At 37.1% G+C, this 72,089-nt stretch overlaps 1 protein-coding gene and 1 long non-coding RNA gene across 2 annotated transcripts; both read left to right on the top strand.

The window, feature by feature from the left end:
• The first annotated feature begins 43,244 nt into the window (after positions 1-43,244).
• On the top strand, positions 43,245-46,084 carry LOC114317078 (uncharacterized). Its single transcript, XR_014365819.1, has 3 exons — positions 43,245-43,555; positions 45,208-45,288; positions 45,737-46,084. It is a non-coding gene; the product is annotated as an uncharacterized LOC114317078 (long non-coding RNA).
• A 7,697-nt stretch (positions 46,085-53,781) lies between these two features.
• Positions 53,782-61,166, top strand: LOC114317042 (uncharacterized). Its single transcript, XM_028263737.2, has 10 exons — positions 53,782-54,087; positions 55,227-55,443; positions 56,524-56,681; positions 56,773-56,918; positions 57,904-57,966; positions 58,051-58,143; positions 59,170-59,331; positions 59,502-59,608; positions 60,215-60,387; positions 60,470-61,166. Exons 1-10 carry the CDS (start codon positions 53,997-53,999, stop codon positions 60,724-60,726), a joined length of 1,467 nt encoding a protein of 488 aa, XP_028119538.2. The 5' UTR covers positions 53,782-53,996; the 3' UTR covers positions 60,727-61,166.
• Positions 61,167-72,089: the final 10,923 nt, after the last annotated feature.

Genomic DNA, 72,089 nt, shown 5'->3' with positions numbered 1-72,089 from the left:
TACAATGTCTACAACAATCAAGACTATCCTCCACCGATAGCCCAAAGCAGTTATCTCTAAACATATATTAAATTTATCAAACGGATAAAATATCAACATTTTTATAGGTGAGTGATTAACTAATCCAACTACACCATTCAATCCCATAATTTCCCAATTTCATCATTTTCAACTCAATTTCACCATTTCTCAAATTAATTATTCAATGTAACTAGGGCATTTTTCTCCCTTTTTCAAATATCGATCCTAAGACCAAATTCCACCAATTTGACTCACAAACCCCCATTCCCAAGGCCTTATATGCACATGGAGCTTTAAAACACAAAATCCCCTTTTTATAATTTTAACACAAGCCCCACTTTTATTCCAAAATTTCCATAATTCACCAATTAATCAAAATGACTAAAATTTATGTCAAAATCCATAAGAAGGAGTAGGGTATCCCTACCTCAAATTAAGAGACTCAAAGGGAAAGGTGACGAAACTCAAGATGCTCCAAATCCAAAGATTTTCGGATCAAAACGAAGGCCACGCCAAGCTCCACACTTTTTACAAAGGAATTAGGGTAGGAGACCACTAGAACTAGATGAATTTTTATAGAGAAGGTATGTAGAGAGAGAGGGAGCATCCGATCTAGGGTTTGTGTTAAAGAGATGATGAAAAAGTGAAGAAGAAGCTGCTGTTGCGAACTGATATATTCGAAGGAGTGGTCGCTCGAGCGACCAGACACAAAGAAACCTCGCTCGAGCGCAGAAAGCCTCGCTCGAGCCAATAACACGAATCTTCAGGTCTGCAACCTAGAAGCACGCTCGAGTGAAGAAAATCTCGATCGAGCGAAGAAACCCAAAACATAGTCCTCGCTCGCTCGAGCCAAGAAACACAACCTTCAGGTCCAAAACTTGACGCAGACGCACGCTCGAGCGAAGAAACCCTGGCTCGAGCGAAGGAACTAAAACACAGAGCTCGCTCGAGCGACAAAAGCCTCGCTCGAGCGAAGACACCAAAGACTGGGCAGTATCCATTTGTTTCAAAACACACCCAACCTGTTACAAACCTGCCCAACACATCCTAAAACTCAAATACAAGGAATTAAAGGACGAAAATGAAACCTATACAACAACAAACATCTACGGAACCGAGTCCGGGATACAATAACCAATGGAGGGAAAACTGGGATCGCTATAGTGAAGGCATAAACCAATGAAAGCATATTGATCGAATCTATTAAATTATTAAAATAATTAATTCAAATATATTTAGTCTCTTATTTGTTTATTATAGAAAATTGAAAAAAAAAAGATGGAAAAATGTCGTCAATGTTTAATTATAATAGATATCATTTTATTTTTTTTTAGTTTTGTTCCAAAAAAAAAAAAATTGTATTTAATTTGTAAAAATTTTAACCTAGTTTTTGTGTGCGTGCGTGCGTGCATGCGCACCGATGGCGGGTTGGGGGTTAGGGTGATTTCATGTTATTTAATTCCACTGACCAAACCAATCTTGATTAGTGTTGCTTACCTGTGAAGGCATATTTAATGACAAATGCGTTAAATGATTATTAATGCTCTTAAAACTATCATTAAAAATTGTATTTATTTGTTGTTAATTGTCCCAAAAAAAAAAAATAATAATGACTCATCTTTTTCCCCAGGGATGGAAGGATTATACATCAATTACTTGTAAAAATTCATTTTAATGGTAAGTAAACAAAATACAATTCCTTGCAGTAGAAAATTTGAATCATAAGTTGGCATATACTGAAACCACTTGTTAAATAAAATCAAATTACAAATATATAATATATTTTCAATTATTTGGGTGTTTGTGATGAGTTAAAATAGCCCATCACATGCTGAAATAATCAATAAAACAAAGTACTTTATCACATCACTCTATTTACTCTTTATACATCTCTTTGCAAAAAATTAAATAATTAATTAAAATAACATATTCCCAAACTGAGTATCATTATAACCAAGTGCCATCCTTGAGTCTAACAATATCACTTATATTTGACTGCTTAACTTTATTTTAGGTGATTAGTAATATGAAATTGGATAAATTACATTGACATACATTGAGATCTAGAGAAAATATAACAATTTTTATAATTTTGACATAATTAAATTGACCTTACTTTTAATAAAGTTAAAAAAAATCAAAGCTAATGAAGATGGCATGAAAATACAAAGATATACAAGATAAAATATACATATAAATATAAAAAATGATGATAACATCATTTTTTCATTTATACGACTAGTGAATTTGTGATAGAAAGAAGACCAAGTATTATATGAATTAAAACTTTAAAATATGTCAATATAATTTTGCCAAACTTATGGAATTCATTGTAATTTCATCAAATATTAGGAGAGGTTAGTGTAATTTATCCCATGAGGGATAAACTATCAATAAGTTCTAATAGTTACACTTAATTTTCATCAAGTCTTATTGAAAATAAGTTCTAGTACAATCGTCACTAAAAATACTTTTTTGTGATGATTTTTTACATGATGTTGCTAAAAATTGACAATTAGTGACTTTTTTGTTATCACGATTTTAATAAATTATCGCTAAAACTTTTAATTAGTGATATTTTTCGTGACAAATTTCTTATACTATCACCTAAATTTGAAAATTAGTAACCTTTTTTGTGATGATTTTTTTAAACTTCTGTTAAAACTTATAATTAGTGACATTTTTTATGATAAAATTTTCAAACAATTGCTGAAAATTAACAATTAGTGACATTTTTTAATAGTGTTTGATGAAAAACACTATTAACTATCATAAGACCTATTGGACAATAAATTTACTTAGTAGGACCAACACATAACTCCACCAAATTTGTAACCTATACAAAATAACCCAATAGTATAACCCAACCCGACCTGACTCGGAGCCATGACAACGTGCAGTCCGGAAAGTGTTAGTGCAAGTTCTTGGAAATCTTCCTTGTGTATCTCGCTTCCGCCTTGTCCTCATCCCATCCTCTCTCTCTCTCTCTCTATCTCCCTCTCTCTCTTTAAAAACCTTCGACTTCTCTCTTTGAACCCCAACTGCATTAAAAACCCCGACTTCTCTCAGAAAACAATGCAGTTGGGGTTCAACAATGCAGTTGGGGTTCAAAGAGAGAAGTCGAAGGTTTTTAAAGAGAGAGAGAGAGAGAGAGAGAGATGAGTTACTACAATCAGCAACAGCAGCCTCCCATCGGAGTTCCTCCTCCACAAGGTAACATCTAAACTCTAGGAGTTTGCTTATATATAAATCCTAGTTTTGTTTGATGAATTAGCTTATTAAATTTATATGTATATATATAGGTTACACTAGTCAAGGTGAAGCAAAGGACGCTTATCTGCCACCGGGCTACCAGACACGACAACCCTACCCCACTCCGGCTTAGAGCTACCCTCCTCAAGGGTACCCTCCTCAGCAGCAGTACGCCCAGCCCCCTCCCAACCAACAATCCGGGGGTGGTGCCGCCAAAGGTTGCCTTGAAGGATGGTATATATCTGATTTTATATCATGGAATCAAATTTTTGTATATATATATAGATTTTGTTTGTTTTTACTAATGAATTTTTCTAAGGGTTTTTAGGATCTCTGTGAATTTATATATACGTTGTTTTTGTTTGTTGAATTTCTTGTAACTATTACTAGATTACATGTTAGGATATTCATAAAATGGATACTCTTTGGATACCCTTGAATTGACCTATATAATCATTTTAATTTTTTAATAGAGGTGGTTCAATCACTAATCAATTTTTCCTATCGCTTGAAAGGCACACTCAAAAAATTTCAAATAATTTTTTATTGCTAAAAATAAGGTCTTATTTTGATGTTTGGCACGAAATCTTTAAAAATATATCTTGGGCTGTTATCTTTTCTAAACCTACTTATAATTTTTATTTGGTGATTATCTCTAGGGTAGGGTTGTAACCTTCCTAGCTTATGCATTTTAGCCGAAACCAAATTTTTAAGGCATGAGGAACACAATCTTAAATTTGGAGTCTGCTTTGGTGCCAAAATTGTATATATAAATATATAAAATTATTAAATTAATATATGAATTATTAGTTCTTGAATGATATTAAATTTATTTGAACCATTAAATCGCATTGGTTTCTCGATTATTAGTTTCCTTCGTTTCTATTTCATCATATAAATGATTCGTTTTATCAAAACAAATATTAATAGGGAATAACTTTATGAGAAAATTAGTCTAAGGCTCCTATCCTATTTTTAGTAATGGGAGAGATTCACAATCTTATTTTTTGATGACTAAAATCCCTCACCCATCCCATATGTGTCACCTATTCTCATTCTCTCTCTCTCATCTCTGTCGTTGCTTCCCTCTCGTATTCTCTTCTCTCTCTCTCTCACTCTCATCTCTGTACTCTCATCTTCGCTGCTGCTTCTCTCTCCTCTTCTTCTCTCTCTCTCTTATCTTTGCTGCTACTTCTTTCGTCGTCACCACGTTTTGGTTGCCACCTTTGCTCGTCTCGTCTCTCTCGAAACAGAGAGAATACAGACCGCGAGTGAGAGAGAGAGAGAGAGATACCAAGAGTGAGAGAGTACCTGTGAGGATGTGACCGTGGCGGTGGCGGTGGCGAGCGGCGTTGTGGTCAGCACTGCACTGAGGTGAGGTGATGGAGGGTGAGGTTTTGTGGTTGAATGTGTGAGAAGAAGAATTGATTGCTGTATATGCTTGTATAGGCACCAATATATTTTTATTTCCCCCTAAAATATTTAGCAACTAAATTATTTATTGGTGACAAAATTATTTCTTCATTAAAGATAAAAATATTGGCCCCAAAAATAGTTTTGTCACTAAATGATATTAAAATATTAAAAATTATTGGTAACAAAAATATATTCGTCATTAATAATTTTATAATTGGTGACCAATTTTTTCCTCACCAAAAGTCTCAAAATTTTGTCACCCTCAGAAAAAATTAGCGGGAAAATCTTCGGTGACAAAAAAAATATAAGTAATGACGAAAAATAATTTCGTCACCTAATTTTTTTATTATGTATTTAAATTGGTGACGAAATTTTATTTTTGTCTCTAAAAATGGTACATTTGGAGACGAAATATTATTTTCGTCATTAAAAGATACGTATCACGTGACAAAATTTATTTTCGTCATTAGTTTTCATCTCTAATGACTATTTTTGTTGTAGTGAAACCTCTTGTTTGAGCTTAGCTACTTGGAGCTTATCATGTTCGTCCATGAACCAAAGTTTTCTCTTTCTCTCTCTACTCTCTCTCTACCGATTTGTCTTGCTGACAACCAGTTCTCACCTGCGATGGGCTTGAGGGGCGTGGAAGATCTGTGTTCGATCATGAGGCAAAAATGGATGAAGCACAACATAAGAAGGAAGAAAAAGTTGTCCATTCATATCAAATCCATGGGAGGTAGGTTATTAGTATGCTCCATTTTCCATCAACCAAACAGTGCTATGGTTTCTTCTAATTGGGTATTCATTTGTTGTTGGTTATGTTCATATATATATATATATATATATATCAACTTGGTTGTTTTTCAGATTTGTATATTCCAACTTGTCAAAGAAATTGACTATGAGATTTGTATATTCCTAGTCTGTTTGATTATGCACTGAAGGTGTTTGTTGTTATGCTTGTGAGAAGTGGTCAATAAAATTTCTCTGGCCATATTTGCAGAGAATTTTTATAAACATATGAAATTTCGTCAAAACACAGAGAAAATTTGAAAACCCAGAAAAATTTCGGCTCTGTTTGGTGGAGCTCTGGAACGTAGAGCTCGATTTGAACATGGTGTTTCTTTATGATTTTCAAAAATTAATTCCACACTCACTTTGAAAACGCGGTCGAAAGTGGAAAAATTTGGACTAACCGGTTGTAATAACCCACATTCGTGTCTTAGTCATGTTCATGTACATTGCGTGATTTTGTCTTGTTAAGTTTGCATTTGCAGACTTTGACTTGTTTTGCCTAAGTAAAGGTGCCTGTCTTGTTTTGTGCTTATGAGATTTGCCTAAGTGTTGTATGCATGTTTTGTTCCTTCCTTGCTATGCTAAGCCTAGGTCATGCTAAGCCTAGGTCATGCCAAGCCTAGGTCATGTCAAGCCTAGGTCATGTTAAGCCTAGGTCATGCCAAGCCTAGGTCATGTTAAGCCTAGGTCATGCTAAGCCTAGGTCATGCCAAGCCTAGGTCATGTCAAGCCTAGGTCATGTCAAGCCTAGGTCATGCTAAGCCTAGGTCATGCCAAGCCTAGGTCATGCCAAGCCTAGGTCATGCCAAGCCTAGGTCATGTTAAGCCTAGGTCATGCCAAGCCGAGGTCATCTTAAGCCTAGATTACACCTTTGAACCTTTTACACCTTGGACCATCTTGGAACCGCTTTTGTGACCTCTACCATCACCTAGGCATATTGGCCGAGATGTTATCACCTAGGCATCCGAGATCCTTAATCCTTGCACCTAGTGATCTTGTTCTGGGACTGGAATGACCTAGACCGAGGTGTGGCACATCTAGGCCGAGGTGTGGCACAGTTAGGTCAAGTGTTATCCTTCCTAGCCGAGGTCATTGGAACCTTACTTGCCGAAGCTTTGTCCTAAGCCGAGATCATTACTTGCCGGAGTTCCTTTGCCATCTAGCTTGTTGAGCACACTTTGTCAGTCTTGTCTTGTCAATCTATCACCCTTTTGAGGAGAACCAACCCGGTAGCGCCACGTGTCCGAGCTGAGTGTTAAGTCAGCCGGTAGAGAGAGAAACCTATCATTTGTTATATCCTTGTTTTGAAGAAGAGAGAGAAGCTCTAGAAGGGGGAGAGGAGTTCTTGAGGAAGAGTAGATTTGCAAGCTTGATCCCTAGAGATCGAACCGTTGGATTCGTGTTCTAAGGTTAGATTCTTGATCTGCTCATGTTGTTCTTTATGTTCATGTTATTACATTGCATGATTGAATATGATTTGTAAGCCATGCATTGCTTTGAATTTCGGTTTTAGAAAGAGAAAGTAGCATTCATGTGTTCTTCAAGAAAAGTCATGTTTTGATCCGAAAGCTCATGCCAAGATCCATGTTTTTGTGTTTGTTTCCACATGATTTTCAAGTATGGGTACCAAGGTCCATGTTTTCGAACTTATAGCATGAAATCCCAGATCTTGTAATAACAAGTTATGATTTTAGCATTCATGTTCTTCATGCTCATGTTCTTCATGTTCTTCAAGGAGGAAACCCAGATTTCCAGGCTTCATTTCCCTAGGTGTGATCATCGAGACCACTCTTTCCTAGATCACACACCTTGGTCTACCTTGCATGATCACTTGCACGTTAGTTTATCTTGCATGCACACCTAGGCCGACCATGGTACACCCATGCCGGCACCTTGTAACACCTCGGCAGGCAGCTGCATACTAAAGCCTAGGTAACCACACCTCGGCCAAGACCGCCTGGGTTCACCCAGCTAGGTCATTTTAGCCCAGATCATCTCTGTGCATCCATTCCAGGACCTGGTTGGTACCCAGCATGTTTTCCCTAGATGTTTCCAGCATGTTTTCCCTAGATGTTTTCCAGCATGTTTTCCCTAGATGTTTTCCAGCATGTTTTCCCTAGATGTTTCCAGCATGTTTTCCCTAGATGTTTCCAGCATGTTTTCCTTAGATGTTTTCCAGCATGTTTTCCCTAGATGTTTCCAGCATGTTTTCCCTAGATGTTTTCCAGCATGTTTTCCCTAGATGTTTTCCAGCATGTTTTCCCTAGATGTTTCCAGCATGTTTCCCCTAGATGTTTCCAGCATGTTTTCCCTAGATGTTTCCAGCATGTTTTCCCTAGATCATTTGTATTCATGTGAAGCTTGTTTTTAAGAGTGCATTCAATAGACTTTGCCACGTGTTTGTAGGACTTGGACCTTTGCCTTGATCCCGACGTCCCAAGAACTATGTGAGTGGTATTTTTAATAAAGTTATGTTATAACGTTTTGATAAAGCTTTGCCTTGTTTTGATAAAAGTATTTGTTAAGCATGAATGATATCCCTATTTTATGTATCAAGTATAAGCTTTGTTTTGAATGGCAAGTTATCAAGTGAGCTTTGTTTTGATGTCAATCTTTGAAAGTCCGTACGTGCCAGGAGACTTTAAGCATTTGTGGCACAAGTCCGTACGTGCTAAGGGACTATAAGCATTAGTAGCACACATGTGAAGTCCGTACGTGCTAGGGGACTATAAGCATTAGTAGCACACATGTGAAGTCCGTACGTGCTAGGGGACTATAAGCATTAGTAGCACACATGTGAAGTCCGTACGTGCTAGGGGACTATAAGCATTAGTAGCACACATGTGAAGTCCGTACGTGCCAGGGGACCCTAAGCTTTTGTGGCACCTTTGTTTGTTTTGTCCGGAATATTGTCACCCCATGTTTTAAGATTTGACGCATGTTAAGTATGTAAGTTTTTTAAGACCAAGTTGATGAACAAGATTTATTTCATGTTTTGTACAAGCTATGGTAAGTATGGTTTTGACAAGATATATTATGTATTGTTTTGAAAAGACCTCGGGGATCATTCATTTAACCCCTTTATTACTTATACCATTCACTGAGTATCCAAGCTCACCCTCCCTATGTATATATGTAGGTAACAAGCAAAAAGTCGGCTACGCCGAGATGTGTGTGTGTTGCAAGATGTGTGTTTTGTATGCATGTTATGTCGGCAGTGAGGACGTCGGCAATCTTGGAGCTTTTGTATTTGAACATGTCGGCTTGGGAAGCCCTTTTATTAAGATGTGATATGTATTTTGTACTTCATTTCTTTATGTATTCAAGTTGTAAAGCTATATAAAGATGTATGCCATTTCATTTGACTTATGCACTGCTCTTATGGACCACTTGTATTTTGAATTATTGCTTCCGCATTTGTGAGCCCCATATATATATACTCTGATTGTGTGTGAACCTTGGAAGTTGGCCTTCGGTAATTACGGAATACTGGCCATCACGACACCAAACTACTAGGGGCGGTTTGGGGTCGTGACACCGGTTGTCCCATCGGGCGTCCTCGGTCGACCGGCTGATTGACCGAAACAGTGCAATTTATTTATTTATTTTTTTTGTGCAATTGACACATGTTAATTTTTATATATTCAATAAAAAATATTTTTCAAATTTTTTAAAATTTTTTATGAGCTTTAATGGAATTTTGAGTTGTGTGTTTAGATATGAGTTGTAAGTTTTTGTATCAAATATCATATGTCACATCAAAAATTCCCTACTCAATTCAAAACTATTTTCAAAACTCATTTACTAAACAAATTTTCCACACTTAAATCATAATTCCAAAACTCACAAACTCAAAATACAACTCTATTCTCAAATCATATTTACAAAACTCTACCAAACGCAACCTTCAATTCTCTTTGAACAAAGCTATAGAAATTTATGAACAAAGCGCGAGAAAATTAAATTTTCTCTGAATTTCTCTAGTTTAAACCTAGAGAAATTATCCTTTCAGTCAGTCACTCTCTCTCTCTCTCTCTCTCTCTCTCTCTCTCTCTCTCTCTCTCTCTCTCTCGCGAAAGTGATATCAAAGCCTATTGGCTCAATAGGAACCATTCAATATTGGATGGGTGGTTGTATGAAAGATCTCCCAGAATTTCTCTGGGAAGTCCAGAGAAATTCCCAGAGAAGTTATAAAAATATTGGATGCCTTTTATGTTATAAAATCTTAATATTAGGAATCTTAAAAAAAATCCCCTAACTTTAACAAATTAATCAGCTTAGATACATATATATATATATATATCAGACTTTTGTGCTGAGTTGATATATTAATGTTTGGGTCAGGATAAGACATACAAGTTCGGGTTGCAACGAGTACTAGGGCGAGTGTAGACAACTCTCAGCACAACTCAGGGGGATGAACAATCTCACAAACTATCTGAACTCGCCCAAGTCAAACACCTAATTATATCTGGTTGGGGTTAAGAGTTGGTTGGTACCTTGCCTACTTTTTCTAATCTTCTCTTTTTGTTTTATTGATATCTCCTTTGGTTTAGCATCTATAAATATTAAAACAAATTTACTGACAATAAAAAGTAGGTAACTCCAATATGTAGTGGTTATTAACATTTTAATATCTACCAATGCCTTGTTTATTGGGGAGTTTCAACTACTACAATGTCACGCTTTCGAAATATCCACTTCTTGTGTTAGATTTTTTTCCCTTACAAAATGTAAGAAGGGAAATAAATAAAGGAAAGTTGTATCACACAATCGGTCAGACTCAATCTAAGCATCACACGTATTAGTTCGAATACTCAATTATTTACTCGTTGACAAATTATTTGTGTCTATTTTGAATTTGAACTATATTTCTAGTTGACAGAACTAACATATAGAACTTGTGAAAGTGCAGTTTGGCTGCACTTTGCTGTTGTTGTTTTCTTGAAGCTTGCTTTCGAGGACTCTGAAGAGGAGAAGAACGATCAACTAACTCATTTATGCTTTATATATATATATATATATATCAGTGGTTGGGGTATTAGTGGTGCAAACCTTTGGCACTTTTCACACTTCTTAACATAGGCTTCTGCATCTTTTTGCATGTAGGGCCACCAATACGCTTGGGTAATGGCCTTATGAGCAAGTGATCTGCCCCCAGCGTGGCTTCCGCATACTCCTTCATGTATTTCGTACAAAAAATCTTCAACTTGTGATGGATGTACACACCTTAAAAGGGGTCCAGTGAAGGATCTTTTGTAGAGATATCCCTCTGCTGTCAGACTGAATCTTGCCGACTTCAATCTGATCTTGTGTGCCTCTTTGTGATCATCTGGCAGTTTTCCTTTTTTCAAGAATGCTACTATCGCATCCATCCCGCTTGGTCCCATGTCCACACACATTGCTTCACACTCTGTGGTCAGTGGTTCGATGCTCGGGCCCAACAAGTAGTCAACCATTATTGTCCTTGCCTTTCCAGGTTGTATTGCACTAGCTAGGTTGGCCAGGGCATCAGCGTGACTGTTATCATCTCGGCTAACCTGCTGTAGTCAGCAATTCTGAAACAAGGCCACCAACCTGCTGACCTCCTTTGCATAGGCCGACATCCTTTCATCTCGGGCTGCAAACTCGCCCGTTGTCTAGTTGACTATGAGCTGGGAGTCACAAAAGACTATCACCTCATCTGCTTCAGCCGAGTTTTCCAGCTGTCTGTGTCAATTGTGTGTTATATAGGTTACAGAACACTCTCATCAGGCTTAATCCCCATTTCACAGTTCCCACAGATGGCTATTAACCTTGGGAGTCATAGAAGACTATAAGTTGGGAGTCACAGAAGACTATAAGCTGGGAGTCACAGAAAATATGCCCCTCCCAAGTTTTTCGACGAAAAACACTCTCACCGGCCACAAGGGGTACCCCAAGTTTGTAGAATGAGAGAGGACTTCAGTTTGGGTAAAGATAAGACTCTTAGAGAGTTTATTCCAATTTTACTTGGAGCCCAAGATTAGTAGTAATCCTAAGTCCGTTGAAGCTAGGCTTCTATTGGGACTAGGTTTGTGTTGGCTATAAAAGAGAGGCACCCCCATGGGTCTAAGGTACGCAATTTATATTCTGAATAGGGAGTTAAGCACTTTTACTATCTTTGAGAGATAACTGACTTGATCTTCGGAGTGCCCCCGGGTGGACGAACCACTGCAGGAATCTCTTCTTTCTATTGCAGGTCGTTCGGGCTTAATCTATTCTGCCGGTGCTCTCCTGCTAAGTACAAATTTGGCAGTGTGGTCGGAAATTGACACACACAATTTGGCGCTGTCTGTGGGAAAGAAAGGAGAATAGATGGCCAACAACGAACAGAGAGAGAAGGTTGGGGATGACACTCCTACTAGGAGTGGAAAACCTATTGACCTTGACGTCGAAGGAGACAACTACAATGAAGAGACTCATGATAAGAATCACAAAGGAAAGGACGTCGGTTAGGAGGGCAACGTACAGAAGAAATCAGACCGAAATGAGTACTATAACGAGGATAACCTCTAGGTATGGAAAGATAGATGCCAACGGAGGGACGAAGAGATGAAGAGGATAGCGAATAAATTGGCAGACCTGCAATCGGTTATCAATTTCATGATGCAAAACAACGTCATGTAGCCACCGTTCCCGCTATAGGACACACCGATTCCAGCGGCCAATGCCCAGAAGGAAGGGCAGAAAACAATCCCTGTAACCCTCCAACACACTAGGAGTGAAAAACACTCTCACCGGCCTTCAAGGCAAGTCAGGCGAGGAGAGTCGAGAAAGGAAGAATCTCGAAGGACACATCGCACCAAGGAAACAGACCCCAAAGAACATCGGCATGTTCAAAGGCAGGAGTTGTGCTTCGACGCAACTGATGGAGAAAGGTAGAAGAGGGCTCACAACGAAGCTGAGAGTAGTGCGCCTAAAAAGCTGAATTCAGGAGATAGCCGAGCTCTTGGGCGGACCAAAGAGGACTTGAGAGATTACCTTAGGAAGAAACAACAAAATGCCGAGGTGACTTCCCCTGTTAAGCCGAGAACACCATTCTCGGTGGAATTGGACAAATTTGAGGCCTCGAAAAGATTCAGTATGCCAAGGTTCCAGATATATGATGGTAAGTCGGACCCCAACTTTCACGTCGATTTATACTTGAACTCGATGGCATTGTACACTGGGAACGAGCCGCTGCTTTGCAAGGTGTTCCCTTCATCCTTTGGGGAAATCGCATCGGATTGGTTTCACAAACTATCGAAAAGAACTGTAAAGGCCTGGGAAGGCCTGGCCGAGATGTTCGTGGCCAGGTTCGTGACAAACGAACTACAGCCGTTAAGAGTAGACGCCTGATGGCTCTGAAAATTGGCAAGGACGAAAGCCTGAGAGCCTATGCCAAAAGGTATTATCAGGTATTCAACTGAATACCCGAGTGCAACCAAGAGGTGGCGGTCGTGTCTTTCAAAAACGGCCTAAAAGATGATTGTCCACTACGAAAGTCATTGGCAAAGACATTGCCAAAAAGCATGGAAGAGCTCATGACCAGAATTGAAAAATATGCCAGAGCCGAGGAAGACACGCCAGGGACTAAGGAGACAAAGCAAGAGAAAGGAAACGGCTTGCCGAAGCGAGGCCAAGGTAACAATGGATCCAACAAACAAGAGATAGGATTGAGGGCTACACAGGCAGCCACAACTATATTCCGAATTCCAATTCACAAAGTCATGGATAAAATCTGAACCCAGCCCTATTTCAGAGCACCAGTAAGGGTACCAGGAGAGTTTATGGGAAGAAGCCTTGGTAAGCATTGTGCTTACCACAATGAAGATGGGTACCTGACTCAGGGCTGCAGAGCCCTGAAAGCACACTTGGAAGACTTGGTAAGGCAAGGCCATTTAAGGGACCTTGTAGATGAAGCCAGGACAAAGGAAGAGCAGGCAAGACTGCCACAGGCACCAGCAGCTTCACCTCCCCCATCACAGTAACCGCAGGCAGGCGGACCTCAGGTAATTAATGTTATTCACTCCAAGGTCAACTAAAACGAAATACGGGAGGAGACCCAGAAGGTAAAGCACTTGCAGTATGTGTACCAGGTCCGGGAGAAAAGACCTCGGGCCGAGGAGTGCTAGGGACCAGTAGTGTCCTTTACTGAAGCAGACCATGAGATGGTGTAGCATCCACATAACGATGCCTTGGTAGTATCCCTCTAGGTTGGGAAGCACCAAGTAAAGCGCATCCTAATTGACCAAGGCAGCTCTTGTGACATCATGTATGTCAAGTGTTACAAGGAGCCTGGTGTAGACACCCCATTTTTGACCGACCTTAAGACTCAGACGTCACCGATTGAGCGCTTGGTGATGTTGCACAATGTGCTCGTTCAGAAGTTTCAGAGTCGCGGCCGTGAGCTCTGCCTCCGGACTTCCGAACCCTCTTTTGTACTTTGCCTCGGTTTGCGAACCAGGCTTGGTTTTCTTTGTTTCTTTTCCTGAGGGAAGGGAGAGGTCCCGTAGACCATCTCTCAATGTCCGTAGGCTACATTTGGTGGCCGTAGGCCATTTTTCCCATTTCGGAGTCTGGTTTCCGGTTTTTCGGAGCCGTCAGGCCATGTGCCTCGGTTCGGGACCGCTTAACCATCTCCTATTGCTCCGATTTTTGGCATACTTCCTATTTTCTCCCTTTTGAGGGACACTGGGGTCTGAGAAACCCACTTCGTGGCCGAACGCCACTTTCGGTGCTTAACAGCCCATTTTCGGGACCCCGAACTGCGTGTTTTGGCCCCGGAACTTTCATTTTGCAACAGTTTTCGTTCATTTTTGGCAGGTACCTCTGTTTTATCGCCAGGAAGGTCACTGAAGGGTGGGAGGCCAGCAATTGTTGCAGCAACCAGTTATACATCCTCCGATGCCCTCCGGCGCCCGTTTTTCGCACTTCCGGGCTAATGTTGAATACCTTGGACCCATTTTCTCCAACTTTGAACCACATATTTGTGATGTACACACTTGGGAGGACCCTAAAAGTTGGTGGCCGGCCAGTAATGCTGCTTGACCCTTTTGACCCCTCCTTCCGGGCTAATGTTGAACCCCTTGGGCCCATTTTCTCGAACTTTAAACCACATATTTGTGATGTACACACTTGGGAGGACCCTAAAAGTTGGTGGCCGGCCAGTAATGCTATTTGACCCTTTTGACCCCCTCTTTCCGAGCTAATGTTGAACCCCTTGGGCCCACTTTCTTGGACTTTTAACCACATGGTTGTGTTGTACACACATAGGAGGGCACCATCAGTTGGTGGCCGGCCAGAAAATCTGATTGACCCTTTTGACCCCTAGCCGACCGGCTAGGGGGTGTGGCCGGCCGGCCACCTGGAGCAAAAGTAACTGACCGGCCGAGATCTTGGCACTGTGCACTTTACAGCTGTGGGGCAATATCCCCCAAAAAAGATCTTTATCCGGGGGATATTTTGTGGGGGAAAGTTACTCTCCTTTTCCCCCACCTTTACACCCCCTTGTTGGCCTATATAGCAAGCAAGACATATCCTTTGTTGGGGTTAGAAAACTTCATCTTCAAGCTTCCATACACAACTCCATTTCTATACCTCTCATTTCCTTGAAAAAACCTTAAGTCCTTAAGCACCATTTCTTCTACACCACCAAGCTCTACCACCATCACCTCATTTCCAGCAACAAGGAAGGTTTCTCAAAGGCCAAAGAAGCTGCAAATTGATCCAAGAAGCAACAAAAGTCTTAGTCTTCAAGGGTGAGTAACCTTTCTCTTCTTTTGACCCTTTTTCTCGATCCATTTGTAAGCCCCACTTGCTTTTTGTTTCAAGCTCCGGCCCTAACTGAGAAGGGCCCTCTTTTGAGCTCATATTCACTTTTCATTAAGGGCTCAACCCTGTTTGAGCCCTCCATGATACACTTGCTTCATTGATCCTCTTATATGTCATGATTTTGCATGCTATTTTTTAGCCCGTGAGTAATCTGTTTTTGAGCATGTTTTAAACTGATATTAGGCTCATTTTGAGCCCCTCTTCAACATTGAAGAAGGGCTCAACACCATTTGGGACTTCCATGTTGTACCTACCTTTATACTCCTCTTTTCTTCTCCATTCTTGCATGCAATGGCAGCCTACCATGCTTTTGTTTTTGGCCATTTTATAGTTCTGAAAAAGTGCTTATTTTGGTCCATTCTTCATGTTCCATTTAGGTCCTTTCATGGTTTGGGACCTCCTTATGCCACTTCATGTTATATCTCTCTTTTATTCCCCATTCTTGCATGTTTAGTTCGCCTACCATGCTTTTGTTTTTGGCCATTTTACAGTTCTGGAAATAGTCTTATTTTGGCCCATTCTACATGTTTTATTAAGGGTCTTTGGCTGTTTGGTGATTATTTTGCATATCTCATGTTATAGCCACTTTTGAGCCTCATTTTGCATCACATTTTTATCATGTTTGTATACTGATTTTGAGGCTTCCATATACTGTAAATATTCATATTTTTGGTCCCTCTTCAGTGTTGTAGAAGGAATTTTTTCAGTTTGGGTTTTGCTTATATCACTTGCTTCATTACCCCTCTCTTGGCCCCTATTCTTGCATGCCATTTTTGCCATACCTATGCTTGCTGTTTGGCCATGTTTATAACTGTGAAAGTGCCTTTTTTGGGACTGTCTAGCTTCTGTCTTTGCATTGCATGTCCATGTTGTGCATGTTTGGCATGGCTATAGGCCATTTCGGGTGCCTAAATTCACATTTCGGGACAATTCCATGCATTTCATGTCATTTCGCCTCATTTCGGGACTGTTTTCCCCCATATTTTAGTGCTGAAATTCCATTAGAATGATTGCTATCCATTTCATGTCATTTCATCACATTTTATCATCGCCTCGGTTTGCGTGCCCGTGTGCACGCATTTCGAGGCACTTCATTTTTATCCGCCGGCATCCTATGTGAGTGTGGCTGAGGCTCACTCATGTTGGTATAAGCCCATTTGTCATTTCCATGTCATTTCATCACATTTTATCATCGTCTCGGTTTGCGTGCCCGTGTGCACGCATTTCGAGGCACTTCATTTTTATCCGCCGGCATCCTATGTGAGTGTGGCTGAGGCTCACTCATGTTGGTATAAGCCCATTTGTCATTTCCATGTCATTTCATCACATTTTTATCATCGCCTCGGTTTGCGTGCCCGTGTGCATGCATTTCGAGGCACTTCATTTTTATCCGCCGGCATCCTATGTGAGTGTGGCTGAGGCTCGCTCATGTTGGTATAAGCCCATTTGTCATTTCCATGTCATTTCATCACATTTTATCATCGCCTCGGTTTGCGTGCCCGTGTGCACGCATTTTGAGGCACTTCATTTTTATCCGCCGGCATCCTATGTGAGTGTGGCTGAGGCTCGCTCATGTTGGTATAAGCCCATTTGTCATTTTCATGTCATTTCATCACATCTTATCATCGCCTCGGTTTGCGTGCCCGTGTGCACGCATTTTGAGGCACTTCATTTTTATCCGCCGGCATCCGACGTGAGTGTGGCTGAGGCTCACTCATGTTGGTATAAGCCCATTTGTCATTTCCATGTCATTTCATCGCATTCCGTTATCGCCTCGATTTGCGTGCCCGTGTGCACGCATTTCGAGGCACTTCATTTTTATCCGCCGGCATCCTGTGTGAGTGTGGTTGAGGCTCACTCATGTTGGTATAAGCCCATATCATGTTTTCATGTCATTTGCATTGCATATGCCATTGTCTCGGTTTGCGTGCCCGTATGCACGCATTTCGAGGCACTTCATTTTCATCAACCAGCTTCTTATGTGAGTGTGGCTGAGGCCCTCTTATGTTAGTATAAGTCCATGTTACCTTTCCCATGCCATTTTAGTCACTTGCATTGCATTCTGTCATTTTCTCGGTTTGCGTGCCCGTGTGCACGCATTTCGAGGCATATCATTTCCATAGCATAGTACATACTAGGTTGTATCTTAGATTGCATTCTGTCATTTTCTCGATTTGCGTGCCCGTGTGCACGCATTTCGAGGCATCTCATTTTCATAGCATTGTGTATGTTAGGATTGCATCTTAGTTGCATTTCATGCATGTCATGCATATTGCATCGTGTCCGGAATAGGAGTTAGCCCGGGCACGGGAAACGAGGTACATTTCGTACTCCGAGTGACGGAATGTGTCTCAATCCCCCAGTCACCGACACTCCGGATTATCCATGATGGAGTTAGGTTTTAGCTGTAGTTTCATGTGCATTCATCCTATATTGAGTTGTGCATTTCGACTCCTCGGCCATCATGCCTCGGTATGCGTGATTGGTGGCACGAGGATCGAGACATGTATATATCTGTGCAAATACATTGCTATGCCCCTTTCCTGCTCTCTGTTGCAGCAAAACGAAGAATCAGCAACCTTTTGGGGCTTGGCACGCATTTCAAGAACAGGTGTAAACAGAGGCTAATTGGGGCATTCCGGTGGATTTCCGCGCAAGACAACCCGGACATGCATCATCCATCAGAAGCAAGGCAGTCCCTGGCTTGCACGCCAGCTTTATTTGCTTTCTTAGTTAATTCATTAATTAATTAGAATTCTGTAATATTTTGGACTGTAATGTTCTTTTATTCGAGATTGTAATATTTGGACTGTATATTTATTTGGACCCTCTGCGCGAGGGCACAACTGTAATAAGTGTGCGTGAGTGTGATGTATGTCTTCCAACCCCACGTCTTTCTCCCTTTTATTTATCCGCTTATGATGGTTAGATTAGGGCATATTTAAATTAGCATACAGTATGACAGCATGTTTGCATTCATTCATCTGTATTGCATGCACCGGGCTCGGCGCATCATACTAACTGCACTGTACTTTCAATTTCAAAGTTGAATACATGATAGTTGTAGCATTCCATATGCCATCTTAGAATAGCCGAGCCTGTTATAGTTTGCATTTTTGCATGTGTTGCATTAGGCATTTCTGTATAGTTAGGATCATGCATGATTTCTAATGTAGTTTCTGTTTTTGGCTTGGAGTACTCGGTAAGTTTTATGCTTTAGCATCCTTGCATACGTGTGAGTGACTGCCATGAATAGCATGCTTACCATGAGGCTATGTGCTTATATGATATACTTGCCTGGATGCCTGTGGGTGAAGGTTGGGTTATCTGAATTGGAATAAATCATCAAATGTTTTAAGCCTACCTGCGGGTAGCAAACCATTTTCAAAAACAAACATGAAATGTTTCGTCCCAATTCAGACGACCCGGTCTATATCTGTATGCTGTGCGCATCACATAGTAACCTAGGCTAATAACCGGAATAAGAACTCACAATGTTTTCAAAAATTGATATCATGGTTAGTAGAGGCCGGTCTATGACCGGGCGAGCGGGGCTGCTCACGAAGTGACCTTCCCCAATCGTACCCAAGTTCCCGAGCCGAGGCAACTTTGGTGATGACGGACACGTGGCCTTTTGGCACCGAGTCAGGGTTTCCTAAATTTCCCAAAATAAAATATTTAGGTGGCGACTCTGTATCTGGCAAAGCAGTCCATGTTTGGCACTTCTTTCAAAAAAATCAGTTTTCTCAAAAACGATTTGCCGGATTTGGACTCTTTGGTTCAGACTTAAAACCGTGACAAATTTGAGAGTCCTGAGCTGTAGTGACCCCAAAATGAACAGAACGGGAGCTCGTTCCTCCCGGGGCGTTCCGGGGACGTCTACACCTGGCCTTCACCCAAACAATATGGAGCAGTCCAACAGCCCAATGGTCGACTTTAATGGAACGCCGACGTGGCCACTGGGAGCAGCAAGCTTGGAGGTGCAGGCTGGCACCAAAAAGATAAAAACAGAATTTACCATAATCGACACATCCTTCCCCTACAATGCTATCTTGGAAAGGCCATGACTGCATGCAATGGGGGCTGTTCCCTCAACGTTGCATCAACTATTGCGGTTCCCAACAGAGCATGGGATAGAGGAGGTCAGAGGGGATCAGCTGTAGGCAAATAATTGCTCCATGGCAGTAATGAAATCCACCTGCAGCATACGAGAACCAGAGACAGTAGAGATCGAATATGAGGATGTGGAAGCCCTAGATGACGTTGGCAAAGAGCCATCCGAGAAGAGTGAAGAAGCCCTGAAGAAAATCCTTGTCCAGCAAGGGGATGAGGAACACTTCTTCCTTCTCGGCTCGGGCTTAGCCGAGGAAGAAGAAAAAGAGTTGGAGGCTTTCTTGAGAGCAAACATCATGGTGTTTGCCTGAACACCTTATGAAATTCCTGGCATTGACCCCGAGGTCACTTGCCATAAACTAAACGTAGACAGGTCGGCTAAACCTGTAATCCAGCGGGCAAGAAGATCGACGTTGATGCATGTTGAGGTAGTGGAAGAAGAAGTAGACAGACTTCTGGAGGCCAGAGCCATTCGAGAAGTAAATTATCCGACATGGTTATCGAACACAGTGGTGGTGAAGAAAAAGAATGGTAAATGGAGGGTCTGCGCAGACTTTACCAGTCTAAACAAGGCCTGTCCCAAAGACAGTTTCCCATTACCCAAGATAGACCAACTGGTGGATGCCACTTCAAGGCATGGAAGGATGAGCTTCTTGGATGCCTACAGGGGGTACCATCAGATAGCCATGTACCCCTCAGATGAGGAGAAGACTGCCTTTATCACTCCAAAAGGGCTGTATTGCTACAGAGTGATGCCTTTTGGGTTGAAAAACGCAGGAGCAGCTTACCAGAGATTGGTAACCAAGATGTTCAGATACCTGATTGGCTGAACAATGGAGGTATACATTAATGACATGGTTGTGAAGACCAAGGAGCCTGAGAATCATCTAGAAGACTTGAGGGCAGTTTTTGACATCCTTAGAACATATCGGCTTTGACTCAATGCATCGAAGTGTGCATTTGGAGTTGGATCTGGTAAGTTCTTGGGATACTTGGTGACTAGAAGGGGCATTGAGGCCAGCCGAGATCAGATCAAAGCCATTCTAGAACTGAAAAGCCCAATATCGGCAAAGCAAGTACATATGTTGACTGGAAGGGCTGCAGCCCTGAACAGGTTCATAAACAGAAGTTCTGACAAATGCAAACCCTTCTTTAGCTTAGTGAAAAAGGCCACAGACTTCTTATGGACAGAAGAGTGCGAAGTCGCCTTGGCCGACTTAAAAAAGTATTTGACCACGACTCCAGTTCTCTCAAATCCAGAACCTGGAAAGGAGCTGTTCTTGTACTTAGCAGTTTCGGAGCATGCGGTAAGTGCAGTGGTAATCCGAGAAGAAAAAGGGGAACAAATGGTTGTTTACTATGTAAGCAAAACCCTGGCTGATGCAGAAACTAGGTATTTACCTTTGGAGAAGTTAACACTGGTCTTAGTAATGGCTTTAAAGAAGCTGAACCATTACTTTCAAGCCCACAAAATTGTGGTGCTAACTGAACATCCTTTGAAGTCCCTATTGCAGCAGGGTGTAGACACCCCATTTTTGACCGACCTTAAGACTCAGACGTCACCAATTGAGTGCTTGGTGATGTTGCATATCACGCTCGTTCAGAAGTCTCAGAGTCGCGGCCGTGAGCCCTGCCTCCTGACTCCCGAACCTTCTTTTGTACCTTGCCTCGGTTCGCGAACCAGACTCGGTTTTCTCTGTTTCTTTTCCTGAGGGGAGGGAGAGGTCCCCTAGACCATCTCTCAGTGGCCGTGGGCTACATTTTGTGGTCGTAGGCCATTTTGCCCGTTTCGGAGCCCGGTTCCCGGTTTTCGGAGCCGTCAGGCCGTGTGTCTCAGTTCGGGACCGCTTAACCACCTCCGTTTGTCCCGATTTTTGGGACATATCTTTTTTACTCCTTTTTGAGGGACACTGTGGTCCGAGAGACCAACTTCGTGGTTGAGCACCACTCCCGGTGCCTAACAGCCCACTTTCGGGGCCCCGAACTGCTTGTTTCGGCTCCCGAACCTTCATTCTGCATTTTTGGGCTTTGACCTGAACTTGAGATAGTCATATTTTGAGCTCCTTTTCATGTTTGATTAAGGACCTCTTGATGTTTGACATCTCCATCTATCACTTGCTTCTTTACCCCTCATTTTTTCCCTTTTCTTGCACGATAGTTTAGGCCTACGTGTATTTATTTTCGTGGCTTGATGTAAACTAAAAAGTTCCTTTTTTTGAGACCCTTTTCAAGTTTGTTGAAGGGCTCTTGGCCATTTGAGACCCGCAGCTACCACTTCCCTCTTTGTCTCACCCTTTTGGCCTTTTTGGGGGGAATTTTGAATCCGAATTTCCCCCCCTTTTTTCCCCCTCTTTTTCCACCCCTTTTGCCTATATATACAGCCCCTCCCCTTCAGATTTAAGGGTTAGAAATTTTTGTTTAGAGCTCCTACATTATATATATATCTCTCTCTCTCTATATTCCAACCATCAAAACTCCAAGTTCCCTACACCATTTCTTCACCATTCCTTCACCACCACCTAGCACCACCACCACCACTCCATACCAGAAGTTTGGAGGTCATTTCCAGAGGCAAGGAGCATCTTTTTCTAAAGCCAAGAGGTTGCTAAAGACTAGTCTTCAAGGGTGAGTCTCGTTTTTCCCTTTTTTGCTCTTTTCTTGGTCTATATCTTAGCCCTTCTTGCTTATACATTTGAGCTCCGACCAAAACTGAAAGTGGCCATATTTTGAGCTTATTTTCATCTTTCATTAAGGGTCTTACCCTATTTGGGACCTCCTTGTTGCACTTGCTTCATTACCCTCTTGTATGCCATCTTTCTTGCATGATATTTTTGGCTTGTGTGTGATCTGTTTTGAGGAATGTTATAAACTGTAAGTGTGCTTATTTTGAGCCCTTCTTCAACATTGTTGAAGGGCTCATCACCATTTGATATTTCCATATGCCACTTGCCATTGTAGCCCTCTTTCCTTTTTTTTTTTTTGCATGATTTATTAGCCTATGGTGTTTTTGTTTTTGGACCTTGATTCGAACTGAAATTGGTATTATTTTGACCCCCTTGTCATGTTTCATTAAGAATATTTTTCTGTTTGGGGCATATTTTGTATACTTAGTGTTGTAACCTCTTTTAGGCCTTATCTTGCATAGCATTTTGAGCATACTTGTGTCTGTTTTTGGGGTTTTTACAGTTCTGTAAAACATCCTATTTTTGGCCCCTCTTCAATATTGTAGAAGGCCCCTAACCTGTTTGGGGTCAGCAGCTGTGAGTTGCTTTTTGTCTCACATTTAGGGCCATTTTTGTATGCTTGTTTTGCCCTGTTATTGTTTACTGTTTGGCCATGATTTGAACTGTAAAAATGCTAATTTTGGGGCTGCCTTGCTACTGTCTATTCATTGCATGTCCATATTGTGCATGTTTGGTATAGCTATAGGCCATTTCGGGTGCCAAAATTCATGTTTCGGGACTATTCCATACATCGGGTGTACTTTCGCCTCATTTCGGGGCTGTTTTCCCCCACATTTCAGTGCTGAAATTCCATTAGCATGTTTGCATATCATTCTCTATGCCATTGCATTGCGTATGCCATTGCCTCGGTTTGCGTGCCCGTGTGCACGCATTTCGAGGCACTTCATTTTCATCCATCGACCTCTTATGTGAGTGTGGCTGAGGCTCTCTCACGTTAGTATAAGTCCATGTTGCATTCTATATGCCATTTTAGCCATATTGCATTGCGTATGCCATTGCCTCGGTTTGCGTGCCCGTGTGCACGCATTTCGAGGCACTTCATTTTCATCCATCGGCCTCTTATGTGAGTGTGGCTGAGGCTCTATCATGTTAGTATAAGTCCATGTTGCATTCTATATGCCATTTTAGCCATATTGCATTGCATATGCCATTGCCTCGGTTTGCGTGCCCGTGTGCACGTGTTTCGAGGCACTTCATTTTCATCCATCGGCCTCTTATGTGAGTGTGGCTGAGGCTCTCTCATGTTAGTGTAAGCCCATATCATATTTCCATGTCATTTGTATTGCATATGTCATTTTCTCGGTTTGCGTGCCCGTGTGCACGCATTTCGAGGCATCTCATTTTCACAGCATAGTGCATACTAGGTTGTATTTTAGATCGCATTCATGCATTTCCTCAGTTTGCGTGCCTGTGTGCACGCATTTCGAGGCATCTCATTTTCATAGCATTGAGCATGCTAGGTTGTATCTTAGTTGCATTCATGCATGTCATGCATATTGCATTGCGTTCGGAATAGGAGTTAGCCCGGGCGCGGGAAACGAGGTGCGTTTCGTACTCCGAGTGACGGAACGCGTCTCAATTCCCCAGTCACCGACACTCCGGATCATCCATGATGGAGTTAGGTTTTGTTGTGTTTTCATGTACATTCATTCTACATTGAATTGTGCAATTCAGCTCCTCGGCCATCATGCATCGATATGCGTGATTGGTGGCACGAGGATCGAGGCATGCATATATTTTTGAAATACATTGCTATGCCCCTTTCCTGCTCTCTGTTGCAGTAAAAAAAAATCAAGAATCAGTAACTTTCCGGAGTTTGGCGCGCATTTCAAGAAAAAGTGCAAACAGAGGCTAATCGGGGCATCGCCGTGGATTTCCGCGCAAAGACACTCGGGCATGCATCATTCATCATCCGGAGCGGAGTCAAGGCAGTCCCTGGCTTGCATGCCAGTTTTACAGCTTTCTTAGTTAATTTGTAAATTAATTAGGAATTTGTACATTATTTGGACTATACTATTTTTTTATTCGGGACTGTATTATTTATTCGGACCCTCTGCGCGAGGGCACAACTGTAATAAGTGTGCGTGAGTGTGATGTATGTCTTCCAACCCCACGTCTTTCTTCCCTTTTATTTACCTGCTTATGGTGGTTAGATTAGGGCATATTTCAATTAGCATACAGTATGATAGCATGTTTGCATTCATTTATCTGTTTTGCATGCACTGGGCTCGGTGCATCATACTAACTGCATTTGTACTTCAATTTCCAAGTTGAATACATGATAGTTGTAGCATTCCATATGCCATGCTTAAAATAGTCGAGCCTACTATAGTTTGCATTTTTGCATGTGTTGCATTAGGCATTTCTGTGTATTTAGGATCATGCATGATTTCTAATGAGCTTCTGTTTTGGCTTGGAGTACTCGGTGAGTTTTATGCTTTAGCATCCTTGCATGCGTGTGAGTGACTGCCATGAATAGCATGCTTACCATGAGACTATTTGCTTATGTGATATAACTGCCTTGAATGCCTGTGGGTGAAGGTTGGGTTATCTAAATTGGGACAATTCATCAAATGTTTGTTTTAAGCCCACTAGATAGTGGCAAAATCATGTTTTCTAAGCCCACTCGAGGGTGGCAAATCCACGTCTTAGCCTACTTGCGAGTAGCACCATCAAACCATTTTCAAACAAACAAACATGAAATGTTTTGTTCCAATTCAGGCGACCCGGTCTATACTTGTATGCTGTGAGCATCACATAGTAATCTAGGCTGATAACCGGAATAAGAACACACAATGTTTTCAAAAATAGATATCATGGTTAATAGAGGCCGATCTTTGATCGGGCGAGCGGGGGTGCTCACGAAGTGACCTTCCCCAATCGTACCCAAGTTCCCGAGCCGAGGCAACTTTGGTGATGACGGACACGTGGCCTTTGGCACCGAGTCAGGGTTTCCTAAATTTCCCAAAATAAAATATTTAGGTGGCGACTCTGTATCTGGCAAAGCAGTCCATGTTTGGCACTTCTTTCAAAATCTGTTTTCTCAAAACAATTTGCCGGATTTGGACTCTTTGGTTTAGATTAAGAACCGTGACAAATTTGAGAGTCCGAGCTGTAGTGACCCCAAATGAACAGAACGAGGCTCACCCTCCCGAGAGCGTTCGGGGACGTCTACACAGGGAGATCTGACAGGCAGAATAGCCAGGTGAGCAGTAGCCTTGGGTCAGTATGACCTGGAATATAGACCCAGAACATCAATTAAAGGCCAAGTTTTGGCCGACTTCGAGGCCGAGTTCACACCAGGATCCATCGTACATCAGGCTCCGTTGAGCCGAGGTGAACGATGTCCTAGTGAGCAAAGAGGAGCCCAGCCGAGGGCAACAAAACAGAGAAAGGAAGAAAAACTTAGGCCCTGCAGCATTTACATTGGCGATGCCTTTCGACTGTTCATTAATGGGAGCTCAAACCGACAAGGAGCGGGGGTAGGAGTAGTACTGGTATCTCCAGATGGGCAGATATTAGAACAATCCATTCGTTTGGGGTTCAAGGCCTTAAACAATGAAGCAGAGTATGAAGCACTGATTGCAGGACTGAAACTGGCAGTAGTAGTAGAAGCAGATGAGGTGATAGTCTTCTGTGACTCCCAGCTTATAGTCAACTAGACAACGGGCGAGTTTGCAGCCCGAGATGAAAGGATGTTGCCCTACGCAAAGGAGGTCAGCAGGTTAGTGGCCTTGTTTTAGAATTGCCGACTACAGCAGGTTAGCCGAGATGATAACAGTTACGCTGATGCCCTGGCCAACCTGGCTAGTGCAATACAACCTGGAAAGGCAAGGACGATAATGGTTGACTACTTGTCGGGCCCGAGCATCAAACCACTGACCACAGAGCGTGAAGCAATGTGTGTGGACATGGGACTAAGCTGGATGGATGCAATAGTTACATTCCTGAAAGAAGAAAAACTGTCAGATGATCACAAAGGGCACACAAGATCAGATTGAAGTCGGCAAGATTCAGTCTGACAGCAGAGGGACATCTCTACAGAAGATCCTTCACTAAGATTTTTTGTACGAAATATATGAAGGAGTATGTGGAAGCCACGCTGGGGGCAGATCACTTGCTCATAGGTCCATTACCCAAGGGTATTGGTGGCCCTACATGCAGAAAGATGCAGAAGCCTATGTCAAGAAGTGTGAAAAGTGCCAAAGGTTCGCACCACTGATACACCAACCAGCAGCAGACCTGAACCCAGTATCCAGTCCTTGGCCGTTTGCCTAATGGGGCATGGATCTTGTTGGAAAACTGCCCCAAGCAACTCGGCAAAGGAAGTACCTGCTGGTAGCAACAGATTACTTCACCAGGTGGATAGAAGCTGAACCCCTTGCCAAGATTCGAGACGTTGATGTGAAGAACTTCATATGGAAGAACATCATCACCAGGTTTGGGATCTCAAGGGCAATAGTTACAGACAACGGAACAAAATTTGACAACAAGCTAATCAAGAGCTTCTGTGCAAAATTCAGAATCAAGAATTATTTTTCGACCCCAAGTTTTCCTCAAAGCAATGGACAAGTAGAAGCCTCCAACAAACTTATCTTGGATGGGATAAAGAAAAGGCTGCAAGCAGCAAAGGGAAAATTGCCCAGTGTACTCTGGGCATATCGAACTACGCCGAGAAGATCAACGGGGGAATCCCCATTTGCCATGGCTTATGGCACAGAAGCAGTAATCCCACTAGAAGTCGGCATCCCAGGGATTAGAACTCAAGGAGTAGAGAATGGGACTAATGATGTATTATTAGCCCGAGATCTGGATCTACTAGAAGAAAGAAGGGAGAAAGCTGCAATTCAGCTGGCGGCATACCAGCAGCAGCTTGCTAGGGCTTATAATAAGAAGGTCAACCCAATGGAGTTTCAAGTCAGTGACCTCGTCTTGAGAAAGGTCATTGGCAACAAGAAGGATCCCAGAGAGGGCAAGCTTGGCCCGAATTGGGAGGGACCCTATAGAATCATCTCGATATTGGGCAACGGGGCATACCGGCTTGAAGATAATGAAGGGAAAGAGTTGCCAAGGCCCTGGAATACTTGCAATTTGAAAATTTTCTATCATTAGACTTTTTTGTTCGTTGTTATTAGCCGAAGTAATAAATAAAGTTTTAGCTTGATTTTTTTTTTTTTTTTTTTTTTTTAACACTTGTGACTGATAAGATACTTGACGATGTTTCTGGAATACATGCACAATGAGAACCCAAGTGGAACTTAAGTTCACATTAGGGGGCAGAGAGTTGGAAAATGGTTCTTGGAAAGGTAGAAATTACAAGCTAAAACTAGTTTAACGCTTGTTGAAATTTGTGAAAAATTTACAAGTTGAAGTTAAATCGAGGTTATGTTTAACGCTTGTTGAAATTTGTGAAAATTTTACAAGTTGAAGTTCAACCGAGGTCATGTTTAACACTTGTTGAAATTTATGAAAAATTTACAAGTTGAAGTTAAACCGATGTCATGTTTAACACTTGTTGAAATTTGTGAAAAATTTACAAGTTAAAGTTAAACCGAGGTTATGTTTAACACTTGTTAAAATTTGTGAACAATTTACAAGTTGAAGATGAATTGAGGCTACGTTTTACACTTGTTGAAATTTGTGAAAAATTTACAAGTTGAAGTTACAAGTTAAAGTTAAACCGAGGTTATGACTAAAAGAAAATTGGTTTAAACACTTGTTGAAATTTTTTAGAAAAATTTACAAGTTAAAGACCAAGGTTGTATTCAAAGAAGTACTTATGTACTTGCCGAGATAAAAACATCTATTTTTTACCGAGGGACATCACCCCGAGAAGATTGCACAGACTAAGGTGTATGTTGAAGACATGCAAATTATTCTAAGTATAGAGTCATGCAATGAAGACAAACATACAAGCATCCAAAAGAGGAAGTTGTATTTACATTCCTAAGAAGGCACATCGGCCAGACAGAAAGCTTACATTGTTTCAAAGAACGAAAAAAGTACAAGGTACAGGAAAGAAAAAAAGAGAAAAACCTCAAACTAAGACTCTTCAGCGTCTTAGGCGGCTGGGTCTGGAGATCAGAAGACTGCTAAGAAGACATCTCGGCGGCCCTCTTAGCGACGAGCTCGGCATCGATTTCTTGAAGAGTTTGGTCGAGGCTCTTGTCGGCAATAGGCACGTTCGATGTTGCCTTCTCAGGAACAATGTCTTTGGAGACCTCACCCCCCTCGTCCTGAGTCAAGTCTAGGACTTGCTCATTTGGAGTAGGGGACTTGGCCCCAGCAGCTTCCTTTGATTTCCTCACCAAAGCTTCCTCCTTAGACTCAGAATCGTCTTTAGATTGGCTTGGAGTAGGGGGGAATGGAAGGGGGAGGACGTCGGCATTCTTGAAGAGGGAGTCCTCGAGGACATCAAGCTTTTTGAGGGCAGCCATCCAACCAAGGGTGAAACCCTTGTTGCATGCCTGCTTCACTTGCTTTTTGTAGTCCACCGTGACATCGGCCACCCCCTCATTGTATGCCTTTTGATCTGTGGCCTTGATCTCGACAGATTTTGTGGCCAAGGCATCTTGTGGTTCTTTTTGGGCCTCGGCCATCTTTGTCTCGGCATCTTTCTTTTCAGCCGCGAGGACCTTGGCAATAGCCTCAGCGGCATCGGCTTTTTCCTCGTCCTCGTCTTTTGCTTTAATGGCCGTCGCGGCCTGGTCGGATAAAGTTTTCATCTTGGCCTTAGTCTTTTTGATGGTCTTTTGCAAACCAGAGACCTCCCTGATTTTATCGGCCAACTCCTTCCTCATTTTGAAAGCTTGCATTGAGAAGGAGTGAGCGTGCTAGATCGCCTGAAAGAAAATCAATAGAACAAAAGTTAGTAAAAATCTCTAAGTATGAAGGAATAGAGAAAGAAAAATACAAAGTGTGAAAGACTTACTTGAACAGAATGCTGCAACATCAAAGCAAAATTTTCGTATTCGCTCATCTTAGCGTTACGATTAAGATCTTCGGGCAGAAGCAAGGCGGTGGAATGGGCAACGCTGACCTCAATGTCGTCGGCACTATCACCAACCTTAACTGGCTTGTTATCGACTGTGATTGGCGGGGCCCAGGGGGAATCATGTTTTAATGGCCATGAGGTGGTCGTAGAGGATGACTTTTGCCTCTTTGATCTGGTAGATTCGGATGGTTGGGCCTAGGCGGGCCTCTTCTCGGCAGCAGAAGGGGTCTTCTCGCTCTTGACCAATTTAGAAATTGGCAAGGTGTCCTCAGTGTCAATCTGAGTCACCATTGCCTTGGGCTGAGCCTTCTTCAGGCGTCTTGGCTTTGGCTTTGGTTAAGGCTGCACTACTACAAATATAGATAAAGATCACACTTTTTTGGTGTGATGTATGTTTTTTAATCACACCTTTTAAGTTTTATTAAAGTGTGGTCTTTAGGAGTGTGATTAAAAATGGTCATTTTTAATCACACTTTTTAAGTGTCATTAAAAAATGCTTTCATCACATCTTTTAAGTGTGATTAATAATATTTAGATCACACCTTTTAAGTGTGATTAAAAACATTTAGATCACACCTTTTAAGTGTGGTTAAAAACATTTAGATCACACCTTTTAAGTGTGATTAAAAATATTTAGATCACACCTTTTAAGTGTGATTAAAAACTTTAGTTCACACCTTTTAAGTGTGATTAAAGACTTTAGATCACACTTTTTTAAGTGTGGTTAAAAACATTTAGATCACACCTTTTAAGTGTGATTAAAAACTTTAGTTCACACCTTTTAAGTGTGATTAAAGACTTTAGATCACACCTTTTACGTGTGATTAATAACTAATAAAACCTGTGATAAAAAAAAATTGACATATTTAAAGAATAATCAATATTATTTTTGCACGCGCATTTGAATAATGTAATACACACTATATACTATATTTCGAATCACAACCATATATTGAATGAAATAATATCATATATTTCATAAATGAAAGTTAAATGTTTAAAAGTATATACAAAGAAATTAATAAAAAAAAAATTAACTGTGATTACATACATTAAAAAATAAAAAATAAAAATAAGTTCTTGAATTCTTTGACCATATTTTGCATCTCTCCAAGAAATTTCTGACCTGAAAAATAAAAAAAAAACAAATTAATTTAAAAACCGCCAGAAGCATATGAATAAACTTACTAATTAATTTATAAACTTACATTTAAATCACACCAAAAATAATGTAATTTATCCAGTTGTTAAACTGCCCCCAATCCTTTCTCCACAGCCACCAAAAATGACATAATTATTTTGATTCTCCACATAAATATCAGTAAAACAGCACCACAAAAGAAGACAATATGCAACAATGCAGAAAGGATCACATAAATGATAAAATGGAGTATTATATGGACAATCAAAATCATATGATATCAACATATAACTCACTAAAAACTATAAAACAAATAAGGATCAATAAAGCTTATTGGTCTTAAAAGCAGAAACCACATAGCCTGAATAATTACAAATTGGTACACCCATCGATGGAAACATCACCGTGAAAGGTTTTCCTCAAGATCAATAGTACACCCATCAAATTTCCAAATATAACTGCATGCTTAAAAAATAATTCTATGCAGACAAGATATTTTAACAGAACTGGTAAAAATGCATACTTCTTTGTTAGTACCAAACTACCTATTCATATGGGTTCAACTCTGACACAAACTGAGATGCACATGAGATCCAGAACCCATATCATCTAATGCATACCTGGGGCAAACAAAAAAATGGAGATAACAGTTAAGAGACATAGCTTGAAGAAGAAAATTCTGCAGGTGAGGAAATGAGCGAAGTTTAACCAATATCAGATCCTTGTCAAGGATCTTCACCTCTCCCCTAAGATGTTCTAGCCAACACAGAACAGGGAACATATATGGTCTGGTTCCCTTAACAAACCTGAGTTAGATTAAAATTCACATCAAACGGATCGAGAAATACCTATAATTAAAATTCACATCAAAAGGATGAAGTAAACAAAAGTTAATTAAAATTCACATCAAACAGATCGAGAAATACCACCTGGCATAAAAATCAGGTTTGGGCCACGGTTTGTTTCTATACTTTAACAGAATAACATTGGCATCCCACATATCATATCCATTCCTTTTTGTCTCTTTTTCAAGAGACTATCCACATAAATGCCTCACCAAGAAAAACAACAAATTACCTCCTCTGGTGGAGGAGAATAAAGAGGACTCCACTAGATTCAAACACCTAGACACAACATCCTCTAAAGCAAAATTGATGACTGCATTTACCAAAGTACCATTCTAGAGAAGGGCTTTGGAGGTCCTTGTATCTCTTATAATTGGTTTCAAAATAATGCAGTAAAAGTAGTTTCAAAGGTTTCTGCAGTTGGCAGTGCCAATATGGGTTAATGAAAATTAAGAAGAACCTTTTTGCATTCTCTGAAATTAATAAACATAGGACAAATCAGGCCAATCCCAGGCGTGTGCACGTGCGCGCGCGCGCACACACAAAAAAAAAAAGCACAGTTCATTTATAGGACATTGTGACACAATCTAAAAGCCCGAATTGTCAAATAAAGATCACATAAATGGATGCCCACCAAAAATAAACAACTTTGAATTTTTATTTAATGTGGGAGTGAGTCAGAAGTAGATGGATTCTTATAAAGAGTTATCTAGTTAGTTATTTTTAGGTTCTTGAAAAAGCCTTGACCCTTATAGAATTTAAACAGGAATAGCTAAATGATGAATAAAAATTGGAAGGAAATTCAAAAGAGCCTTGAGTATTGCAGCACGTCCTCCTACAGTTCACATTCTGCTATTATTATCCTCTACCTTCCGTCCACCTTATGATTTTAAACAAATTAATCTAAGTTCAATACAAAAGGGTAAAAATGTTTAATTATGACCTCTAAACTTGAGAAATTTATCATGCCAAATTTTGCCAGTTTTGTAATTTTCTTTATCTTTTTATGAGATTTCTTTACTAAATCAAGGTAAACCTAAAGATTGAATGCATTGCTTTGTTAGAGAACTAGCAAGTTTAACATCAAAGATAGACATCCCAACGTATTGTTCATTGTAATCTTCAATATCTTACTTGAGAATAAACGGAGGCTAGATATGATGCTTCCTTTGAAAATGGGTAGGATGCATGTAAAAGTACTAAGCGGCACTTAGAGAATCTCTTGTCCTCAAGTTTGAAACTTCCAGTTTCATTTCTATCACAACATTTTCTCAGCAACCAAACAACCCAAACACTTCTAAAAAAGATAGAAATTGAATCCAATGCATAAAAAACAACATAAAGCATACCTTTTTACGGCCAGCAGCAAGCAGATCGGTACGGTTCTTATTCTTGTCCATCCGATCTGCAGCGTTTTTGCTCCCCACCCTGAATTCGAATATATATCAGCAGTTAACCACCATTAGATCGTCCCCTCTACAAAATTAGGAATCAATAATTATATCAAATAACACTGCAATTCACACACAATAATAATAATAATAATAATAATTCATGAAAACACAAATTCAATAGCAAATGCAAAACACAAAAACAAAAACAACCAAAATACAAGCATTTTTAGGAAACTGAGAGTACATACCTTTGTGATTTGATTACAGAGAGAGAGAGAGAGATATATATTGAATTGATCTGGTTGAGTTTGTTTGTTGGTTTGTTTAGGGTTTGTTGGTTGGTGAATGGTTTGCTTCGACTCTAAAGAAGGTCGCTTGCTCGCTCTCGCTTTCTTAGATCTAACACAATGAGATCGTCGTTTGGGTAAAAATTTTGGGACTCGTCTGGTTGGTACGGCCAAAAATTATTAGATAATTAAAAATTATATAAGACCAATATTTCTGATAACCTTTTGCTCTGTAGGTTGTCTGGTATTATCCTTCTTAACAAAAACAGCAAAAAGAGTAGTAGGATTGGCAACAGGATTCAACTGTTGTAATGACTCTGGAGATCCAAGCCTTGCTGCAAGCTATAGATAAGATCTCAATCAGAACCAGGCACAATTTGATTTAGCCACCATATCAAACAAAATGAATAGTCACAAACCAAAGAAATCTTGAGAAATTCATAAAAACTAAGAAATGAAAGCCTCATAATCCTCTAGAGAGATTGAAACAAAAATAAATAAATAAAATATTAACCTAACAGCAGATTTCAAAGAACAAAGGGTAAACACCAATTACTACATGCAATCCTTTCCAAGTAAGAACTCTTGAAGAAATTTTAATAAAAAGTAAGACCACGAGAACCTTTTTATACCCGAAGAAAAGGGGCACAAAAACAAGGAGTAGCTGCTGCTAAGCAAGAAAATAACAATTGGCACTAATATATGCATAACATACGCTCAAACCTAGCATAACAACAATTTAGAAAATAATGCATAACTAAATAATAACACTTACCTCTTCAGAATCAATAAGCCTCCAACAGCCATGACGTAACTCAACGAAAATCCTGCCAGACCCAGGATCATTTCGAGAAGAAGACGTTATAAACTGCCAGTAACGGTTCCGCCTACGATCTTGCCCAAGAGGCAAGGACCTGTATACATACATCTCTTTTGCCTTATGACCAATATAAGATTTTAACTGCGACCATGACCTTTCAGCAGCATATCCAGGTTGCAGGAGTGAAAGATTATCTGTGCATGTAGAGACCTCTTGTATTTGTGGGTTCCGTTTGGAGGGCATATGAATAAGATAGTTCGGGTCATTCTGTGCGTCATGAAGGTGCTCTTTCTGTTCTACAGGATTTGTTGATACCAAATTATTTTTGTCATCAACAGTAGGCAATGGGCTTTGCCTGCCCTCAACAGAAGAAATTTGAACATTTGGTTCAGTCTTGTCACTGATGCAAGATGGATATTGTATCTTCATCACATACTCCTCTTTCATTCGGCATTTATCAAGTTGTACCTCTGCCCACATTTGCTTCTTTAGAGCATTTACGGCTTCTAAACATTCCTGAAAAACTCCCACATTTCATATCACAGACATGCAAAAGCAGAAAATAATAATAATAAAAAATACCCTAAGTCAAGAGAATACACAATATTACCTCTAGAATAATGCGAATTGAGTTTCCTTCATTCGCAACACCAATTAAAGCAACAATGGCACTAAGGCGTTCCTCAACACTCAGATCAGGATACTCACCTTCCATAAGTCCTTGAACCCATGGTTCACCAGAGTTACTTTCATCAATAACCATGTCTTCTTGATCAAGAGTAGCTGCCTCATTGCAGATTCCAGCAACATCAATAGATTGATCAACAGAAGCACCAATGCTTTTTACCTCCTTGTACCCTTTAGACTGCATCAAAGGTGAACTATCACTCAAATTCTTAACACCACCTTCTGGAGTTTCCATCACCCAAATTCTTAAAATTGTATTTAACAATATTATTATGTGCCTTTTTTGTTGCATGATTGCTATAAAATGAATAAATTGCTAAAATTTATGAAATAAGTGAATTAACTGTTCAATTTGCCATCATCACCATGAGATGAATTAAACACAAATCTTATGATCTTGCAGATTTTAACCTATCTAAACATTCAACCCACATAACAGTTCCAAGAAAGAAAAACAATAGACAAGGCACAACATCCAATTAATATCATGACACTATTTTTTACTGCATATCTGATTCAGAACCCCGAAATCCATACTACTACATAAAGAGAAAACAACCTCTTGCAGGTTCCTCCTACTTTAAAGTGGGTTCTCAAAGACCCCTCTCTCTCTCTCTCTCTCTCTCTCTCTGACTTCCCACTTAATTTATTTGTTATCTTCTTCCTCTCTCAATGTGAGTTACGAATGTGACTTACAAATTATAATGACATGCATTGCTCTTGCACAACTTCTAGCCAAATAAAGAGGAGTTTGGATACGTTTTCATACTTATTTTAATTGATTTATGGCATTGACTAAATATACATGCATACAGTTATGTACATAAATATGTGATATGTGATGTGCATAAAAGAGTCTACTAGACATCATAAGCATATTCATGAAGCAAATCAATCAATGACCTGTTCATTAATTTCATTGTACTTATTCTGAGCTACATTCTTTGATTCTTCTAGCATTGACTTGTCTACATCCCACCTGGCCTTGAGCTCATTCTGTTAAAATGCATGAAGATATAACAAATTAGAACATAATGTTGATGAAATGTGAAAAAATCACTTAACAAATGGATTCTTTTATGTAATTATGCCACCACAGACTGCATCATGAAAACATTTAAAATAAAATAAAACAAAACAGGAGTTTATGCTTTGGGCCCAGAAAGAAAACAGAGAAATAGAACTAAACTAACATAAGGAATGAAAACAAAATATCCTGCATAGAAGAAATCATTGCAAATAAATTGAATGAGAATCAATCACATTGTCTAGATAATGACCAATGTCAACTTCACTACCCTTTTGTACTCATCTCCTTGCCTTAAAAAAAGAGCCTAGAGATAAATCCAAACAAGCTGAAGGCAAGCATTCCACTTGAAAACCCAAAATGGAGGATAAAGCCACATCCATTAGGCATATCAAAGTCAATTTTCTTAGTTTCACCTTGAGATCATGCCTCAAAACAACGAAGCACACAACGAAGGTGTCCTGGCTGCTTTGCATTCGCCTCACAAAAAATAATTGTATCATTAGTATAAAGCAATTGGGACATTGATAATAAAAATATATAAAACCAAATATATTCCCTCGATTTGCCCAAAATCATCCTTTCCAACGAGTAAAGAAGCCACATCATCACCTCCACTGCTAGTTGTAGTCCTTTTGAAATTCAAATGTAGTAGTAGTATGTATAAATCAGATATGTATACATGGATTTTGGGGTTCTGAATCAGATATGTAGTAGTATGTATAAATCACAAACAAAATAACTAACCTCTGATCGAAGAAGCCAAAGAGTTCCAAATCCACAGAGATAAATCACGGTGCTGTGCTCAAAATGGAGCTTCCAAATCGCAATCCCGAGATGAATCACCAACCAGAAGAAGAATCGAAGAACAATCACAGAGTAAGAGAGTGAAGAAGAATCGAGAGCCCGGGCTTAAGACTTATATAGAGCCCTAAACAAAATTACCCGTGTGTGAGTCGATCGGTGCAGAGATGCAAAACCAGAGAGTGAGTGTGAGACTGATGAGATGAGAGAGTGAGGGAGCCGATTAGGTCAGATCAGATATATATATATATATATATAACAAAAAAAATCAACGATCGGGAGAGAGAGCGACAGAGATTGAGAGAGAGAGTTTACCTGTGAGTAGATCGGCTGTGCGATGATGATCGGTGCGATGAGATGAACAACGAGAGAGTGAGAGGGTGATCGGTGCAGAAACGAGAGAGTAAGAGAGACAGTGATGTTGAGATTAGGGATTTTGGTTTTGCGCCCGGGGGGTTGGGGGGATGGCAAAAAAAAAAAGCGGGAATGAAAAAAAAAAAGAGAGGGAGACGGGGGGTGGATAAAAAAAAATTAAAATCTTTTTTTTTTTGGGGTCACAAATAAAATTTAAACAATAAAATAATATCGTTTAATTTATTTTTTTTTTTGTGACGTGGGTTGCTGTCGTTAAAAAAATTTATTTTTTGTTAAAATAATTTTTTTTTGTAGTTAATGAAAAAAATTCATTTTTTTTTAGTTACTAAGATTGAAAATTTATTTGTTTCATTTTTATTTTAATTAAAAAAAATATTATTATTATTTTTTATTTTGGTAGAAATAGGGGTAATATTTTAATGAAAAATATTTTCCACAAAAATAAAAGTTTATTTTCTGTGGTCAATGAAAAATATTTTTCTACGGCCTATTTTTTTTGGTTAGTAAAAATCTTGAACTATTTTTTTGTGGTAGAAGAAAGGGAGCGACATTAGTGGTGGAGGTGGTGGATAAGAGATGATGGTGGTGGTGGTGGTGGTGATGGCAAAAAATATTAGTGGTGAAGTTGTGGTAGTGGTAGTGTAGATGGAGTGGCAGGGGTGAAGGAGAGGTAATGGTAGTAGTAATGGCAGTAGTGGTAGTGGTGGTAGTGGAGTGGTGGCGATGGTAGTAGTAATGGTAGTCGTAGAGGTGAAGTGGCGACAGTGGAAGTAGTGGTGGCGGTGGAATGACGTTTGCAGTAGTGGTGAAGGTGGTAGAGGAGATGGGTGGTGAGAGAGAGAGAGAGAGAGAGATGAATGAGAGACAGAGAGAAGAGATAGAGAGAGAGAATAGAGCGGGAATGGAAAAGAAAAACAGACGGGAATAAAAAATATTTTTTTTTGTCATAAATGAAATTTAAATAACAAAATAATGTCGTTTAACTTTCTTTTCTTTTTTTTGTGACGGGAGTTGCCGTCGTCAAAAAAAAATATTTTTTGTTAAAATATATATTTTTTTGTAATTAATAATAATTTTTTTTTTTTTTTTTTTGTAGAGGATAGAGAGTGGCAATAGTGGTGAAGGTGGTGGATAAGAGATGATGGTGATGGTGTTGGTAGCGACAAAGGAGATTAATGGTGAAGTTGTGGTAGTGGTAGAGTAGATGAAGTGACAAGGGTGAATGAGAGGTAATGGCAGTAGTAATGGCAGTAGTGGTGAAGGTGGTGGATAAGAGATGATGGTGGTGGTGGTGGTGGTGGTGGCGGCGAAGGAGATTAGTGGTGAAGTTGTGGTAGTGGTAGAGTAGATGAAGTGGCACGGGTGAATGAGAGGTAATGGTAGTAATAGTGGCAGTAGTGGTAGTGGTGGCAATGGTAGTAGCAATGGTAGTCGTAGAAGTGAAGTGGCGACAGTGGCAGTAATGGTGGTAATGGAATGACGTTTGCAGTAGTGGTGAAGGTGGAAAAGGAGATGGGTGGTGAGAGAGAGAAAAATGAGTGAGAGACAGATAGAGGAGAGAAAGAGAGAGAGAGAGAGAGAGAGACAAAGACAGAGTGATGAGCGAGAGAGAGACAAAGTGGTCGCTAAAAATGCATTTTCTTGTAGTGGATAGATAAATCGAGAGGGAGCTCAGTAAATAGAGAAGACAGAAGGGAGAGAGTGAGCAACGCGAACATAGTGGGAGAGAAAAAGAGAGAGAAAGAGAAGAGAGAGAGAGGGACAAAAAGATAGAGAGTGAGAGACAGAAAAAAGATAGAGAGAGAAGAGAGATGAACAAGAGAGAGAGATAAAGAGAAGAGAGATGAGCGAGAGAGACATAGAGAGAAGAGAGATGAACGAGAGAGAGAGAAGAGAGATGAGCGAGAGAGACAGAGAAAGATGAAAGAGATAGAGAGAAGAGAGATGAGCGAAAGAGACAGAGAGAGAAAAGAGATAAGAGAGATAGAGAGAAGAGAGATGAGCGAAAGAGACAGAGAGAAAAAAGAGATGAGAGAAGAGATAGATGAGTGAGAGACACACACACAGAGAGAGAGAGAGAGAGAGAGAGACAGATAGATAGAAAGAAAAGAGTGATGAGTGAGAGAGAGAATGAGAAGAGAGAGAGGAAGATGAAAAAATGGGTGAAAAGATATAGACAAAGAGAGAGGGAGAGAAAAAAAAGCGAAAATAGATAAACGAGAGAGAGACAGAGAGAGATGAGCGAGAGAGATAAAGAGAAGAGAGACAGAGAGAGATGAGAGAGATAGACAGAGAGAAAGAGAGAGAGACAAACAGACAGACAGACAGACAGAGAAGAGTGATGAGTGAGAGAGAGAGAGAGAAAAGAGACAGAGACAGAGAGATAGAAAGATGAAAAAATGGGTGAAAAAGTTCCGTGTCTAAAGCCTCATTTTCTAGTAGTGAGTCATCTCTATCATTCATGGGTAGAATAGAGGCGCGGATTTGGGAATTGTATATTTTATATAAAAATCAAATTGAAATATTTTATACAATCACACCTATTTAGGGAGTGTGATTTAAAAGTAGTAATATATATATAATCACACTTTAATTAAAATGTGTGATTAAAAAATATATATATAATCACACTTATTTAAAAAGTGTGATTAAAAAGTAGTAGTGTATATATAATCACACTTTAATTAGAAGGTGTGATTAAAAAATATATAAATAATCACATTTTAATTAGAATGTATTGTTAAAAAATATCTATAAAATCACACTTATTTAAAAAGCGTGATTAAAAAGTAGTAGTGTATATATAATCACACTTTAATTAGAAGGTGTGATTAAAAAATATATAAATAATCACACTTTAATTAGAATGTGTGGTTAAAAAATATCTATATAATCACACCTATTTAAAAAGTGTGATTAAAAAGTAGTAGTATATATATAATCACACTTTAATTAGAAGGTGTGATTAAAAAATATATAAATAATCACACTTTAATTAGAAGGTGTGATTAAAAAATATATAAATAATCACACTTTAATTAGAATGTGTGGTTAAAAAATATCTATATAATCACACCTATTTAAAAAGTGTGATTAAAAAGTAGTAGTGTATATATAATCACACTTTAATTAGAAGGTGTGATTAAAAAATATATAAATAATCACACTTTAATTAGAATGTGTGATTAAAAAATATATATATAATCACACTTGTTTAAAAAGTGTGATTAAAAAGTAGTAGTGTATATATAATCACACTTTAATTAGAAGGTGTGATTAAAAATATATATATATAATCACACTTAATTGAAAAGTGACATAAAAAATAAATATTATCACACTCAATCAAATTAAGTGTGATTAAAATATCAATCTAATTTTTTTTATCACACTTCCAATAAAAGTGAGATCTTTTTTTTTGTCAAAGTGTGATCTTTAACTATTTTTGTAGTAGTGCTGGGCTTGTGCTGGTTGAGTGTCAACTGAGTCAGGGATGTCAGCTAGAAGATCTTCGGCGACAGCTTTCTTACGACCCATCCCAGCGACAATTGCAGTCCTACAGCGCCGTTGGCATTGAGATGGTGGGATCAGATATGGAGCTGAGGTTGACGGTTGCTCTACTAGATCAGAGGTCGATCCTTGATTTGGCCGAGATGATGAGGCTGTTGGAGGAGTTGTGGCGGAAAGGGGAGAATTGCTTTTCTTCCTCTTTGGGACGTCGGAAAGCACCGACTTGTAGGTCAGGATAAAGTTCAGAAGAAAATGAGCTCTTCACTTGTGAACTGGCGGATCCAGTAGCCTCTCCAAGCCCTTGCTGGGGAAAAAAGACTTGCGCAAGTCTTTTGCTAGTTGAGGAAGAGCATCAAGAAAAACAAACGTTAGAACAAATGAAGTATTGAAGACTTTAAAAACAAGTAAAGTATAAACACTGGGCTCTTACCATTACCCTCTACAAAAACTGTTCAAGGAAGAGGGTAGAGGTGGAGGTCCTCATTTGGAGCGAACTCCCAGTTCCCCGAGATAATGAAGTAATCATCCCCAGCTCCCTTGTTGGAGTCTGGGAGGTCGGCTACGATTTTATACTCTGTGGACCTCGGCTTGAGGTAGTAAATATAGCCTTTCTCTAACTTGAGGCCATACATGGTGTAGCAGTATTGGATATCGGCTAAGGTAACCCTAGCATTCTCCTGTTTGGCTAAGGCTATTATACCATTGATGGCTCGGTAGGAATTGATAGCGAGCTGCATTGGGTTCAATTTATAGTAATGAAGTATCTCACGGAAGAGGGTGTCTAGTAGGAGCCTAAGTCCACATTCAATAAAAGCTACAACGGGGAAAGGCATAGAATCAAGTGTGGGCATGATGGAGTCATCCTCCCCAGCCAACCTCAGATGGACGTCGGCGGGGATGGAAAACTCCTGCCTAAAATATTCCAACTTGGTTGGGGTATTTACCCTATGCTTCCACATACCCATGACGTTGGCTTAGGGGGAAGGTGGATAAGTTGGAAATAAAGTGTTCTGTAAAGGCTCAGAAGACCTCGGCAAAACCTAAACAAATGCTGGGGTAAAGATTTTTTGTGATCCAAAGTGAAGGTTGTTTCAGTTTTTCCCTAAGTTTTGTGTGTTCTATGGAAAATCTCAGACCTAAGTCTAAGCAAATGGAGGTTGAAGGAAAGAATCTGGAAAAAACACGGCAAACAAAAACAAGAGCAATGATTCAGAATCAAGAAAAGTGGTGAATCATCAAGAACACTGTGACAGAGTGTGTGCAAAGGTGCAAGGCCAAGAACAGTGGCAAACGAGAACAAATTTGTGAACAATGTGTGTATATTCAAGAAAGGATTTGAAAAAAACAGAATCATGAAGCAAACATACTCAAACACATGGTGAAAATCAAGGTACAGATTAAAAATGATCGAGGACACAAGCAAGTCTGCAAAATACAACAAAGTTTGTAGTGAAATCAAGAATTGAAAACCAGGAGGAATAGTGGCTTACCAGAGAAAGTGAGGCCGGTGTGAGGATCGCCGAAGTCAGATGATGGTTGCAAAAGCGACGGAGCGGTGAAAATCATGCCGGAGGAGGTGAACGGAGCAAGTTGCAGAGCAAGAAAAGCTTGAACAATGACAGATTAGAGAGAGAGAAAAAGTTGGATGCATCAGAAACGGTGATGCAAAAAGTGAAGGGACAGAGAGAGAGAAGTGGTTTTGATCAAAAAACCACAAAATGGTGGCAAAACTGTAATTAATTTCTTAGGGCGACGTGCCTGTCAGACGGCGCACGCACGAGTGATGCGACTTGATGGCGCGTGTCGGGAACGGCTCAGTAGGGGAAAGACACATGGCAAAAACGGTTGGAATATTGTGCATGACAGCTCACACGCATGATAGAACTCTTGAAGTTCTTGGGTTAAAGAAGCAAGGACTTCGGTTGGGAGGATGATCTCGGCTGAAAAACTTGAACAATCCTGGTTAATGGTTCTAAGGCGTTGATGGAAGCAGACTATAGGTCTTGGTCATACTGAGCCGACGAGTTATTACTTCGGCAATGAATAAAGAAGCGAGCTTAGCCGACATGCTAGAAGGAAGTACTGATATAGGTTCCATCATCTCAGGATGCCGAGGTAATAGAACCTAGGGGCAGTTGTGGGGGCATATTTTCTGAGTGCTAACACGTGGCCAAGGTGACGCCGAAGTGTCAGCTGAGGTGCCACATGTCCCAGTCGTGACGCCGAGGTGATCTCGGCTAGGTCGAGATTATCTTCGAAGATATCAGAGTCTGGGATAAGCGGATAAGGGACAAGAGTCCTAGAATGAAAAAGGACCTCAACCTGGATAAGGATAAAGCTCTCAGGGAGTTTATCTTTATCTATTGGAGAATCCAAAATAAGCACTGAGCTGAAGTCCATTGAAGCCAGGCTTCTATTGGGATTAGGTTTGTGTTGGCTATAAAAGAGAGGCACCCCCATGGGTCTAAGGTACGCAATTTATATTCTGAATAGGGAGTTAAGCACTTTTACTATCTTTGAGAGATAACTGACTTGATCTTCGGAGTGCCCCCGGGTGGACGAACCACCGCCGGAATCTCTTCTTTCTGTTGCAGGTCGTTCGGGCTTAATCTCTTCTGCTGGTGCTCTCCAGCTAAGTACTAATTTGGCGGTATGGTCGGAAATTGACACACATAATATATATATACTGTTGATCATCTTCGATGTTTCTTAGGATGTCTCCTAGGTTTTATGCCTTTTCGGATATTCTAGTTAAATTGGGAGACCCTTTTTTTTAAATGTATGGGATTCTTGGAAATATCTATTATTGTAGGTTGTGGATTTTTATTGCCATTTTTTTAATGTGAATTGACATTAAATTCATTTACAAATGAGAAACTTTTGTATGCTAACATGTGTCACGTGATATTATTTTTTACTTATATATGTCTCTTATTGTATTACGTGACATTATTTTCATTTATAAATATAGTGAATTTTATTATAAAAAATAATCATAATAATAAAAATATCACATAACATATATCATATTTGCATACAAAAATTGCTCCATACAAACTATTAAGGTTCATACATGATGGATATGTTTAAGTCGTGAGAACATATCCTATATCCTCCTCTCATGTCCTCTCATTCTCTTATATCGCTCTCGCTGACGCTCACAATCTCTCTCTCGTAGACCGGCATTTGCAGATCTCCCAACCCTCTCACTCTCTCGTATACGTATATTGAGGTCGGAGATCCTTCTAGATTATTAATCTAGAAGGATTTGGATCTGTCGGAGTTTGATCGGCCTCCGGTGGGACATTTGTTGGATGAGAAAGTTATTATCTCGGAAATACGATGAAATGGGTTACATTGTTTAAAGATTTCAAAAAATAAGTCGGGTCTTTGTCAGCCTCCTTCCTCTTCTTCTTCATCTTCCTCGTCTATTAACCAAGACAACAATGTCACTTCAACCACACAAGTCTCATCTGCATCTTCATCGTCTTCAAGGTTTGTTTTATCATACTATCTAATTATTAATGTGTTTTATGTTCTCTTGTAATGCCCTAAATTCAATTTTACTGAATGATTTATACTGGGTTTTGTATAATAGTGTGTTGTTGGGAGATGTTTGAATCTGCAAGTGTTTGATTAATTTACTCATTGATTAGAACAAAGCTATCAACTGCAAAGTGTTAGGGGTTTCTAATAGATGAAAAGGCATGAAAAGGGGGAATAAAGCGAAAATGAGGGTGTTTGGGTTTCCAACTTCAATTATCCACTAAAGTTAGTAAGGACTTTTAATTAACTTGAGTTTATAAATTTCATTATCAAGTAGTGGTTTCTTATTAAGTAAAAATTCGTGATTTATGATGAAGCTCTGGTGCATTGCATTTTGAATTTCGTTTTGAGTCAGCATGAAGTTCAATGCGACTCATGTAACTTTGTTTTCTGAATTGATTCAAACATTCTAATTTGCTATATTTTTTGTTAAAAAGGCTTCGTGATTGATAGTCTGATTTGAATTTCTGATGCATTGTGTTTGTTTTTGTATTGCTGTTTGTTATCTACTTCATTAGGCGTAGTTGATTTCTATATTGCTCTGTTTAATTCTGATTTCAAGCTCTGTATTGCTGTGCATTGCTTCTCTACACTCTCTACCAGCAGGTTTGATTTTCTTTTGATTTGATCCTGTGTTGTATGATATTAAATTTGTGTCTCAATTTGGATGAATTGTTGTAGGAGCTGTATGTGTTTGTATGGGAAATGATGGGTTTAATTTCTGTTATTTAGATATTAATTTGTGTCTCAATTTGGTTGAATTGTTTTTTGTTTCACTGTCAAATCAAACCAATGCAAGTTTGGTGTCCATATCAAGTGGGTTTTGTTATTGCTTTTAAGTAATAATGATTTTTTTAATGGCATTGAATTGGATGTCTGTTTGGTTTTCTTTGTACTTTTTTACAGCATTTTTGTTCAAAATTACTTTGTAGGCAGGCAGACTCTAAATTGAGCCTATTTAAGAAAAGCAAAAAACCAATTCTAGGGGTCACAACTTCACTGGTTTGAAACCTTTTCAGTGTTTGGTAAAGCATTTCAGAAGTACATATGCCAACCTTTACTCGACAAAAATTCCCAAAACCTGGTTAAAATCCAACGAAGTTGGCTGGTTTTTCAAAATTTCTAATAAATTAATGAAAGTGTCTGGTCCATTTTTTAGATTACCCAAAGCAAAGTATATAATGAAATTGAAATGTTTTTCATTCTTAATTTTAAGAAATGAATGACTATCATTTTCCTTTTATTTGAGCATTGTCATGTTTGTTTTATCTTATGAAATTCTTCTCAAAAGTTCCCTCTCATAAAAAGGTAAGATCACTTCTGTCACACTCAAATAAATTTTCCCTTCTAATTTCTATTTAGGCAAGCATATCACTTAAGTGACAGTATAAAAAGGTTACTTGAAATCTGATCATGAGTTGTCTTGAAGAAATAATGATTATGCAAAATTTCTGATATTATGCCATTATGAATTTCCTAAAAAACTTGCATCCTCTTCTATATATCATTTCATTTTGAATAATCGAAGTTAATGTGAACTTCAAATATGAACTTGATTTGCAATTTTGAGTTAATGTTGTTTTCTTTGTCTTCTTTGTCAGAATCTACTATTGGATGCCAAAAGAAAGCTTGGTGAAATTTTATCAACATTTGAATTTTTGGATAGCAACTCAATGGATCTGGTAAATTTTCTCTACTGGATATGGATACAGATATTTGAACTAAAAAATCTTTCTTTTATTTGCATTACATTATTTAACTGCATTAGAGAGAGATTCTTCAAAATTAGAAGGTTTAAGATTAGTAGGACCAATATCAGTCAGAAACATGGGCCTTGTTTGGTTTGTGTTTGTAGAATAATTTATCACACAGCCATAGATTTGTATAGGAACCAACAGAAACACCTTAGGAGGGACCAATATAAGTTGTATGAACTTACGGCACATCAATGGGATGCACCATTTGTGAATTAACCTTAAAATTAATTTTTTATTCTCATAATCTCGAAAAAAAGCTTGTTAGATGGATAACTTGTATAATTGATCTAATTGTAACTTGATGAGTTATTAATGTTTTTAATCTTTTGTATAATTAATTAATTACTAAAGTTTTTAATTTATTTTTTTGCAGATTGGATTGGGGTGGTATTTTTGACGTGCAACAATGATGTAATTTACTTTGAATGTTCTTTTTTGTTTGATAAGGATACACATACTTTGTGGAGTTGCACTAATTATTGTTGGATGTTTGGTAGAATTGTATGAGTTATAACTTTTGGATATTTTGTGGATATTTCACTATTTTATTGTATTATGATGAAATTATTTATAATGATGAATGAATATTTTTATTTTGTTAATTCGTAAATGTGTTGATGATAGGTTAGGTTAAGTTGTGATGAAATTGTTATATTCAACAGGTTTCAACATGAACAGGGTTTTATTTGTTGAACTAAAATTCAGATTTTGATAAAATAGGTATATAATGTGGAAAAAAATATTATGGAATTAGTGACAAAATTTTCCATTCCTAAAGAAGGTTTTTTCGTCTTACTTGGCTTAGGTGGAAGATTAATTTTGTTATGAATTTTTTATTTCGTCGCTAAATGAATTTGTCATGATGAAAAGTATTGTCACATTTTGTCACTATTACCCTCAATGTGTGACGTTTTTTTTTTTTTGACATTATTTCATCTTTTTTAATGATAAATTTGTTTTTATCTCTATTGGTAGCTTCTTTGACAAAAAATTTTCGTCTTTGTTTATATTAAACATAACATAATTATTTCGTCTCTATTTCTTATATTTATGATAAAATACTTTCATCTCTAATTTCTTTCATTAATGACAAAATATTTTGTCGCTAATTACTTATAAGTATGTTCCCAACAGTGTGTATTGGAGACAAAAAAAAATTCATCACAAATTTATCATTTTTAATGATGAATTTGTTTTTGTCTCTATTGGTAGCTTCTTTGACAAATTTTTTTTGTCTTCGTTTATATTAAACATGACAAAATTATTTCGTCTCTATTTCTTATATTTATGACAAAATACTTTTGTCTCTAATTTCTTCTTTAATGACAAAATATTTTGTCGCTAATTACTTGCAAGTATGTTCCCAACAGAGTGTATTGGAGACAAAAAAATTCATCACAAATTTATCATTTTTAATGATGAATTTGTTTTTGTCTCTATTGGTAGCTTCTTTGACAAAAAAATTTCGTCTTCGTTTATATTAAACGTGACAAGATTATTTCGTCTCTATTTCTTATATTTATGACGAAATACTTTTGTCTCTAATTTCTTCTTTAATGACAAAATATTTTGTCGCTAATTACTTACAAGTATGTTCCCAACAAAGTGTATTGGAGACAAAAAAATTCGTCACAAATTTATCATTTTCAATGACGAATTTTTTTTTTCGTCTCTAAGACCCTTTAGCGATGACCCTTTGGAGACAAAACGGGTGACGAAAAATGTTCGTCGTAATTAGTTTGGGTGACGAAATATATACATTTTGGGACAAATTTGTTTCATCTTTAAATCCCAAATTTGTTGTAGTGATGTGTTTTAATTTTCTGTGTAGGTAAATTTTTAATTTTTTTATAGTGCTTTGTTTAATTGAGTTTGGAAAAAAGAATGAGAGAGAGAGAGAGAGAGAGAGAGAGGTACTGGTTTTTTTGTTTGAACAGTAATAAATTTGTCAGTGCTCACAGTGATAAATTTGTTGAAACAGTGATAAATTTATCAATGTAAACAAAACACTATAAAAAAATAATTTTATCAGTATAGTGATTCCAAACCTGTTATTAACCTTTAAATTTGACACAAATAATCAGATTATAATCAATTTTTTGAATGAAATTTGCATAAAACCAGACTGATATCAAAAGCCAGATATGTTAACAATATGGATAAAAAAGACTAAATGTTTCATTGAAGCAAATGAAGAACCAAAATAATTAAAACAATGTAATAGGGTTTGTGTTTTAATTTTCAATTTAGGTAAATTTTTTATTTATATATAGTGCTTTGTTTAATTGAGTTTGGAAAAAATTTAGGTAAATTTTTCACTGTTTAATTGAGTTTGGAAAAAAAAAATGAGAGAGAGAGGTGTTGGTTTTTTTGTTTAAACAGTGAAAAGTTTATCAGTGTTTACAGTGATAAATTTGTTGAAACAGGGATAAATTTATGAGTGAAAACAAAACACTATAAAAAATAAATTTATCAGTGTAGTTACTCCAAACCTTTTATTAAGCTTTAAATTTGACACAAATAATCAGATCATAATTAATTTTTTGAATGAAATTTGCGTAAAACAAGACCTATATCAAAAGTCATATCTGGTGACAATATGGTTAAAAAAGACTGAATGTTTCATTGAAGCAAATTTGACATTGTAACAACCAAGCATTGTAATATTCATTGAAGCAAAGTAAGAACCAAAATGATTATAATGTTTGTCCAAAATTATTCAAGCATTGTTGTCATTGTGTATTGTGTCCCAAAACTCCTTGTCTTCAAGCACCGCTTCTATTGCCTCATCAACGATTTGCTAGGTGTCTGTCTGTTGGTTAGTCAACAAAGCCTCTATGATATCTGCTCTGATTTGGTGGCACTCCTCTTTTGTTAAGTTTGGAAAGATGTCTTTGTTACAGACATATTCTCTCATGAGGTAACAAACTATGACGCCACAATCAAGTCTACGATGACATTGGAAAAACAAAGTTAATAGTCATCAATGATAATTTTATCAATGTAATGTGTTTTGGTTTTCAGAAACTTACGAATGATCAACTTGTTGGTGACAATTCATTGCAATTTCTGTTTCTTCATGAAACTTGTTACCTTCAATGAGTTTGGGGTTGTGATGTTGAAGTATTTTTTAATAATCTTTCTCTGCAAAATATATTAATAATTAATTGGTGTTTGACAAATAAATGCATAATAAAATTTGATATAGACAAGGGGAATGGATGATATCATAATTAATTGGTGTTTTACCACTTTGTTTGCCTCATTTAAGTGGTTATCTGTTTATGTGCTTGGTCTCATTGAATTGTAAAACTTCCATGAGCCATTTTCAGTATCGAGTACCAACAACGTCCAATGCTTTTCATTGAAAATTGGGAAAAGAAGATATCTTTCCATGACAGCTTCTAACATCATGTTGTTCAACAATTGATTTGTTTTTGCCTCATCCTTTGTGGTGAACAAATACTGTGTTTTGCAAATATATTAGTTTTGGTTACAATGTTATTCGTTAATGGTAATTTTATCACTATAAGGTTGGATGAATGAGAACTTATGCATTTGATTTAGACAAGGGGAATGGATGATATCATAATGAAATATATATATATATATATATATATATGTAATTTGCTTACATGGCATGACGTAGTAAATATATATGTTGTTCCTACTTGTGAGCTGAGGCTGAACTTTGGTTTCGGTTGCTCTTCTGTCATTAAGATTTCCTTGTATGCATTTATTGTCTGTTGTAAAAACAAAAACAAACAAGGTTAATGAGAGAATTATTATTTGGTATTACAATTGATATATGCACAAATAGAGATTTGATTTTACATTTCCAGAAAGTTCTTCGCATTTGACTATTTTGTCAATATCATCCAAGTACAAATAGCTGCCTACTTCCTTTCCTTGTAAGATTGGATAACTGCAAATGTGAAAACAAAATTTATCACTGTATACCAAAATTTGTTGCTCAATTAACGAAACAAAGGTTAGGGGAACAAATTGAGCATCAAATTTTACTTGATGTATCAAATCCGAACAATGGAATGAAGTAGAGAACATAAACTGAAATGCCTAAATAATTTGATACCATAGATGAGACACCATGAAGATTAGCAAAATATATCACTCCACCAAACAAATTAAGTACAATTTATCACTATGTAGCAGATTTTATCACTGTATAACAAAATTTATCAATGAATGAAGTAACACAAAGGTTATACATTGATAAATATATGACCATTTACTAAAATTTAGATTCTAAATTTGGAAATTTTAGGACCAAATCATGTTCTTATCTGCTAGTTTTTGTTGCCCAAAGACTAGCGAGTATCATCCTTGATTTCTTTGGCAATTTGTGAAACACTGGATAGGAAGTGTCAATTTGTTTTGTTGGATGTTGATGTTGTGTCGGCTCTTCTTTTCTGGTCTTTGCACTTTCTTCAACAATTGGTTCTACTTCATCAACTGTCTTGTTCTACTTTGGTTGTCTTTTCGTTATGTACCAAAAATCTGGATCTTTGTGTTCTTTTCTTGTTTCTCTATTTTTCACCCTTTTTATCATTGAGCTCACAAGAGGCGATATTTTGGGAGTGGTGGCTTCAACTTCAACTGCGATTTGTTCTTCTTCATTGTCCAGGTAGAGATTTGATTTAACCAACATTGCAATTCTCTCATTAAGTAGCACCATTTCCACATCTTTCACTTCCATTTGTATCTTTGCTTTCTTGCTATGTTCTTTCATTTGTTTATTGAGCTTCATGAGTCGGTCCTTAAGCTCATCATTTTCTGCTTAGATTCTTGCCTTCTCCATTTCTAGCCTTTGGATTATCAGGACATTCTCTTTTAGTTTCTAAAAGGTATGTTCATTAATTTTCACATGGTAGATATTTGTTTCATAGGCAATTTTCCTTTTTGCTTTCCTCTTTTTAGTCGGTGTTTGATGCTTGAATCTCGGGGAAGTTGTTGGACCAACTTTTCTGTTTGATCATTGCTTCTTCTTCATCATTTTCTAGGTTGTCAAAAGAAAGCTCATTTCTTTGCACATGAACTGGACCTTCTTCAGTTTCATGCTGAAAGTTGGCTTTCCTTCTTGCATTCTTTTTTGATTGCAATGTTGTTGATTTCCTCTTTTTTCGAGCACCTGTTTGATGCTTGGGATTTGGTGAATTTCTTCCTGGACTGAGACTGAATATCTTTGTGATAATTGGTTCTTCTTCATTTTCAGATAATTCAGTCTCCTATTGTTCCTCAAAGTTACATTCTTCATCTTCATGCTCATCATCTGTTTGTGGTTGCAATTATTTGTATATGTTCTGTTCTTCAATTGTGTCTTTCAAATTGCTCTCCTACATAAATGAAAATTATTAAAAAGAATGATATGACGCAAAGTTAAGTAATAATTTATCATTCGGTGATTCAAATGTATAATAAGACTAGTGATTTGCTTCATGATAACAAGTTTTATCAGTGAATTAGCAACATTAAGCAAAATTTATCACTCAATGAAGCTTAGTAAGAAAATTTATAACTGTGAGCAAAAAGTTATGAGTCCATATCAAAATTTATCGCTGCATAGCAAAATTCATCACTCAATTAAAGAAATAAAAGTTATACACTGATAAAACTTGTTTATTGAATAATTTCCTATCACAGATGAAATACCTAAATAATTTTTCTACCACAAATGAGACACCAAGAAGATTAAGAAGAATTTATCAGTCTTCCTAAAATTTATCACTGCATAACAAAATCTAATATTTGTTTAAACAAAACAAAGGATATCAACGAATACCTCAACATGTTTCAGATCATGTAAGGATGACTTTGCCAATTGTTGTCCCAGATGTGTAATGTTCCATCTTGCAAATCTTGGGATTGGGTTCTTGTCATTTGGTTTGATGATCTTTGCATGCTCACATATCCAATACTGTTGAGGACAAAAAAAATGTTATAAATTAGTATTTAGTAAATGTAAATATTATAGTTTATAAGTTGTAAGTGAGGTATTTACTTACCAATAAGATGATCACACATCCGCACACTCTATCAATTTGGTTGATGTTGCGTGCTATTGATCTTGTAAGATGTTGTTTTGCTGTGCCACACCAATCATAAGACTTCATTTCGTCAATATTCTCGAGGTATTTCATGAACCACCAACCAATTGTTGTCCCAGTACCCGGATACAACAAAAGTAAACAAACCAGAAGGCACACAAGCCTAACGATATCTTCTACATCTTCATTGTTGTTACTTTTCAAAAGTTTCGTTATCAACTTTTGGATTGAAGTGCTTGTCATTCTGCTCTTGGTTATTTTCCTTCTTTGCACCATGGCTACCTCATTTTTTCTTCCGTATGCAAGATTCATCTTCTTTTGTCCACATGCAATCCCAAAAATTAATTTGAAGTCATTTCTTTTCAACTTCAGCTTCTTCCCAGCAATTTCAAATGTGGTTCCATCCATTTGGTAAGTTTGTCAAATTTTTGCAACCATATCATCATATTTAATTGAATTTATTCTTTTAACCTTGTTTTCACTCAATGTATCAACCAGAAATGAAAAAGGTATCTTTCTCAATACTGTCAAATGCTCCTCTCTGAGCTTTGTTGTCTTGAAAAATTTGATAAGAGATTGCATGTTGGAACGATGGACATATTTTGCTTCATTATCATGTATCTGTTCAGTCCTAGTTTTTCTTCTATCAATTTTTTTCTTCCCTCTCGGTTTGTGGAGCTCTGTAGGTTGTTTCAGTTGTTCCTGTTTGGGCTCCTCATTGTCAATGTTAGATTCAGGTTTAACTTGTAGTTGATTTTCACTTTCTTGTGTTGTTGGCTCTATAACAAACTCAACTTTTTCAGTCTTTTTCTTTTTTGAGAAACTTGTTTCTCGACGACGTAATCTTTATGATGACTGGAAACATCTGTACAAAAACATTGAGCATGAACATTGAAAATTAAGAAGAATTTTATCACTGAACTAGACAAACTAAGAAGAATTTATTAATTTATTATGCAAATTAAGCAAATATATAAGTGTATAGCAAAGTTTAGATTCCAAATTGCAAAAGAACATGAAGTATCATGATGAAGATGAAAACAATTATATAGCAAATTTTATCACTGAATTAGCAAAAGTAAGAAAATGCATCATTGTATAGCAAATGAACATAAATGTGTGATTGTTATGATGTTGAATATCACTCATAAATTAATACTGTATGGTACAGATTCAAAATAGCTTCAATCCGAATTTTATCACTCAATTATAGTTATGAAAGAAGAAGGGAAGCAAATCCATCGTCATAACAAATTTTATTACTCAATTAGGAAAATTAAGCAAATCTATCATTCTTATAGCAAATTTTCTCACTGATTTGGGCAAAGTAAGCAAATCTGGCATTGTATAGCAAATTTTATCATTGAATTAGCAAAAATAAGCAAATCCATCATTGTATAGCAAATGAACATGAAGATGTGATTATAATGAAGTTGAATATCACTCATAAATTAGTACTGTATGATACACATTGAAAATAGCTTCAAGTCGAATTTTATTACTCAATTATAGTTATGAAAGAAGAAGGGAAGCAAATCCATAGTTATGAAATAAGAAGAGAAGCAAATCCATCATTATAACAAATTTTATCACTCAATTAGGAAAATTAAGCAAACCTACCATTCTTATAGCAATTTTTCTCACAGTATTGGGCAAAGTAATCAAATTTGTTATTGTATATCAAATTTTATCACTGAATTAGCAAAAGTAAGCAAATCCATCATTGTATAGCGAATTTTATAACTCAATTTACAGTTATGAACGAAGAAGGGAAACAAATCCATCCTTATAACAAATTTTAAGACTCAATTAAGAAAGTTAAGCAAATCTATTATTTTTATAGTAAATTTTCTCACTGAATTGGAAAAAATAAGCAAATATGTTATTGTATAGGAAATGAACATGAAGATGTGATTATTATGAAGTTCAATATCACTTAATTATAGTTATAAAAGAAGAATGGAAGATGAATACGACTCGCGTTTCATTCGCATGTTTGTTGAAGATGAACCAAACAGGAAATATAGATCGAAACGGTGAAGGATTTGCTGGGGATCTGTTCGGAATCAGATTATTGATCGAAACAGAGGTGATTTCTTTGGAAACGATTTGAGATACAGGGAAAATCTCTTCGTTTGTTTTGATTTCCAAATCACAAATCGCCTCAGAATGGTTTCCAAATTGCCTCAGAATAGTTTTCAAATCAAAACAATTGAGAAGGAGCGTGTGTTTCACGCGCACAGGAGAGACCTCGTGATATATTTTTTGATTCACACGTGTGGTGTGACATTCAGGGATAAAATTAGAAACTGAAATAAGACAGAACTTAATGGGTATTAATTTATTTCTATAGGACCGGCCGGTAAGTCCCCTTAAATTTTCTTTCAAATGCGTTGGGCATATCATTTTTTTCTTCTTGTTGAGTTGGGCTTGGATCATTTTGTGGGCTCAATAAATGCACCAGTCCTTTATTCAAAATAGCAGAAATATTCTCATAATAGGGTTGCCGTATTTTCCTCTCCTCACCAAACTGCCTCACTGGCTCGAATTTCGCAGAAAAGAAACAATATGGGAATCACTTCAGTTCTCTGGCTGTTCTTCATCGTAGGTTCAATTTCTCTTTCATCCTCCGTTGTCTCCGCGAATGAACTCTCTCTAGGTGAAATCTCTCTCTCTCTCTCCAATTTTGTTAATCGTGAAATCTAGGGCTTGTTTGAATTGCATGCCGGATTTCAGGATGTGTGCTTTGTTTGGTCATTGAGAAAAAACGTGGGAAAACGGAAGAAAATTTGAGTCTTGAGTCTTAATTTATTCATTACTTGGTAATTAAGAAATCTACAAACAGTCACCTAACTTAGCCTCAGACAAATGTTTGCTTCTGGGAACCCCAAGTATGGCTGATGAGGAATTTGGAGAAGGAGAGCTAGAGAAATTTGTTTGCTTCATATATAGTATCAGTTTGATGGTATTATTTATTTGGTACTGTACGGATGTAGTTATTGGGTTTCAGGTTTGAAGTTTGGGTTATGTTCTTTTGATACATGTTTTGACCCGATAAAGTGGCGATTCTGGCTGGTTAAGTGGTAGTGTGTGGAGAATAGGTGGGAAAATTAATGGAAAATAATGCCTATGTAGAACAAAAAATCAAGTTTTCACCTATGTTCTGCTTTGTATTCTTGGGAGTCAGCTTGATCCAAGTCTTAATAGCTAGGAGATTGGAACTTGGATAAACTATGATGGTGTGGTGTGAAAATTTTCTCATTACTGACTTTTGTGGTATCAAAATTTACCAAGCAATGTGTCTTGTCAATTCAGTAATTTGCTCTTGTACTACCATCCATTGTGAATTGGAATATTATATAGGTGGTTCTAATGCATTTTTACACCACTATAGGTCGAATTGCATATTTAAAGTATCAATGCAAAATTGCCAAAAATGAAACCCTAACCTAAACAAGTCACCCCAAGATTCATGATAATTGATTCAAAGGAAAATTGCATAAAAAATACAAATCCAAATTCTTTTAGAACACGATTTTTTAATACTTTGTTTGATGTTAGGAATTGGTTTGGAGAAATGAAAGGAAAAGAAAAGAAGGAATATAAATTTTCATTGGGTTTTCTACTTGCTCGGTGATGGATTGTGTTGTTTGCACAATAATAGCATTTCAATGATCTCTAGATCTGTTTGTGCATAATTTATCTCCTCAATAAGTTATGTTAGTGTGTTATTCACTAGTCGGTTTAAAAAATTTCCTTGTTCAATAATTCTCTAGCCTTGCCTTCTTTGTTTTGCAGATGTTGCTCAGTCTACCACATTGCAAATATCTCCAAGGTTGCCAGTGGAAAAATCTCCTGGTTCCAAGCATGGTGCTATTGTGCTATGTGAAAGAGTTTTAATCCATGGTTTGTCAAGACTTAAAAATCTTAGAAAGTTTGCACATTCAGTAAAAGTGAATGTTTCTAGTGTAAGTTCAAGTGCCCGTCTACTGAATGTTGAGGTCTGTTTCCATAGGTGAGTGTTACCCAAAATAATATTTTTTTTAATAATTCTGAAATTACATTAAGCACTAAACTGGGACAAATAGGAGTTTATTTTTGCACTGTTTTAACTTTTAAGATGTGATTTTCTGTCCCGTGAATGTTATGGCTGTATTTTGGAGAAACTTGTTCCTAGACAAACATTGTAAGTAAGAACATTGTACTAATGGCATTAAGGATCGTGATGATTTTGTACATGCTTTCTTAGATTTACTTATTTATTTATGGGTTAAATATACTTTGCGCCCTTGCAACCCATATCACACATTGATCCGTCATTTTGCAGTTGTAAAAGTCAACCCCCTACAATTACAGTCAAGTTACAATGTCAACTTTAATGAGTTTCTGTTACATGCTACCCATGTGGCAATTGCAAAATGTGCCACGGAAGTGCCACATGGGGATTTTGTTGCTAGCCCAAGTAAGGGCGCCTCATAGTAGGTTGAGATTGCAACTGGAGTCCATTAATTGGTCAAATGTGGAAAATCTATGATTGTTTATCTATGTTTTAGCAAGAAGCACATTGAAGAAATTACTTCTTTTCATGCAAATTGCAATAATTTGTTAATTCACAGTAACCTGGTTACAAGAAGGTTTTCTGTGCTAAATGTAGAGATAACAAGCATTATGGGGCACTTCAACCCCCATTCATCAAGTTGGGGTTTCAACCCTGACAACACCTCCCCCTCCCCCTCCCCCTCCCCAGAGGTTGTAGGCTATATATCTGAGGTTCTTGGATGTACCAAAAAAAAAAAAAAAAAAAAAAAAGAAGTAACAGAAATGATTCAAATTTCCTTTATGTCTGCAATGAGATTTATTAATGCTCCGCTCCTATGTTAATTGTAAACATTTGTGAGCATTCCTAATGTTGTGACAAAGAAAAATATCATACTAATGTCATGTTTGAAAAATTATAAGCTCTCTTACAATAGAGCTGTCCAGTTAGGCATGACAGCTTAAGAAATTAGGAATGTTTCGGAGTACATTTCAAACCATACGGTGCAATTTCTAAGTCACTATTTTTCCTGTTAATTCTGTGATGTATACTTTGCAGGAACTTCTCTCTCGGAATAGGGATGTGCCCTCAAGGGCAGTGGGAGAAACTTGTTAAGGGTTCATGGGTTCGTTCCATGTCACCTTTTGACCACAAGCTCTTAGATGTACGGATGATTGGTTCTTCCTTAGAAATCCTTCAGGTGTCCCTCACAGAAGGTGAAGTCCATATGGATTAGTGAGTGAACACTATTCCCTTGTTTTCTGACATTCGCAACTCAATTATCTTATTTTTTGATTTTATCTGCAGAATTTTTCTCATATCGCATTATATTTTTGGTCTTGGGGATTATTATCATGACATTGGCCTCTTCTCTGAGCAACTCTTTAGTCTTCTACTACAGCAGTGCGATGGCCGTTGGGATCATCCTTGTGATATTGGTGGTCCTTTTTCAGGTTGATCACTTTTTTTCTCTTCTTTTTTCTTTTTTTCAAATTTCTATTCATTTATATTATGATTTTCATCTCTATTTCGTAGTCATATTCCCTAACAGTCCATCTATTTAAATTCATGGGAATTTTAATCACCTCTCTTGAGACTTCAAAAAACTGTAGTCATCTCGCCTTGCATTCTAGAAATTGCCCTGTTCTTTCATGCATCTTAAAATTATCAAATACTTCCCCTCCATTAGTTTGCCTCCAATGGAAGTAGGCAATTATGCTTATGCCCTAATCTGCTAATCACTAATTTTGGTTACAAAACAATTTGATGAAATAACCTTGATACTCTTGTATTATGCCATTCCCAGATATGAAGGATCATAGAGAACAAAAAAGGAGATTAGGCGAACTAAGCAAGGTTTTAGAATGATGTTATAATTGTCATTTTGTAGTCAAAAAGTCATTGAAGGGTAAAATCATTGCATTGTATTAAGAAATTAGATACCCATTAATTTTTGTACAGATAATCGAACATACTAAAAGGAGGAGGGGGTGTGGACGATGTGGTAATTTATAATAACCTTGGGAGTTCAGTCTTCTGTAGAAACATCACTGGGGGTTGCTGCGGGTTACTGCAATTATTTCAAACTTACAGTGGGAGCAAATTTATTTACCATACTAAGAACTATCTAAACCATAGTTGTTTATAAATTTCATTGGCAAGGTATGGCATCTTATGCTGTCGAAGTGATTTCGATAGTCTCATGTACAGTGTTGAAATGACTTATTTTATTTTATGTTATTTTTATAATTCTAGCACCAATTGTACTCCGAACAAAGTTGTAACTTGCTGCATCAAGGCTCTGTTAATTTCTTAGCTAAGTAGTTTTTCATAATTCTAACAGCTATAGTATTAGTCACGCTCGTATTTCAATTCTTTATTTTTTTTCTCATGTTTCTTTATTCTTTCTTTCTTATCCATGTTATGCATTATTGACAGGGGATGAAGCTTCTCCCAACAGGTCGAAAGAATTCAGTTGCAATTTTTGTGTACTCATCTATTGTGGGTATTCATCCTACATCAGTTTGCCTTCTTTATTACTGTATGATAGGTTAGAGAGATTTGTCTGACTGTCGTCTTGTTTAGGTTGGGTTGGGTTCTTTTCTCCTCCGCTACTTGCCAAGATTATTGCGTTCAGTTCTTACAGAGATGGGAATCAGCGAAGACATGTATAATCCTGTATGTAAGTTCTGTATGTATGCCTACACCTCTTCTAACAAGCAGAGATTGATTTATAAATTATAGTGTGATGCTGCTCATATTAAGCCAAAGATCTCTTTATAGAGTGTGTGCTGAAGCTGTGTTGTTTGATTCCTTTATGCATTATGTGAATAATTTGGGGGGAACATAGATCTTTTATGATTTTGAAGTTCCTTTGTATAGGCTTAAGAGTTCTTTTATGAGATTTTTTAATGGTTGGGAGTCGGGAATAAGTAGCCTCTCTTTCAACTTCAACCAATTATTAGATTTTGTAGACCCTTTTGATGCACGAGGGAGTCTATAGGTCTTTTGCCTTGTGCTTTATATGAGTGGCATTTCCTTGATGCTTTTTCTTCAATAAAATATTATTTCTTATAAAAGAAATGTCCTGACAGTGCCTACATTAGATATCTTTTCTTTGCAACATGCTTGACCAGCCTTCTTTAGCTGTTATCATGTGGAAGTCACCCTTGGTTCTGGGGAGCAATTCACCATGCTTAATATAATTCTCCAATGTTTTTATTTGTGTTTCTATTGTTTTCTTTTATTGACTATTTAGAATTGAACTTCTGCAATACTACAAATATATGTCATAAATTGTTGAGTGTTAATTTTGCTGTGATATAGCTTTATTTATGCCAAAACTAAGATATAAACCTTGATTTTCTTGACAATCTGGATGAATATTTCTAGAATTTTACGAGGACCAATCATTTATAATTTTACATATGGGGAACACTACCCTAAAAACTTGAAAGAATTTGGAAATTTTCTATATTTATTTAAATACTTAGTATTCCTTTAGATTTCCTACCTCCTTCAAATCTTTTGTTTTCTCTATCCAGCTTTGTAATTTTTTCCTTTTTTTGGTTCACGCAAAAAAAGGGTGTACTACTTGTTACTGCTTTATGCATATCTGGTGTCATGGACAATTTTCTGCACTTATTAAGTAATTTATATTCCAAGAACTCTAGTACTAACTGAAGCAGTGCTTGTATACTGCAGCTGGCAATGTTTCTGTTGGTTTTTCTTGTCCTAGCAGGAGCTTGGTTGGGTTTCTGGGTCGTTCGCAAACTTGTCTTGACAGAGGATGGATTGATTGACATAGGCGTATCCCAATTTGTTGCATGGTCCATCCGGATTATTGCTTCTGTTATGATTCTTCAGGTTCCATCTCTCATAATTTTTATTGTCCTCTTTCCAATTCTTGAAGTTTGTTTGGTCTTGTTCCATCCATCAGAATTAACATCTTTTATTTGTTCCCCTTCAAATGTCCTGGATAATCTCATTTTCTGTATGAAAGACCGCAATTTTGATAGGTTTGTTTTCCTTTCTAGAGTTCCGTGGACCCTTTACTGGCAGCAGAGGCATTGTTGTGTGGAGTAGTGGTTTCATTGCTGTTTAGGAGAATTACCAGATCAAGATTTATACGTCACTTGTACAAGTAAGTCTCCTTACAGAGCGTAATTGTCCCATCCATTCATCCATTACCAAATTTGCCCCTAGCTCCTGAATAAAGTACTATAAATATATTAATGTTATTACTTAGGGGTTAAATAAAGGCTTCATTAAACTAGAAGAGAGAGTTATAGTTTACCTAGATTCTTCAAAATAAATCAAATATATGTGTCAGACACCTGACAGTTAGATATGTGTCTCATACTATTAATCAAACACTTTTTATATATTTGTATTTAACAATATTACATGTATATATTATTGTATAATTGTTATAAAAAGAGTAAAATGCATTTTCAACACAACATGTTACATATAATTCCATTTTATATCAAATAATAGATTAAAAATATAAAAATATGAGCATTTTTTATTGAGTCCATATACCCTAAATTTAAGGTTTGATAGGTCTGACGTCTAGACTACACCTGCACCCCTACTTGACATTTGTATCCGAGTCGATATAAGATAGCCCTGTAGGCATCAGCCTCAATTTGATCTAGAATACATAGAAGAGCAGTAACGGAACTAATATCTACAATAGAGTTGTCATGGTTGGGAGATCAGAAGAAATTTTTGGATTACTATGTAGGAATTTACGCAGAACAATCAAGCATGGTCACAGATATCAGATTCCAGGTTCATCGCCTTCGAAAGATTCTTATGATGAATATGTACACAATATTCGGAAGCCCGACAACTCTGACTTCCTGAAGCCAAGATCCAGACACTTCACAAAGGCTCCTTCTAATAGTCCCATCCAAGGTACGCTTCTTGTTTGTGATTCGTCTTATGAGTTCAAGAATTTGTTTGGCTTACTTTTTCACATTTGCTATGAATTCCTCAGGCTTAATCAGAACACCACCAAGTCAACTGTCGGATTCAGAGACTCACTATTCTAGCTTCCATAAGACCCCTGAACGAAGAAAATTCTCGAAGGATGAGTGGGAAAAATTCACCAAGGACTCCACCAAGAAAGCACTTGAGGAACTTGTTTCGTCTCCTGATTTCAGCAAGTGGGCTGTTGTTAATGCCGAAAGAATAACCTTGACTCCTAAAAAAGACACTCCTGATCAGCCTCGTAAGTGGATTCCTTGGTTTTGAGCATTTAACGCGGTTTTATCTAATTCAGTGCTGTGCAGATGAACTGTGCCACAGTTTTTCATGGTCGAGATCAGCTTTTGAAATATTGCGCAACCCAAATCATGGGTGGGAATGAGAATGGATGGATTGTTGTAAAATAGTTAGCACCGGCAAGGGACATGATTAGTGTCATTTAATCCCCTAAAAACTTGGATTTATTTTAGAAGGCAGACCATTTTGGTAACTTAGAAGGCATATGTACAAGTACATTGATAACCATTTGATTGAGGTTTTAGGATTGTATGTTTTCTACTTGTGTCATGTGGCTGGCTATACGGGCCTAGAAAAATCATTCATTATTATTGTCCCGATTTGAAATATGTAGACAAGATATATTCCATATATGACTTACAGAATACTAATTTTAAATCTAAATCATATATTTTATTTTTGTGGTAAAATTCTGATCAAGTTTTCTTGGTACCTAGAATTAACAGTGATTGATATGTGTTGACTAGTAATTAAGCTATGGTGCTTGAAAAGTTTCGAAAAATTGCCACATCAGCTTATGGGAATTTCATATTACTGAAGAATATGAACTATTTAAGAATTAAAACGGTTGATGGGTTCTAAATAGTTAAAATTGTATTACTTTTTTCATAAAGAATTTTAAATAAATCAAATAGTTGAATAATGTTGACATGTGAATTTTATTCCCAATAATATTATTCTTGATCACCGAATTTCCATTCTTTCTCGCTAATTGGACAACTCTATGCGGGTATGGTTTATAGAGGTAGTTTGATGCAAGTTATTTGAGGAGTTTAATTTGCACTAGTGTACAATTAAAATAAAACAAGGTTGTTTTTGACAAGCCTCTTATTGAATTCAAAAGAAAATGCAAAAAAAAAAAAGAAGGAAAATTTAATAGAATACTATACATATTTTATTAAATTTAAAATAACTTTGTTGAATTTGATATTTATTTATTTATTTTAATTAAAGCACTTTTTAAATTTTGCACCTATTTTCAAGATAATTCTTAGTTCAATTCCGATATTCAACAATGTCTCAATCATACCGGTTAACATTTACCTTAAAACTATGCTTTGCATTCAATTTCAAATGGAATAATTAGTCATCAAAAGAAATGGGAAGGTTACCAAAATCGTTTACATATTACATAATAACCCCAACTTTATTGGCTTTAATTTTATTTTAAAATTTTTTTATTTATGGTAAACAAGTGGCATTAATTTTATATAGACATAGACAACATTTTGTTTTGTTTTTTGTTGTTTCTTTTTTATAATATAAATGTTATAAAAGTGGACTTATAATTTATGTAAATTATATAAATCAACAAAATGCCACGAAACGGTTGTTTAATCAATTTTACATCATGATTCTAAAGCACATAAGATAGGTAGACTCAGTATTTTGCCTAATCACTTTATCTAGCATTTATTCTAACAACATTCCATCTTTTTAGTAGCATGTCACGTAAGCACTTTGATATGGCATTTGCGTTTTATTTTTTATTTTTAATGAGTAACTTTGGATAAAACTTGAGGGGACATTGTAAAAATTTCTTATCATGTAAGACTGTCAATCTCCATTTATAAAATATATAAAATAAACAAAGATTAATAGGTTGGAACATATTAGAAACAGATGGAGCAAGCAACACACAATGGAAAGGAGACATTTTTACTTAGCATTAGACATTAACTACATATGAAGTGTTGAAATAAAAATAGACAAATTATCACTTCCGATATAAAGTCTATTTACTAACAAAAATGCTTAATATGTCCATTTTTTTTTTCCCAAATGAAAAGAGAACCAAGTTTCGAGTTTTAGTACAAACAAACAAGCAAACAGGGGGAATCAGACCCTTCTTAAGTTTGTTTGTTTGTTTTTTTTTTTTTTTTTTGATCGGAAGAAATATTTCATTAAGAAAGCCAAAATGGCAATTACAAGAGTCCAAACAACCCAAAACTTACACCAAACAAAGTGAAAATAAATCAATAAGCACTAAGGAAGAAAACTATGAAAATATCCGGACGTAGACATCGTACTCGTGCTCGTACTGCAACGCAGAGCCAATCATAAAAGATCGGCAATAGAGCATGTCCGAAACAAATCATAGATCCCAACCACAATGAGGGTAAGCTTAACAATACACATAGATGGGCTCTAAGAGAACCAAACACACCCAAAATCAACACAAATCAAAGGAAACGAAAACCAAAGAAAACAAACAAGGGACTTAATCTAACAAACAAAATAAAAAAAAAACAGACCCACATCCAACAGATCTGGCAGCGGCTTCGGCAGAACTGACGGTGGAGAGGAACGGTGATGAAGATGCGGTGGAGAAGAGGCTATGAAGGCGGCGGATGAGCGGAGAAGAGGCGATGAAGGCTGCTGGGGAGGCGAATCTGGCGTCGGCGAAGGCAGCAGAGAAGAAGACGACAAGGAAGAGGCGGTGAAGGCGCAGATCCGGGAAGGCCACTCCTGGAGTGAAAGGATGTGGGAAAAACACCTCACAAAGGAGGGAGAGGATGGAAAGCCAAGGCTTCCAAGTTATGGGAAAGCTAAGTAAAGAGCAAGAGAGGGGTAGGGGGAGGGGAAAGGGGCCAGAGGCCGTCGGAAAACCCCTCCCCCACCGCCGGCAGCCACAAAATCTGAAACCCTAAGGGAGAAAAGTTTAGAGAGAGAAGCTCTCAAACTAGAGAGAGAAAGTTAAGAATAGAGTATAAGGGAGACCCTTCTTAAGCTAGCATAAGCCATTTCTGCAATTAGAAAGGAAAAGATAAAGCTTGGTGGGTCATCTAAGAAAACCAGGTGCTCTATTTGGTTGACTCCAATGTTGGCAAGTGCATCTGCACATTGGTTTGCTTCTCTTGGAATATATTGAATACTGCAGTTGCATCTTCTCAGTATAAAATTTGTATCTTCAATCAGTGGTTTGTATGGGGATGAACTTTCAGCTCCATCCTAGATTAGTTTCATTGCTATCTAGGAATCTGTCTCTATTTCTATGTTGGCCATTCCTTTTTGCATGATAATTGTTAAACCTTTGTCTAGCCCCCAAAATTCAGCTTCCAAACTTGTGCAGCTTTATATATCCATTTTGCCTATTATGGTAGAGTTGCTCTAATGGGATTAAGACTCCAGTAAGCATTACACAACGGCAGGAAGGCATTTTTTACGTAGCATTGGACGTTAACTACATATGAAGTGTTGACATAAAAATAGACAAATTATCACTTCTAATAGAAAGTCTATTTACTAGCGAAAATGCCTAAAGCATCTCCAACCTGCTAGGTATATCATACTTGTTAGTCAAAATGCCTAGTATAACTTATTTTTTTCAACTCCAATGCACTAGGCATATGATTAGGCATTTTAGCTCTTATAAAATTAATAATATGTAGATGAATAGTTAAAATAAAGAGTATGGATGGAGTAGAAACATGAAAAAGCTGACAGGAAAAATAAAATATATACTTTATAGTAATGTTTACATAGGTAAAATGCCTATTACCGTTGGAGATGCTCTAATATGTCCATTTTGCCTCTTATGGTAGAGTTGCTCTAATGGGATTAAGGCCCCAATAAGCGTTGCACACTATATGCTCCTTCTCTTGGGTGTTTTGCGGGTTTATTACATTTTTTACTCTTAAATTATCATCAAATTATTTATTTAGTCCTTAAATTATTGATGGAATCTGCTCAATTCCTAAAATATATAAATCAAAATCTATTTATTTCCTAAATTATCGATTGAATCTATTAAGTTATTAAAATATTTAATTCAAACATATTTAGTCTCTTATTTGTTTACTATATAAAACTGGAACAAAAAAAAGAAAAAAAAAGAAGAGAAATGATGGAAGAATGTCATCAATGTTTAATTATTATAGATACTATCATATATATATATATTTTTTTTGAGTTTTGTTTCCAAAAAAAAAAAGAAAAGTAAATTTGTATTTGATTCGGTAAAAATTTTAACGCAATTTTTTTTGTGTGTGGGGTTGGGGTTTAGGGTGATTTCGTGTCATTTAATTCTTCTTACCAAACAAATCCTGATTAGCGTTGCTTACCTGTGAAGGCATAAACCAAGGAAGGCATATTGATTGAATCTATTAAATTATTAAAATAATTAATTCAAACATATTTAGTCTATTATTTGTTTATTATAGAAAACTGAAAAAAAAAAAATTGATGGAAGAATGTCATCAATGTTTAATTATAATAGATACCATTTTTTTTTTTTTTTTAGTTTTGTTCCAAAAAAGAGAAAAAAAAATTTGTATTTGATTCTGTAAAAATTTTAACATAGTTTTTTTTTTTTGTGTGCGCGTGGGGTAGGGGGTGGGCGGGGGGTGGGGGTTAGGGTGATTTCATGTCATTTAATTCCTCTTACCAAACCAATCTTGATTAGTGTTGCTTACTTGTGAAGGCATATTTAATGACAAATGCATTAAATGATTATTAATGCTTTTAAAATTATCATTAAAAATTGTATTTATTGGTTGATAATTTCCCCCCAAAAAATAAAACAATAATAACTCATCTTTTTCCCTAGGGATGCAAGGATATACATCAATTACTTGTAAAAATTCATTTTAATGGCAAGTAAACAAAATACAATTCCTTACGGTAGAAAATTTGAATCATAAGTTGGCATATATTCAAACCACTTGTTAAATAAAATCAAATTACAAATATTTAATACATTTTCAATTATTTGGGTGTTTGTGATGAGTTAAAATAGCACATCACATGTTGAAATAATCAATAAAACAAAACACTTTATCACATCACTCTATTTACTCTTTATACATCTCTTTGCAAAAACTTAAATAATTAACTAAAATAACATATTCTCAAACCGAGTATCATTATAACCAAGTGCCATCCTTGAGTCTAACAATATCACTTATATTTGACTGCTTAATTTTATTTTAGGTGATTAGTAATACGAAATTGGATAAATTACATATACATACCTTGAGATCTAGAGAAAATATAACAAGTTTTATAATTTTGACATAATTAAATTGACCTTACTTTTAATAAAATTTAAAAAATCAAAACCAATGAAGATGACATGAAAATACAAAGATATACAAGATAAATTATACATATAAATATAAAAAATGATGATAACATTATTATCATTTTTTCATTTATATGTCTAGTGAATTTATGACAAAAAGAAGACCAAGTATTATATGAATTAAAACTTTAAAATATATCAGTATAATTTTGCCAAACTTATGGAATTCACTATAATTTCAACAAATATTAGGAGAGGTTAGTGTAATTTATCACATGAGGGATAAACTATCAATAGATTCTAATAGTTACACTTAATTTTCATCAAGTCTTATTGAAATAAGTTCTAGTACAATCGTCACTAAAAATATTTTTTGTGACGATTTTTACATGATGTCACTAAAAATTGACAATTAGTGACTTTTTGTTATCACGATTTTAATAAATTGTCATTAAAACTTACAATTAGTGATATTTTCTATGACGAATTTCTTAAACTATCACCTAAAGTTGAAAATTAGTAACCTTTTTTTTGTGATGATTTTTTTAAGCTTTTACTAAAACTCATAATTAGTGACATTTTTTATGACAAAATTTTCAAACAATCGTTGAAAATTAACAATTAGTGACATTTTTTAATAGTGTTTGATGAAAAACACTATTAACTATCATAAGATCTATTGAACAATAAGTTTACTTAATAGGACCAACACATAACTCCATCAAATTTGTAATCTATACAAAATAACCCAATAGTATAACTCGACCCGACCCGAAGCCGTGACAGCGTGCAGTCCGGAAAGTGTTAGTGCAAGTTCTTGGAAATCTTCCTTGCGTATCTCGCTTCCGTCGCGTCCTCATCCCCTCTCTCTCTCTAAAAACCTTCGACTTCTCTTCTTGAACCCCAACTGCATTGTTTTCTGAGAACAACTCATCTCTAAACACAAAGAGAGAGAGAGAGAGAGAGAGAGAGAGAAGAGTTACTACAATCAGCAACAGTAGCCTCCCATCGGAGTTCCCCCTCTACAAGGTAACATCTGAACTCTAGGATTTTGCTTATATATAAATCTTAGTTTTGTTTGATGAATTATCTTATTAAATTTATATATATATAGGTTACACAAGTCAAGGTGAAGCAAAAGACGCTTATCTGCCACCGGGCTACGAGCCACAACAAGCCTACCCCACTCCGGCTTAGAGCTATCCTCTTTAAGGGTACCCTCCTCAGCAGTAGTACGCCCAGCCTCCTCCCAACCAACAGTCCGGCGGTGGTGTCGCCAAAGGTTGCCTTGAAGGATGGTATATATCTGATTTTATATAATTGAATCAATTTTTTTGTATATATATATATATATATATAGATTTTGTTTGTTTTACTAATGATTTTTTCTAAGGGTTTTTAGGATCTTTGTGAATTTATATATGCCTAGCTATTGTTTGTTGAATTTCTTGTGACTATTACTAGACTGCATGTTAGGGTATTCATAAAATGGATACTCTTTGGATACCCTTGAATTGACCTATATAATCATTTTAATTTTTTGACAGAGGTGGTTCAATCACTAACCAATTTTTCCTATTGCTTGAAAGGCTACATTATAAAGGATCCAGAATTCAAATAAAAAACAATTGATTTTAATATTTATTGTCATTTTCCTTATCTTAGGAGTAGTTTAACATAGATTTATATTTTTCAGCATTTATTTTCAGTATTTTCTTTTCAAAGCATTTTATGCACTTTCTTTTCGAAGCATAGGAGTAGAGGTAAGTAATTATTACTTTGATTGTGCACTCAATTGTCTTTCTCCGTCTCTCTCATTCTTCTTTTAATTTTTCTTTTTTCTACACTTGGCAATTTTGAAGTTCTCTTTGTTGAGGCAAAAGAACTATCAAAGCAATCACTTGATAATTGGCTTGAATTTAATCTGTAAGGATTTTTCAATACTTGCTGGCACACTCGTCTTTATGATATTTTCCTTCATAGGAAAAATAAGCCAACAACTACATTGCCGGAGAGGTCCTGGGATTTTGTTTTTTGGGTTAAACTAGTGTGCTGGATGTATACATGTGGATTATAGTTTGGTCCATATGAATTGTACTGGATTTGGGCCTTTTCAGTGGGCTCAATTTGCTGGTTTAATGTGGGTTTTGGGCTTAATCAGTGGGTTTTATTTCCAATGGTTTTTTGGTCCATGGGTATTCAAATTTTGTTATGGTTCTCACAAGGTGGGCCCACTGTTGTCTAATTTGGTGGACTGTCGTGGGTTTATGGTAAAAGGGTTTTTATTGGGCTCAATTTTTATTGGAGAAAATGAGTGGAATGTGTCAGTGGACTACTGAGTTGGGTTATTAATTGCGGGCTTTTAGTTTGTTTGTTTTTTATTTTGAGTGTTTTGTGAGATTTTTATTTTATTTTATTATTCCCTCATCTCTCTCTCCTTCAGATGTGTAATAATTCAGGTGTTGTAATAATCCCCCATCCCTGCTTCTTTCTCTCCCATTCTTTAATAGCTTTCCCTAATTGTACATACATCTAACATGCCATGCATATCCATGTTTTGCATCCTTGATTCATGCCTAGATCCGGCTAAATTTGCATCTTTGTGCTTTAATTGATTCTTATATGATTTTGTGCGCTATCGCATGTCTTGCAATGTTTTACATGTCATGTTTTAGGAGCCGGATCTTTAGAAGCATTCTTGTGTATATATTGCATTAAGATTTTGTATATAAGATCATGTATATTTTACTAACTTTGTTTTGTCAAGTGGCAAATTCAAACCCCTTTCGACAAACAAACATGAAATTCAATTGTTCCAATTTGAGCACAGTAGTCTATACTTGTATGCTTCACATAGTAAATTTTAGGATTTACTAAATAATCAGAACATGAACATATAAAGAAAATAAAATTCATATCATGCTTTAGTAGAGGCCGATTTTTGATCGGGTGAGTGGGGGTGCTCATTATTGACCTTCCCCTCTCATACCTAAGGTTCCGAGCCAAGCATCCTTGGTTACGACGAACAGTGGCCTTGGCACAAGTCATGGGTTTCCGAATTTCCCAAAATATTAGGTGGCGATTCTGAGATCTAATGATGCAGTTCATTTTTGACAAAATTACAATAAAATGGATTTTTAATTAAAGTTGCCAAATCTGGACTCTCATCTTCGTTTCACATTGCACTCATGAGACTAGATCAAAGAGACAGAGGGAGTCTAAACTGTTTAACGTGGACGAGTACCCCCCGGGCATGTTACAATTAGTCACCCAAACTGTTTTTATTCGTGTTTGGCTACTAAATATTTAGTCGCCAAAGGATTTAATTCTTTTTCCGCTACTAACTATTTAGTCACTAAAAATATTTAACTTTATTTTTGGCTACCAATTGTTTTGTCGCCAAAAACATCATTTTATGTGTTTATTTTTTGTTCATTTTCATTACTTTGTCCACAACCTGTATGTATCCACCACAACCTGTAATAGGTATACAAACAAAACAATATGTATATATTATCAGCCATTCCATAATGCATTTTTCACTTACAACCATCAAACAAAAAAGAATACCTTTTAATGTAAAGTCATATACAAACCAACTTTATATATTCCAATAAGAAATAATAACGTCATACATAACAAATAAGTATACCAAAACCAGGTCCTTTGTACACAAAAATATTAAAACTACTATGCATTGTAATGACCATTTGGCATGGTACAAATTACCATGGTAATATGTACCACGACAAAAGGTAATGTATATACCACGACAATAAATACAAGTTCCATGTCAAAAGTATTATGTATCCCGCAAAAAATTATGTGTATGATTCATCCAAATTCCATACAAGAAGCAGAGGACGACAAAAAAGCGGGAATGTTCAAAAGTGTGAAGTATCATCTGTACAAAAATTGGGAAGATCCACATGTCAATGCCAAAAGCCATCTACAAAACAAAAATTACACCCATTAGTTCCATATACCATTTCAACATAAGACCACGCAAAAAAAAAAAAAAAAAAGTTAATAGATATGTAAAGGGGTTTTTTCATTTTTTTTTAAAATTTTTTGGCTGAGGTGGTTTCATCCCTCAATCATAATATTTTGAAAATGAAATTAACATTATTGAAATGCTAGGAACCAAAACATATTGAAAATGAAGTTTCTTCTATCTTTAATTGGTTACTTCTTGAGAAGTTTTTCAACCTACAAGATGCGTGGAATATATGTTCTTCTGTATATTATCCTCTATTTTGTTATCTAATTTTTTTTTTAACCCATAAAGGAACGCAAACAAACGCACATAAGTAAACCCACAAACTACGATTTCAAGTAACATGCACTTTCAGTTTTGTTACTAGTGGCAATTATTTCCAAACCTGAAAACTGAACTTTGCAATTTTGAAGTCAATATTATTATTCTAACTTATGAGGCATCATGAAATAGACCTAGTAAAATATCTTGTCCAGATCTAAATATGATGCCAAGTACACTAGTCTTCATGAGTCAAGTATGTTGAGTTACGTGTGTCTGATTGTTTTATAGTGGTTGAAGTAGTTAAAATTTCCATTTTTGTTTATTTTATATGATGAATGCTAATGAAATTGGTTGCTGATCACACCAAAATAATAAAATAAAAAATGCTAATGAAATTGGAGAGAGAAGAGGAAAAAGTCGGGATACTCTATATGAATTTTCATTTGTTATGTGTGTGTGTGTGTGGTGCTACCATTAACTCAAGAGACAAGCACTGTATTTTCCTACCAAACCCTGGTCCCCCTTTAGAATCCCTCAAAAGAGGATGTCTTACCACTGTGGGAGGATGACTCTGTATTTGTTAAACAAAACAGCTCTTCAAAGGACAATGTAATTGTGGCTCATTTGTGATTCAATGAAACTTTTTGTCTCTTTATATGGTCCTTTTAGTTTTTAGTCAATTTGAAGGGAAACTTTACATTGTACAAGGTTTTACTGGGTTTGAGTTTTCTAAGAAGCACGTGAACATACTCATTCTCTACATCTCTCTATTTGACTAACCTAGCAAGGATCACCCTCTACCAGGACTTGGCTATCAAGATTCTGCCTGTATCTTTATTGTTATTTTACTAATTACTTCTATTTTGTCAAGATTCTGTGCATAATTATCTGCATTTATTGGTGACTTTTTACTTTCTCACTTGAGATTTGTCATTTTTCTTATTAGCCACTACAGAACTTAGGAAATTCACCTTATTAATAATCAATTTATGCTCATCTTGTGTTTCATTGGGCAGGTACTTGATAGCCTCACACACTATTGACTACCAACATCCTATGCTATTCTTCAACACACTGACAGTTTTTGTTGTTGGTGGTTGCCAAGTTCCTACACATGCACAAGGTCCAAATTTTTGGAATCAATGTGGATCAATGAGTTAAGGTCTGCTTAAACAATGCAAATTACATTTAAAACTCTAGTTACAATGTTTTGATCACTGCTGCGTTTTCCGTGTAATGAGATTATCCTTGTACAATGTTGATACTGTAAAGGGTGTATTATTTTTCTTCCTATTAAGCAATTTTCACTTGGTAACATAATATCTTTGTAGAAGTTGAATTTTGTGTGGAATTGCTCAAATATACAAAGTCTCTGTCACTTTACTTTGAAAAAAAAACTAAATTACGCTGTTATTGCTTTCTATATAATTGATATATGAATAGTGTTCATCGGATTTGGGGCTTAAAAGGCATAATTTTGGAGCTTAGCCTTTTTGCTTTGAGGGTTTTTTTTAATGTTATCTTTCAATGCAGTACTTGTATGGTCAGTGATTATTGGTTCCCTCCTAAGGCAAGGATAGTAAGCCATATTGGGGGCTGCTTTGAATTTTTGACCGCGAAATGCCTTTTTCGGCTAAGTTTGTGGCCTTTTTCACGCCAAGTTCAAACCTACGTGTGCTTATTACATCCCGTATGTCCCCATAGGTCCTATTTCACATGAGGAAACTACTCGTGACATCTATAGAGTGGTTCGGGGGATGCTTGGAATTTTTGGCCCTGAAAGGCCTTTGTCGGTTAAGTTTATGGCATTTTTCACGCGAACTCCCAACCTACGCATGCTAAATACATCCGGTCTATCCCCAAAGGTCCTATTTGACATGAAGAAGCTACTCGTGCCATCCATAGAGTGGGTCGGGGGCTGCTTTCAATTTTCAGCCCCGAAAGGCCTTTTTCGGCTAAGTTTATGGCGTTTCTCACACCAACTCCCAACCTATGCGTGCTAAATACATCCCGTCTATCCCCACTGGTCCTATTTGACATGAGAAAGCT

This window comes from Camellia sinensis, chromosome 4, assembly GCF_055761805.1.
Source record: "Camellia sinensis isolate YWXY chromosome 4, ASM5576180v1, whole genome shotgun sequence".
In the NCBI taxonomy this organism is placed as follows: domain Eukaryota; kingdom Viridiplantae; phylum Streptophyta; class Magnoliopsida; order Ericales; family Theaceae; genus Camellia; species Camellia sinensis.
Note: the sequence above shows the minus strand (reverse complement) of the source record. Positions and strands in the feature narration are given on the sequence as shown.

What these genes read in the sequence shown, in the direction of transcription:
- LOC114317042 (XM_028263737.2), top strand. Translation starts at nt 53,997, where the DNA reads ATGGGAATCACTTCAGTTCTCTGGCTGTTCTTCATCGTAGGTTCAATT. An exon ending in TTTTTGTGTACTCATCTATT is followed by an intron (nt 57,967 to 58,050) that starts GTGGGTATTCAT and finishes CGTCTTGTTTAG; the next exon opens with GTTGGGTTGGGTTCTTTTCT. An exon ending in CTTCTGTTATGATTCTTCAG is followed by an intron (nt 59,332 to 59,501) that starts GTTCCATCTCTC and finishes TTTCCTTTCTAG; the next exon opens with AGTTCCGTGGACCCTTTACT.